At 44.1% G+C, this 72089-nt stretch overlaps 3 protein-coding genes across 3 annotated transcripts; all 3 read left to right on the forward strand.

Annotated features, from left to right (window-relative positions):
• Nucleotides 1-12453: 12453 nt before the first annotated feature.
• On the forward strand, nucleotides 12454-17527 carry LOC133912267 (xylan O-acetyltransferase 6-like). Its single transcript, XM_062354926.1, has 4 exons — nucleotides 12454-13732; nucleotides 14321-14701; nucleotides 14817-14975; nucleotides 16733-17527. Exons 1-4 carry the CDS (start codon nucleotides 12966-12968, stop codon nucleotides 17103-17105), a joined length of 1680 nt encoding a protein of 559 aa, XP_062210910.1. The 5' UTR covers nucleotides 12454-12965; the 3' UTR covers nucleotides 17106-17527.
• A 16941-nt stretch (nucleotides 17528-34468) lies between these two features.
• LOC133912268 (probable protein phosphatase 2C 32) lies at nucleotides 34469-36457 on the forward strand. Its single transcript, XM_062354927.1, has 3 exons — nucleotides 34469-35050; nucleotides 35235-35573; nucleotides 35823-36457. Exons 1-3 carry the CDS (start codon nucleotides 34613-34615, stop codon nucleotides 36168-36170), a joined length of 1125 nt encoding a protein of 374 aa, XP_062210911.1. The 5' UTR covers nucleotides 34469-34612; the 3' UTR covers nucleotides 36171-36457.
• A 6807-nt stretch (nucleotides 36458-43264) lies between these two features.
• On the forward strand, nucleotides 43265-46135 carry LOC133912269 (mitochondrial succinate-fumarate transporter 1-like). The gene is made up of 2 exons (XM_062354928.1): nucleotides 43265-43812; nucleotides 45381-46135. Exons 1-2 carry the CDS (start codon nucleotides 43354-43356, stop codon nucleotides 45912-45914), a joined length of 993 nt encoding a protein of 330 aa, XP_062210912.1. The 5' UTR covers nucleotides 43265-43353; the 3' UTR covers nucleotides 45915-46135.
• Nucleotides 46136-72089: the final 25954 nt, after the last annotated feature.

The raw sequence follows: 72089 nt of genomic DNA on the forward strand, positions 1-72089 counted from the left end.
TCAAGACCAAGGTTTCTAGTGTTTATTCGATGTTGTTTTTATTTGTCGGTAGAATTCGCGATTAGTTGATAATGTTTTGGATCTAATCGAGAGACTTCAAGACTAAGGTTTCGTCAACACTGAGAAGCATTGGATAAAAGGCAAGTTTACTTCTTGATCATCTTGAACCTATGTTTTTAAATATTTTATTTTACAAATTTGCATGCAATGTCTATTAACTTGATGGTAGTCACCTATGTTAGAATTTACCTAGTTTTTCCTTATCATTCCTTGAAGCCTAAGTTGTTTATGATTAGGTGTCCTTTCGGTAGAATTGCTTAGTCATGCTGTCGAGATGTTTGGAAGTGTCATATAAATGACTAATGAACATAAGCAACGCTGATGGTTAATTTGTTAATGGTTTAGTAACATGGAACCTTAGGCCTTGAGCATAGTGATATTGGTGATAGTGGTCATGGTTATTTTATTAGTTTAGTATTTTCTCAAGTAACCTAAGTAAGGACCGGTTGATAGAGTGATAACCAAGAAATAACCTACCAACCATGAGCCTTTATGGGAGGGCCTGACTTATTAATTAGTGGATTCCAATTTATGCATACCAAACAGTAGGAGTGGATGTGTGGGGAAGGCTTTTAAGCTAAACCATTTGGCTAGTGGTAGTGAACATGTAGGGAACAGATTTAAGATCCTGAGAACCATCTGGCACAAGAGGGAGCTTCTGGGTAGGACAAATGCGTTTGTTCTGTAAAATCTGACGGTGAAACCTTTAGCGGGCATGCACATACTGGAAGAAACTTTGTAACAGCTTTGTAGTGATCTCTTGGCCACATACCTTGGAAGTGTGTAAGCGTCTAGCTAACGCGGGTAAAATGGAGAATCTAGTCACTTGCTTGTAGGTGATGAAATCACGTCTCGTGGGGAAAGCTGGACAACCTCTGCAGAGTATAAAATCTGATATATCATTTGTGCTCGCGGTCATGAGAGACTTGGATCCTCACATGATTAGATAGTTTGGGTTATGGTTCTAGTTTTGGATACGGTGGTGGAATAGTTATGATTATGGTATGGTAGTACTAGTGGTACAAGATGGTTATAGGTTACAGGATAGTCAACCTTGGGTATTGATTTATGGTTTGTTTAATTGGGTTACATTCACTTAATAATTGCTAATTAATTTTAAAATTTAATGATTTACTTTACACACACATATATATGCAAATAAACCCTTGTGTTTAATTGGGTTACATTCACTTAATAATTGCTAATTAATTTTAAAGTTTAATGATTTACTTTACACACACATATATATGCAAATAAACCCTTGTGTTAGCATGTCATTGTTATAAGCATTCATATCATTATTCTCCTCTACATTTGTTGAGCGTGTTATGTGCTCGCACTTGCTATTTTTTTTCCTATACCATGCGACATGTGTTGTGCTGCTCAGTGAGTGAAGATATTGAAGATTATCAAGAGGAGGATGTGATGATCTAGGCGCGTGTTCTCCGGTTGGTTACCTACAATGTTGTTGGACATCAATGCTTTTGTTTCGCTGCAGATGTCTATTTAGAAGACAATTTATGTCAATTGTTGTAAGAGTTAATATTTATTATTTAAAAGTATTGCTTTTGTTACTTTATTTGCGACGTCCTTATATGTGTTGAACATTTTGGGCATACATAAGCCGCATCTGGTTTTATCCGTTAAAACCAAATGTGACAACAGCTGACATGGGTGGTATTATGGGGTGGGAATGGGCAGCACAACCTGAGGATTTGGACGATGCAGTGTGGAAATGGGCACCGCGGCACTGATGGAGGAAGATACGGAGGAGGGAACAATTCGATGCAAAGATACTTAGCCGAAGACAACGACACGATCCTTGGCTCGCGCGGTGCCCATTGCCATTACGTTGCCGATGCAGGTGCACCTGGATGCATGCTCCAGGTCATCGCAGATGGAGCCCATGGCCATCTAGGGGGGGGGGGGTCGGTGGCTATGGGAGGGGGTTTGACAGGATGGACACCTGGGTGGTGGTGGTTGATGAGGACATCACTCCCTCGGATACATACAATGATCCTCCATTGAACTTTCAAGGTCCAATCACAAGAGCTCGCGCACGACAATTAAATTTAGAGGTGAGCTCGTTCCTAAGCAACTCTTTATATAATTTTGAGAATAGATTACTACCTAATAATTATGTGTTGTTTAGGAATCATGGAGAGGACAAGGAAACACATAGAGGAAGGCTTGGAGGCGTGGAGGAGCAGCTAGGACGTCCAACAACAGCAGGAGGTCCAGTCCAACTCGAGTCCGAATCAGCCTCGGCCTCCAGGACCAGCGAGCAATAAAACGGACGCCCAGGACGCATCCGGACTCCGTTTTCGACGATTCACATATGGTTGGAAAGATAATTTCATAAGGAAACCAATGGCGTTAGTTTGAGGTCTAAATTCCTTCTGAGTCAACGGGAAACGTCGAAACAAGTCAGAATCCAGAATCTGTCCCGGTGCTGCGTCACCGTTTTTGGTCCGTTGGGCCATGTATCGTGTTGGAGTCCATTAGGGACGCGTCTAGGGGTCCTTGGCCGACCCTAATCCTTTATATACAGTAGCCGCCGTCCTAATTAGGGTTGGGTTTTACTTAGATTATTCTGTCAAGAACAGTTTCGCCGTTTCGTCGGTTTGTGAGACCCCAACTCGTGAGATTAATCATTCATCTGCAATTTGGTTGCATTCTTCCTTGTTCTTGCTTGTGTTCTTCGATTCGCAGGCAAGGATTTTAGCCTTCTTGGCGAGGTCAACCGTGCAACGCCGGTTGATAACCAGAGGAGACGTGGTGCTGCGATTGCGGGGTTTCGGATCGTGTTGTTCGGAAGCCGGATCGACTTGTGTCTCGTTTCCACCAAATCGAGAGTTACCAGAACCTTCGAAAGATCGGGAACCCTTGTTCATATTAAGTGGTATTCAGAGCTTCAGGTATACCGTCAGGTTCATATCTACCCTTAGTTTCGAGTGTTTTCGCCTTCGTTCCATAGTCCACTGCCATATCGTTTTTTTTTCCTGTCCTACAACCCTTCCGCGCCTTTAGCTTTTGCATATTTCAGTTTCAGAGTTCGTCGTGTTGAGTTTGTGTCCTGGTCAAGGTCTTGTTGCTGGTTAGGTCGTGTTAGAGTCCAGTTCGTGTGTTTTCCCCCACCGTTTCCATCAAACCCTAGCCTCCGTCGCATATTTTCCCCACTTTCTTCCCGTTTTGTCCTCTAATTCGGAGTCGTTTCTCAAATCGGGCATAACTTTCGCATACGAACTCCGTTTTCAGAAAAGTTAAAGATGTAAAGAGGGACGTACATGAAACAAGTTTGTGATCAATGATGGATTTGTGTTTAGAGCTAACCGTCTATGCATTCCAGTTGGTTCCGTTCGTCTTTTGTTGTTGCAGGAAGCACATGGAGGAGGATTGATGGGACATTTTGGTGCTAAGAAGACGGAGGATATGTTGGCCACACATTTCTTTTGGCCAAAGCTGAGGAGAGATGTTGAGCGGTTCGTGGCACGCTGTACCACATGTCAAAAGGCTAAGTCTCGCTTGAATCCACATGGTTTGTATATGCCTCTTCCTGTTCCTTCTATTCCTTGGGCAGATATTTCGATGGACTTTGTTTTGGGATTGCCTAGGACTAAGAGGGGGAGGGATAGCATTTTTGTTGTTGTGGATCGTTTTTCTAAGATGGCACATTTTATACCTTGTCATAAAAGTGATGATGCCGTTTATATTGCTGACCTCTTTTTCAAAGAGATTGTTCGCTTGCATGGTATGCCTTCTACTATTGTTTCAGGTCGCGACGCTAAATTTTTGAGTCACTTTTGGCGCACTCTATGGAATAAGTTGGGTACAAAACTATTGTTTTCTACTACTTGCCACCCACAAACTGATGGCCAAACGGAGGTAGTGAACCGCACTTTGGGTACCATGTTGAGAGCTATTTTGAAGAAAAATTTGAAGATGTGGGAAGAATGTTTGCCCCACGTGGAGTTTGCTTATAATCGGATAACACATTCTACCACCAAGGTAAGTCCTTTTTAGGTAGTGTATAGTTTTACCCCTCGCGCTCCTATTGATCTTTTGCCTTTACCTACCACTGAAAGAACACATAGTGATGCTAGTGCACGTGCTGATTTTATTCGTAAGTTGCATGAAACAACTAAAATAAATATCGAAAAGATGAATGAAAAGTATAGAATTGCTGGTAGTGAAGGTAGGAAAGAAGTCAAACTTGAACCGGGTGATTTAGTGTGGTTACATTTAAGAAAAGATAGGTTTCCAGAGCTGCGTAAGTCTAAATTAATGCCAAGAGCTGCTGGTCCTTATAAGATAATTGAGAAAATAAATGATAATGCATATAAACTTGAGTTGCCACCCGAGTTCGAGGTTAGTCCTTCTTTTAACATTGCAGATTTGAAACCTTACTTGGGAGCCGATGATGAGCTTGAGTCGAGGACGACTCCAATTCAAGAGGGGGAGGATGATGAGGACATCACTCCCTCGGATACATACAATGATCCTCCATTGAACTTTCAAGGTCCAATCACAAGAGCTCGCGCACGACAATTAAATTTAGAGGTGAGCTCGTTCCTAAGCAACTCTTTATATAATTTTGAGAATAGATTACTACCTAATGATTATGTGTTGTTTAGGAATCATGAAGAGGACAAGGAAACACATAGAGGAAGGCTTGGAGGCGTGGAGGAGCAGCTAGGACGTCCAACAACAGCAGGAGGTCCAGTCCAACTCGAGTCCGAATCAGCCTCGGCCTCCAGGACCAGCGAGCAATAAAACGGACGCCCAGGACGCATCCGGACTCCGTTTTCGACGATTCACATATGGTTGGAAAGATAATTTCATAAGGAAACCAATGGCGTTGGTTTGAGGTCCAAATTCCTTCTGAGTCAACGGGAAACGTCGAAACAATTCAGCGTCCAGAATCTGTCCCGGTGCTGCGTCACCGTTTTTGGTCCGTTGGGCCATGTATCGTGTTGGAGTCCATTAGGGATGCGTCTAGGGGTCCTTGGCCGACCCTAATCCTTTATATACAGTAGTCGCCGCCCTAATTAGGATTGGGTTTTGCTTAGATTATTCTGTCAAGAACAGTTTCGCCGTTTCGTCGGTTTGTGAGACCCCAACTCGTGAGATTAATCATTCATCTGCAATTTGGTTGCATTCTTCCTTGTTCTTGCTTGTGTTCTTCGATTCACAGGCAAGGATTTTAGCCTTCTTGGCGAGGTCAACCGTGCAACGCCGGTTGATAACCAGAGGAGACGTGGAGCTGCGATTGCGGGGTTTCGGATCGTGTTGTTCGGAAGCCGGATCGACTTGTGTCTCGTTTCCACCAAATCGAGAGTTACCAGAACCTTTCGGAAGATCGGGAACCCTTGTTCATATTAGTGGTGGTGGTGGTGACGGCGGCGGCGGCGATGGCTTCGTGTGAATGGGATCAAATGAAATGAATGAATGTCTTACTCGTGTGACACGGAAGAACACAGATTGAAGGTAATTTATCGATATCGAAATTAACAAACAAATAAATCAGTGCTAGTGAGAGAAAGTTACCCGCGAGCTAATGTTTAGTTAGGACTTTGGAATCGGGATTGCTCTAGCTTGAAGAGAAAACGATCTCTCCCCGGCCATCTGGTCTGATTCCTCCTTTCTAATAAGCTTCTCCCTGACTCCCAAGTCCCAACTTTTGCTTCTCTTTTATCCTTTGCTAGTACAATGCTCGAAGGAAGCTAACATAGGTTGCTTACATTCCACTTTGTTAAATCCCTAAGCTAGACAGATGAGTCCCTTGCATATGTAACTTTACATCATCCATCCATCCATCCATCCATCCATCAACATATACAAAGCGATCAACTGATCGATCAGACAAATACTAGCTGCCATCGACATGTGAGGTAGTTGTCTGAGAAGATTGGTTGGTGATGCGGTAGCACACTGCGGGTGGACCATACACTATGCAAGAGCCTACACAGTACACTTGTGCATTCGTCGGATACATGCTGTTACATATATCAGCACCTCTTGTTGCAGGTACCGGTCTTTGGGTATGGTATAGGCAACTGTCTTCGTGCTAACGACTGTGTAATAAGTACAAACTAATGGAAAATGGCGACAGAAAGAGCAATGCTGTAAGGGAAAAATATATGGAACTAGCGCGCAAAGGAAATAAGTTGCTGATTGCCTACTGAGTTTTGCGAGCAGAAGTGAAGAAGTTGATCAAATGTTCATGTCGATTCTCGCCGAAACAAAGTTATGTCGAGTTACTGAAAAGTTTATCGAAATACAAATTCATTCCTACAAAAACGGCCGGCCTGCGGTAGGTGCTGCTACTAGCTGAGAGAGGCACACTCAGAACGCTCTGAAGAAATATTTCTGTTGACTCGTGAGTTGCAAAAGAAGCACATTTCGAAACCTTGACTGAGAAGATTATTAGTTAAGAGTTTGCGGTTAAAGTATAAGTGAATTGATCATATTTTTCTATCAGCTTAATCTTTTGAGTGAACTGATTGATGCATTCAACTCATTATGAATGAGAGTCATATGTTTTGAGTTAGTCTTGACGGATGCAATTAAACAAAAAATTACAACCGACTCCTATTACCACGTCTAAGACCTAAGAAAGCCTCTAAGTGAGGGAAATGTTAAAGTATAAATAAATTGATCATATTTTCCCATCAATTTTGTCTTTTGAGTGAACTGATTGGTGCATATAGCTTAATATTTTCTTCGCAAAAAGCTAGCAAAGTAACGAGGGAGATGCTGTACATTTCATAGTGTGTCGGGTGAGCTTTTCAATTTGTTCAGAAGCAACATATTCTCAAATATATTGATCTCTGTTAGTACCAGAAAGCATCTAGTATGTCTTTCATAGATTTTGAGGTTGTTATGGTCTTTACATTTGGTACATCAGATCAAACATATGATTGCGATTCAACCAATGCCAGTGTTCGCGAGTACCCTACATGTAGCTAGAATACTGAATGATTGAGCTCGCGTTGCATGGTTTTGTTCAACCGTACACAAACCAAATAAAGGGATCCAGATGTACTTACTCCATCAACTTCTAGTTAAACCAAAGAACATTATTAAGAGCATAGACAAATCGCCATAGTTTCTATTCTACGATTTCCAAAAGAGACTCACCAAACTAACTTTTGGTGGCTGTTCATCGATTTGGATATGCAGTTATCGAAATTAGGTCGCACTGGAATTGTATGACTTGGATATGCAGTTATCGAAATTAGGTGGCACGGGAATTGCATGATTTTAAGCTCCCGACGCATCATACCTTGTAGGTTCGCACGCTTGACGACGGAAGAAAACACGCGACTCCGAAGAAGTCCAGGTGCAGAGATGAACACGCGACTCCGAAGAAGTCCAGGTGCAGAGATGAACACGCGACTCCGACGTCACGAGTCGTGTAACCTTGTTTCAGTTTACAGTACCCGTACTCTTGTGAGAAGATGTTCCTAACGGCAGATGGGCCTGATGCACTTGATGGGCAGCAGAGATCATCTCTCCCATGATCGTGGATCTTATCCTCCACATGTTGGCCCCAATGCTAGGTTAACATGAGCCACCGTCCAGCTGACTGATGTCTGATGATAAAATAGGCGAGGGGATGCTAATTCTATATAGAAATAAGGCCCAAAAAAACAAAATTGGAAGTTAGATATAAGAGGAGTGTCGTTTTTCTTTCAGGAAGTAGAAAGATTTACCATCGTTAACCATGCATGGCTAACTAGCTAGCTACTCTTTTAGATTGCTGCTGTGCTTCAAAAATTATTTCATGATTAGAGGATAAAATAGAAGTGATCATCGTCTGCACAGAACATGGATACTGTTATTTTGCAAAAGAGAAAAAAGAAAAAGGAATAAAAAGATCATGATGAATATTTTCGTAGGCAACATGGCATCAAGGATAAAATAGCAGTGATCAGTATCAGGTGAGTAGTGATAACTCGCCATCATAGTGAGGGGACGCAATCCATTAAGCTGGTCCTGGTCTTTCTCCTGGACGCAATTATGACCAAATTATGTTACTAGTTGACTTCATAAATGCTCCTTTTCACTCCATCGATCTTAATCAGACCAAGCTCAGTACGACTTTGTGTTCATGCAGTTATATTGGACCCCGAATATCTTCACAGTTCACAGAGCTGAAGGACAGAACTGGATCTCCTTGACTACAAAATCGATGTTTGTTTGGTACCTATAGAAGCTTATGTGGAGTGTGGTATTTGGAGTTTCGGACTAAAGCTTGTCTCGACCTAGTGGCTCTGTATACTTTTGTCAAGAACACCCGGTGGCTGCAGTGTCGAACATTTGAAGGCTGAGGTGAAGCCTGTGTCAGATCGATCGTTACAATGCAAAACCTAATCTGTAAATGGTCTCTGTACTCTGTAATGACCACACTAAAACATGTGTTCTTGGACGACAAAAACAAATAGTTGTGATAGTACTAAGAGGATCCACCTAAACAGAATAGAGATGCTATACCGGCTGGCACACACGAGAGAGTTTGAGGACACTGAGGAACTGTGATAGCTACCGGCAGGTGAGGATTTCTGAACACGGCAATATGAGGGATCCCCATGCTGCAATGAAGCCACATGTCTGAAGGAGGAATGTAACTGCGGCTCACTTCTATAACAGACAATTTCCGCAGGGAATTCTGTGGTGTTGTCAGAGACCTAAAGGCCAGTGTAAGTTACTAACAACCAAGGAACATGAAAACTCTCATGATGAAGTAGATGGATTGGGAGTATCGAACCTTCCTGAACCACGAGGGATACCAGAGACTAATGAAGATGATGCTCAGGAGCTAGGTCCAAGAAGTTTCAGTGCCTTCCCAGATCGATCTCTCTGCATAATGTTTCTTGATGCAAATAAAGCATCAATTTTAGAGAATAACTGAGTAGATATATCTTTTTATGAAAGTGATAGAAATATCTGAAAATAGCACTTCGCTTATACTTAACTATAGATAGAGTAATCCGTTTGGCCTCTCGGATAGCCTCGTGCTACACTAAAAAGAAGATCTTGAGAAGCCTTCCATTCCGTCGCAAGCCGGATCCGGCCCCTCCCCTCCATCTCCGGCTCGCCACCAGCAGGGTGAGGAACCCTTCCCTTGTATAGTGAAAGTATAGTTCTAGATTCCTCGACGCCTCTGCCCACCACGTCGGTCTCTGATGCCGCAGCCACCGTCGGCCTCCACCGCCGCCGCCCTTTGCTGCACCATACCGCACCACCGGCCATCACATCGCATCGCTCGTCCTGCCACTCGCCCGACCGCACTGAGCCTCGTTGTAGCCCCGTGGGTGCCCCACAGTGGTGATGGATGGGAACGCACGGTGGGCGTGCACGGGGGCTGTCGTCGTCGGCCGGCCACGAGGCCGGGCGGCGCGCGCTAGAGGAGATGGTGTGGCTCTCCCGCGCTGGGCATCCGCGAGCTCAACGCCTTCTTCTCCAACGTGACCTGGAGCCATGGAAAAAGGTTTAGATTTAAAAAACATCAGGGGGGAGGGCACTGGTAAGACCAAAAATCGAAAAATTTCAGTTCGAAATTCTTCAAAAATTTGGACAGAAAATGACTAAAATCAATAAATTTATTCAAAATTTATTCAAATTTGAATAATTTCAGCCATTTTTTACCGATAACACCAAATACCAGAGGTGACCGGTAGGACCGAAATACCGGAGGTTTGTGTGGGTGTTGCATCTCCTGCCACTACCATGGCCTTCGCAATCTCCGTTGCTGTTCTCGTCGATGGAATCATCGTCGGTGACCTTGGAGGTGGTCCGCTGAGTGCCCCTCAGTACTGCTCAAGGGTTGACCTGTTTCGTAGTCCGGAAGAATCGAAGGCAAGCTTACACCACCCATATTCTTCTTTATGTGGCTGACCCGGAATAGCTCAGTTCAAGGGGAACTCAAAGATTTCCCCTTGAACCTATTAATAAAGCTTCTCATATTCCCCAGTCTCGCTCTGTTCTACGTTCGAGCCCTTGCCATGGTGTCGCCGCCCTTGTGTTACCAGGGACCCCATCCCTACTCATCGCAATGTGAGTGGCAAAGGCGAGAGGGGACCCCGTGGACGTGTGGGGGCCGGTGCCACCGGTACAGGTGGCCATGGCATAGGCACTCGTGGATGTGTAGGTGTGATAGGTGCTACGTATGCATACATGTATATGTTTCTGTTAGGTTTGTATATGGGTATGTGTATGGGTATTGTCTACTAGATCACCGGTGTTTTTGTCGATGGTGTTGCGTGTCGATGGGCTGTTTCTGGTCGATCGGCCTGCTGCGGATCTTGCCGGATCACTGGTTTGTAGGAGTTTGTTTGAGGAGCTCCAGATTTGGGAGTTGGCGGTGAGGGAAGTGCAGTAGCGTTTGGATCTGCACCGTGTCTATATCATGCTTCTCTTTGGTGGCGTCTTCAGCCTACATGAGCTCTCCATCGACAACTATGATAGGTTTGTAGGTAGGGTTTCTAAATTTGGGGGATTCTCTTGATCCCCTGGGTGTTTGTTCCTATCTTTAGGTCGTCAGGGGTTGCTCCGATGAAGTCCGATCTGCTTTGGGTCATCGGACCTCGCTCTGGTGGCGTTTGATTTGTTTTCCTCGATCGAATTCGATGATGGTTACGCCGATATTCATTCAACGTGTCAGATGCTCCTGGCAGTTGGCCTGGGGCGTTGGCTCTTGCGACTTCTTCTAAGGTTTGGGGCTCGTCGCCAATGTTGACTGGAGGGGTTGAGCTTCTACGTCAGCGGCTACATCATTGTGTCCCTATGGTGGAGTGTTACGTCGATCGATGGGATGCTCCATGGAGAAGGTTGCTATGGAGAAGGTTGCCCCGGATGTTCTTTTTTATTTCCTTTTTCTCTAGAGACTTGGTTGTAAGTTAGAGGTGTAATGTGCTTCCAGTTTAATATAAATCCCACCCCATTCAGGAAAAAAAAGACAGAGACTGATGGACGGCAAGTCTCAAACGGATGAGATTTGGAAGTCGAAGCAGAAGGCCAAATCGACAGGGATATCAATTCTTGTGCGTACTAACTGCCATGCAAGAAGAACTAGCTTCAGAACGTTGGTCATTATTTCATTTCCCAAAATAAAACGTTGGAGATTATTTAAGCGCCCACAGAAAACATGAATAAAATTGAAAAAAAAAATGCGTTGGCCTATAGAAACAGGACAACAGACTATGATAGAAAGCAACATTTTTGGAATTTGTCAAGGCTACCTCCACTTTGTCCCACATATATTAATTGTGATTGAAGTTATCATACCATCTCTTGACCATGACTAACATCATCTCTTCAAGAGCTTGATCATTTTTGCTCTCCCTGTAAGTGGTTCAAAAACCGAGTATATCTCAGCATATTCAGTATTCTCCGTTAGGACATGCAAAGTTACGAACTAGTCCGAATCTAAGGAAAAATATGTTCTGAACAAATAAACGCGAATAATCGCATAGTTGCTTGTGAATTGTGATTTCCCTGAAGCAATACTATTTAAACTATGGTGTCTGGCAGCTAACACATCATTCTCTGTTAACATCCTCAGTCCATCATTATCACTGATGTCTAAAGAATATATACTGAGCATATGATATCTGCGTGGTGATACATCCAAATACCTCAAGGATCTTTAAAACAATAAGAAAGGGGCAGTGACGTAGCAGCGTGAGGACGGGTTTTGCCTCCACTCACCACCACTCGCATGTCCCTCGTCCCGCTCCATCCTGCCCTGATTTAGGACCGCGTGAAATTTTTTCTTGCCTTGCCCTTCCTCATGGAGCTCCGATTTTGATCCGATCCGTCACGTCTCGCTCTGGTTAAATTGTTAAAAGCTCTAGATCAAATTTAATTAGGAGATAACAGTTGCCATAATGTACAAATTAATAAAAAAATTACATATAAGATTCACAAGACATAGCATAATATGATAATATTTACATATATACATTAGTTTACTAAAAATTTCATCTAAAAAGATAATATTTTTTTAATAAACCCGCTAAACGTGTATGTAACATATATTTCAGAGTGAAACTGGGTATAACCTGACCTGCCCCCGCACCCTGCTCTGATCGATGCCTCACCCAGTTTTGCCCTAATCAAGATGAGACCTCTAGCTTCAGTCGACATTGCTTCCCCGTCTCGCCAAGCTCCTTCGCTCCCACCCCAGGCGAGACAGCCACGGTCTACCCACTCCATCCATACCATAAACAAATACTCGCGACCATACATACAACGACGCCTACGTCCATCCCGTGCCGAACGAGAAGGAAGAAAAGAAATGTACCAAGAACAAGCAACAACTGAACACTAGAATACACACGCAGCATGTATAACCTCCAACCACCTCCCCCCCCCCCCCCACCCCCGGGAAGCTTTCCAATCTTGCATGTTACTCATTTGACCCACCCAGCACCCTCTCTATTTCTCTCTCTAGACATAGGAAGGAGAAGCAGAGCCATGCTAGAAAATAGAGTTAGAACTTATAAGTGTTGGTGGAGAGGAGAGATCCGGCAACCATAAAAGAAGAAAGCAGCAGAAGCAGGCGAACCAAACCAAACATACCAAAGTGAAGCAAAGGAAAGGCACGCATCCAACAAAAGGGCACCAAACCCGTAAAGGGATCGGCGACATATATAGAGAGAGAGCCAGGGGAGAAGGACGGGAGGCACGCAGTCGCAGCAAGCAAGAGCTCCACCGTTTCATCTCTCAACCTCATAGAGAGGGAGAGGGGGAAGAGGAAATCAGAGCAAAGAAGCTATCTTTTCACTCCCTCAATCTTTCGTGGGTGTGCACGCCACCCCAAAAAGGCCCCGGTGGCGGCGGCCGGGAGTGGTAAGTTTCTTTAAAGCGCAGGAGCGGGAGGCCACCCGAGTACTCCGGAGATGCAGCAGCGGCGCAAGTCGGTGTTTGCGTCGGCGCCGTTCGCGATGAAGCAGGCGGCGCTTGGGGCCGGCGTGGCCGCGCGCAAGAACGGCGCGCCGCTGTCGCTCGCCGCGGTGGTGTTCGCGCTGTTCGTCTTCGCCACGTTCCTGTACAACGAGGACATCAAGTCCATCACCGACTTCCAGTTCAGCGCCGGCGCGATCCGCGCCAAGGCGCCCGACCTCCACCTCCTGCAGGAGGCCGAGGCCGCCGCGCACGCCGCCGTCAACACCCTCGCCAAGCGCGGGGAGGAGGTCATCGTCCGGGTCCTCGAAGCTCCCTCCTCGGGGGCCATGCTGGCGGCCGGCAACAGCACTGGCACGGGCGAGGCGGCGGCGGCGGCCAAGACCAATGCCAATGCCAACACTGCCAACGCGGGCGCGGACAAGGTGGACGAGGGGCAGGAGAAGGACAGGGACGTGACGCTCCCGACCGTGACGGGAGGCGGCGCGGACGAGGCGAAGAGGCGGGCAGACGAGGAGGCGGCCGAGAAGGCGTCGTCAGCGAAGGCCGCGGCCGCGACGGCGGCGCTGCGGACCGTGGTGAGCGTGCCGGAGACGTGCGACATGTACCGCGGCAACTGGGTGTACGACGAGGTGAACGCGCCCGTGTACAAGGAGGGCGAGTGCGAGTTCCTGACCGAGCAGGTCACCTGCATGCGCAACGGCCGCCGCGACGACTCGTACCAGAAGTGGCGCTGGCAGCCGACCGACTGCGACCTCCCCCGGTACGTTTTTGCCACCCCCCCCCCCCCCCTCTCTGATCGTCTCCTTGCGTTTTCCGAGTGACTCGGCGGCATTGTAATTGGGGGTTTGTGTCTGCCGGAGCGCACGGCGAAATGCCTCGTTTTCACTCTCAGCGATGCGCGCCGGCCGGTGATCATCGTCGGTTTGAGAAACTGATGCCGGCTTTTACCGTTTTCTGCAAACGTCACTTCCATACGCACAAGTAGTCAAAGTACACTACTCTTTTCTTTTTACTACAAAAAAAAACTCACTTGTAAGAACACGGAGAAATAAAAGGTCAGCGTGTCAGATACATTAATTCGACTGGAGTGTAAATGACTTAGTGTACAGCCGTATTAGTCTAAGCACATGTCAGCTGCAGCAGCGAATACAAAACTCGATCAGGCACGCAAAAATATTCGCTATTCCAACTGGGAAACAGCTGCACACAACTTGACGTGAATAGAACATACTGCTCTGTTTCAGCAAATTAAATTAAGCCAGGTCATGGCCATGCATCCATGGTCCGTGGATGGTGCGGCGGATTTGGAGCTGCTAAAAAGCCTAACGAAACGCAAGGGTGCGTGCAGGTTCGACGCGCGGCTTTTGCTGGAGCGGCTGCGCAACAAGCGGCTGATGTTCGTGGGGGACTCGCTGAACCGCAACCAATGGGAGTCGATGGTGTGCCTGGTCCAATCCGTGATCCCCAAGGGCCAGAAGACGCTCACCAAGTTCGTCAACAACGGCTCCAGCAACGTGTTCTACGCGCACGAGTACAACGCGACGGTGGAGTTCTACTGGGCGCCCTTCCTGGTGGAGTCCAACTCCGACAACCCCAAGGTGCACAGCGTCCCCGATCGCGTCATCCAGTGGCACTCCATCGCCAAGCACGCCCGCAACTGGGTCGGCGTCGACTACCTCATCTTCAACACCTATATCTGGTGGCTCAACACGCTCGACATGAAAGTCCTGTCAGTATTGCTGCTGCTGCTGCTGCTGTGCTCTTACATCCATTGTCTGTAAGCTGATCCATGGCTGACATTGCGCGTGCACGCGTCCCCCCTGAATTTCTGATGGGATTGGCAGGAAGGGGTCGTTCGACAAGGGCGACACCGAGTACGCCGAGGTGGATCGGCCCGTGGCGTACAAGGAGGTGCTCAAGACGTGGGCGAAATGGGTGGACAGGAACATCGACCCCAACAGGACGACCATCTTCTTCATGGGCATGTCGCCCAACCACATCACGTAGGCCACCCCCTCCCCCTGCCTGCTACCACGTACTACTTCACAAATTCTCTGTGGATTTGCATTTCGTTCCGTGATGATAGCATGGTTCCTTGGGTTTTGGTTTACCAAGACGAGGACCGCGACCTGCACCCAAACCGCACAGTGGCACACCTCTGTCGTCAATCAGGTGCTGCAAGAGCGATGAGCGCTGCCTTTGAGAGGGGAAACTAGCGACACTGATGGTGAATTAGATCTTACACCTAGCCAGCAGTGACGCTTGATTTGCCTGGTTAGGTGCTGAGAAAGACCGTTGAACCTTCAGAGGTGTAGTACAAGCCGCCTTCACTCGTGTAGTGTAGAAGCAACATGGTATCCGCTCACATGGCCAAGTAGGCACAACCAATTCGACCGACCATACTACCCGATCGAGTATCGACTGTAGCAGATGTGTCAAGTACTGGCATCGACGCATCGTAGTCTGCTACGGTATTTGCCGAGCCAATTTTGGGACGAGAAATCTCTAACCTGGCCCCGGGTTGCATTTCAGGATATGCGCAGTGGACTAAAAACAACTTCCGTGAACTTTCAGGTTAGATGCCGTCGATAAAATATGGTTGACGTAGGTTGAAATGCGACCAATTCATACGTAACATACAGATATGAAAATGCATTATGATAGTTTAGACTTCAGACAGCGTTGGACCCCAATTGCGACGGGAATAGGCCAGGATAAGCCTGCATTTTTTTTCCAGAGAAAACGCTCGTTCAAATGGAGTTGTTAGTCTATTACATATATTAAAAGGCCAAGAAGCAGAGCAAGTATAAGATTAAGTTACTGTAGGCATATATATGTATACATATATATACATACATATAATTTTTTTTGAGATTTCAAAAAAATAGCGAAATGAATAATACTTATATTGATAAATCATCTGAAATAATCTAAAATGCAAAGAAAAATATCTAAAACTCAAAAATATGAAACAAATTTAGTTAGTTTCGTATTACTATCATCTACATGTTAAAATTATGTACATGCATAAAATACCATTGTTTTTATCATAATTAAATGAATATATTAAATATTAATAAATTCATAAATAAATATTGAGCTGTTCAAAATAGTTAATCTAATTTATTTTTTTTAATCAAGCTGTAACCAAAAAAACGGAGCCAATCCGCTAGTACATGTGGAGATGGGAAGATCTGGTGATGCAGGTGGACCATATAAAATCCTAGGCCCACCCATAGGCATGTATCTCGATGTGGACCCACCTACCTAAGACTAAACAGGTAGCATACGATACAATTCCAATTTCTCGAGCCCCGCGCAGGAACAGCGACACCTTAAAGTAGAGGTTAATGACAAAAGACAATGCGATCGATACTCCTGTCCACTTCGATAATTCTGCCCCCCAGCAAGATGAACAGCAGAAATATTCATACTAACAGCCTTGCCACTGCATCGTTTCGATCTTTTTTATGGTTATGTCTCTTACGCAAAGAGATTCGTGTAGTGTTCCTTCCATCTGCAAAGTTATTTTGATCACCGTGGAATCTCGATAAAGAATGGACGACCAAGGCTTCACATGCAGTAATAATGGCAGTAATATGTACGTGCCATGATCAATTTATTCACTACTGGGCATGTACAGTAACGCAGCTAAACTCGGCGTCAGTACTCTGATGCTCCTGGTGTCAAGTGTGAACTATCTAATCCTCCCTGATCGCGTGCTGACGGGTCACTCGCTTTTGCATCTCTGACTGAGCAGGCCGGAGGCGTGGGGCAACCACGGCGGGATCAAGTGCGCGATGGAGACGCTGCCGATCACGAACCGCAGCACGTCGCTGGACGTGGGCACGGACTGGCGCCTCTACGCCGGCGCGCTGGAGGTGCTCCCGACGCTGCGCCGCGTGCCCGTCCACTTCGTGGACATCACGGCGCTGTCGGAGCTCCGCAAGGACGCGCACACCTCGGTGCACACGCTCCGGCAGGGGAAGCTGCTCACCCCCGAGCAGCAGGCCGACCCCAAGACGTACGCCGACTGCATCCACTGGTGCCTCCCGGGCCTGCCCGACACCTGGAACCAGTTCGTCTACGCGCGCATCGCCTCGAGCCCCTGGCCCGCCGAGACCGAGCTGTAGGATTCGGATCCCCGGCCGGTAGCTGACGACGGGCCCCCAGCTAACGAGGCTCCAGTGTTACTGCCATACAGGAAGAGCGAAGGACAAAGTTTGACACTTGACACAAGGGATGCTCACCAATTTTCGTTCTCACTTTTTTCCCCGATTTTTCTTTTGGTTGCGTAAAGCTGTTCTGTGCTGTTAACCTGTGATTCTTTGTTGAAAGAAGTGGAAGGTGTAGGATAAAGAAAATGTAAGGGCCTCGTTCATTGGCAGCTCATTTCCTCTCCTACTGAGGATGGCTAGGAGAAAGCAAAAGGTTGTAAGAGGGAAAGCAAAGAGGGGTTGCATGTAAAGAAGATTTTTTGTGTATTACACTATGCTGGTGCACCCAAGGTTAAGAGAGGTATAAAGACTACCTACGAGGTGCATCTGTTCTTCAATCATGACGATTCCTATGTCGTTTATCCTTTCCCCTTTCCCCTGTCTAACTGTTCTATTACTACTGTACAATAATGTTCAGATAAAGATGATCAAGGCATCACCTACTCTTCTCTGCTCTGAATATGAAAGGGAAATAAAGTTCTTAGCCCTGGAGGCATGCATAGCATAGCTCCCTTTCGTTTGGCCGTGCAGATACAGGCAGCATATAATTTGAGGCATAAAGATGTAAGAACAAAGAAGCGGTTCGGCTGCATTCGTTCAGTCCAGTACTGACTGGATGTAGAGTGAAAATTACCGGAGAGGATATCGACAGCTCGGGGTATATCAGCCAGTATATTTTCGAAAAAGGAAGATTTATTGTATAAGGTGTTGTAGATTAAGAGTATGCTTCAGTTTTTATATAACTAAAATGCACATAGCTAAAAAATAAAAAAAAGGAAAGGTTAGGGAGCTGGTGAACCGAGTGGTTCCTTGCGCCAGCTCCTAGGCAGCGATTCTCTGAGCACCTCTAATGCTGGGTAGGTGTGGACCTCTTTAATGAAAAAAAAGAAAAAGAAACACAAATCAAAAGTGGATTTCCAGTGCTGATTTATGATGGAAGAGCCGCTATCCACAATCTAAAATATCATCCAAACAGGATAAAAGCTCTCTGACCACTGACTCAAATGCGCACAACTACTGCCGTCCCTATGTACTCCTGCCGCTGCACAAAAGATAGCCGCGCTCAGAGGAACTGGCGAGGAGAAAAAGGCGAAATCATGCATAGATAACTGGATTCTTGGTTGCAGTCCGCATCTGGGTATGTCAAGATGCCTGTAGAGCCCTGGACTCCCTGTGTCCAACAATGACTTGATGAGGAGGGGACACTGAACTGGACCTGGGCCCAAGACTGCAGACAGAGCACAACAACTCCAATAGCAGAATCCACTTTACTATGGCACGACGGCTGGGAACAACCAAAAATATACAGCATGCGCAAGATTCTCGGATGCAGAATGTGGAGGGGTCCTCCATTTGAGAGTAACATCAGTATCATTTTCAGCTTTACACCTCAGATTTAACTGGGTTGTAAAAGAGCGCTTGCTACAGTACCGATAGTAACTGCAATCACTAGAGTTTGTTGCCCTCACAAAAATTGGGAACTCAACTGTTGCAGCAGTCCTTTGAGTCACCGATTCAAAACCGGTTTTAGTAGGACTATTGGGCCAAATGTCCCTCCAAATGACAAAAATCGAGCCCAAGAGCCTGAATACAGCCCAGATTGGCTGTTGACTGTCATCATGCTGAACAATTGACATTACTGCCTGAAAGAGGATGAACGATGGAAACCTAGCACTTTCCCTAGTGCTTCGTGAGCAAGGGTTTTGCCCCAATCAAGTAAGGAGAGACCATTAAAGAAGCGAGGCAGTATATAAAAAGTCATTAGGAGGATCTTGTTGGCCTTGGCCACGCCCTTCGCAGTCTTCATCAAGCTGTTGATTGGTAGAGGAAACGATGTTTGTTCGACTAGACGTCTGACCATTTATAAACTTATTGATCAATGATCTATATAGTTGGATTAAGAATTTGATTAGTTTGGCACCGTATTTAATGGCTTTTTATGCTAAGGTAATAGCAGATTGGACATGTTGTTTGCATGGTGTGACCATAACTCTGAAATGGACGTTTTGCATTTTCAGTATTGTACGTACCTGAAAGTTCCATTCTGGTACATTGACTCTTTTCAGCTTAAATTTCGGGGTAATAACCTTGCTGCCAAAACGTAGTGAAGCTATGCGAATTCAGCAATACAGACCAATTTGCTTGTTAAATGTTAGCTTCAAGATTTTTACAAAAGTTCTGATGAATAGAATTTCTCTAGTAGCTCAAAAAGTCATCAGGCCTACCCAAACAGCCTTTTTACCTGGTAGGTTTATTATGAAAGGTGTAGTGATCTTGCATGAAATTTTACATGAGATTCATAGGAAAAAAACGGATGGTGTCATTCTTAAATTAGATTTTGAGAAAACCTAAGTAAAGTGGACTTTCTTACAACAGACCCTACGAATAAAAGGCTTCTCCCCTACTTGGTGCAATTGGATAGAACAAGTAGTTTCTGGAGGAAGTGTTGGGATTAAGGTCAATGATGACATAGGAAATTTCTTTCAGACTAAAAAGGGTCTACGACAAGGGGACCCCCTTTCTCCAATCTTGTTTAATGTGGTTGTGGATATGTTGGCCATTCTCATTGAGCGAGCTAAAGAGGAGGGGCAAATTGCTGGTGTCATCCCTAATCTTGTTGAAAATGGTCTCTCTATCTTACAATATGCCGATGATATAATTCTCTTTATGGATCATAATGTACATCAGGCCAAAAATATGAAGCTTTTGCTATGTACGTTTGAGCAGCTTTCAAGCCTGAAAATTAATTTCCATAAAAGTGAAATGTTTTGTTTCGGTAAAGCTAAAGATTATGAGGCCGAATATTCATAGATTTTTGGATGTAATTCCGGATCTTTCCCCTTCAAGTATTTAGGCATTCCGATGCATCACAAAAAGCTTCTGAACAGAGATTGGACAGAAATTGAAGAGAGATTCCAGAAAAAAATTGAGTTGTTGGAAAGGAAAACATTTATCTTATGGGGGCCGTCTTGTCCTTATAAATTCGGTTTTAAGTAGCTTACCCATGTTTATGTTTTCTTTTTTTCAAGTGCCTAAAGGGATTCTAAATAAATTAGATTATTATCGTTCTCGTTTCTTTTGGCAATCTGATGGGCACAAGAAAAAATATAGACTTGCGAAGTGGAGTGTTCTTTGCACGCCTAATGATCAAGGGGGATTGGGTATCCTCAACTTGGAATTGCAAAATAAATGCTTGCTTAGCAAATGGCTATATAAGCTGATAAATGAAGAAGGGGTGTGGTAAGATCTTTTAAGAAAAAAGTATCTGAGAAACAAAACAATGGCTCAAGTGGAACATAAACCTGGAGATTCTCAGTTTTGGACTGGCCTGATGGCGGTCAAGCATGATTTCCTCAGGTTAGGCTCCTTCAACTTGAATGACGGGACTCAGATAAGATTTTGGGAGGATGTTTGGCTAGGACAAACAACGCTCAAACAGCAATATCCGTCTTTATATCAAATTGCATACAGAAAAAATGCCACAATCGCAGATATTTTTAGGACAAGACCCTTAAATATTGCCTTCAGAAGAACACTGGTTCAAAATAATATGATAGCTTGGAATGAATTGCTTCATAAGTTGGTTTCTATACAGCTTAATGACAGTCGTGACACGTTTCAATGGTCTTTACATCAACATGGAAGATTCACGATCCGATCAATGTATAGATCTTTGATTACTGTTTTCACCATTTCAAAAAACTTATATCTTTGGAAGCTAAGACTTCCACTAAAGATTAAAGTGTTCTTATGGTTTCTCTTTAATAGAAAGATTCTAACCAAAGATAATTTAGTAAAAAGACATTAGGAAGGTAGTACCACTTGTTGTTACTGTCATCATGAGGAAACTATACAACATCTATTTTTTGAGTGTCGGTCGGTTAAATTTATTTGGCGTGTGGTTCAAGTTACGTTTGGCTTAAATACTCCTTCAAATGTATCCAATATGTTTGGTACCTGGCTTAATGGGATAAGTCAAAAACTTAAAAACCACGCTTTGGTTGGAACTAGTGCAATTTGTTGGGCCATTTGGTTAAGCCGAAATGATGTAGTTTTTAATAGGTCAAAAGTTCATTCTTCTATGCAGGTTCATTTCAGGGCATACACTGGATTCGTTTTTGGTCTTTACTGCAGAAGACGAAAGATTGGCCTCTTATAAAGGATGCTTGTCGAAGAATGGAAACAACGATGTTGGAGATTTACGCCCGATTTGGTTGGCTGTTTAGTAATAGAGTATCTGCTTAACTTGGATTGGACAATGTTAGTATTTCTCTTGTTTTAACATAATTTTTCCGGAATACCGGAGGTTATGGTTTACAATGTAATAATGAACGGCTGCGTGCATGTTTCTATGTAGAGGCCGGAATAAATGTTATTCCTTTATAAATAAATAAAAACGTACCCGAAAGTGCTAGCGCTTACTGTTAGAACAAACAGCAGCAACACCCAACGCGCGTAGACAGTGGTCTTTTCTTAAACATTACAAATCCAACATAAACTTACTACTAAGTTTTATTATCCCTTAAAGTCGAAGCTCCACTGCATACCCATGACCTCTAGAATTGTCGGTAGGCTGTGCAATGAATTTTTTCAACATTTTCTTTGAAAGAATTTTCTGAGTATACTAATTATACAATTATCGACAATGCCTCTATTGTAACCTGTTTCAAACTAAAGCACGGGTATTATCTAAATCTAATTGTTATAAAGATTTGTGGAAGATTAGTAAAAATGACAGTGCAATATTTGTATGGGGGTAAGTATCATCTGACCAGCACTGTCAATTGTAAGATCAGAAATAGAGACACGTGACTGTCAATTGTAAGATCAGAAATAGAGACAGTGATGTAGATAGGTTCATGTCTCTTACGGTATAATAGCCCTATATTCAATATATTGTCTTGAACTTTGTATTAACATGAGAAGTGGATTATAATAAGCCTAAACTTTTTTGACGAGTTCTTCCAGCTAATCTAGAGGGTTTAAATCTCCACGAGTTGTGTAAGCTTCGATTGTGTCGAGAGAACTTTTATACGGAGAGGGATTGTATTATGAGAGGAAGACATATGTTATCTACTACTCCTCTGGTTAAAATAAGTGTTGTTTTGGGTTACGTATAGTCAACTGTTTCAAACTTGGCTATAAATTATTTTTTATGTATTAAGTTCGGATACTTAAAAGTGATATGGGTAGATTTATCTTAAAAAATATTTTCATAATACTTAATCCGTTCAAAAATAGTAGATGCATTTTTTTATTGGAAAAGTCAAACTTTGTATACTTTAACTAATATTGAATTAAATTATAAAAATATCTAGTGTATAAAAAATATACAACTATGTTCATAATTCAGAATGATTTTATACTGTATAGCTTTTTAGTTATAAATGATATATTTATGAGAAAACTCTAGTCAAAATTCAAGTTCGAAGACTGAGTTCAAAATAAATGCTTTTGTTACTTTTATTAATATATTACAATAAAAAAATAGTAGTTAAAGGGTTATTTTGGAGAACATATGGGATGACCCTTAGGGTCCGTTTGGTTGCTCTCAGGCTCAGTCTGGCTCTTATCTGGTGAGCCAAACTAAGTACAAGTTGGAGATATATAGTAGAGTCTATTTGGTTAGTTGTATGTGTTCAATCTGGCGGATAAGAGATTGTATTTGGTTGTCCGCATGAGTATATGTTGTATTATAAAAGAACTCATTTTTAACCAAATAACATAGAGTTGAAAATATTTTTATAAATTAGTACATCATATGATAAGAATATTATTTAATTTTTCCTAGTTTTTGAGAATTTATTTGAGGTATAAAAATTTCTAGAAGTTATAAAAATAGATATTTTTGGAGAATTTTAATTAAATATTGGCTTAGGCTTTTTGGATCAAATCAATTAAAATAGATTTCTAATGAACACTAATTTACTCATATAAATATTGAAAAAAATTAGACTACTCTTATATACTAAATAAAATTAAGAGTTAAATAAAAAATATATGCGTATACCGAGCGAGCAAGGTCCGCCAAAAACACGATCAAATCTGTTTCGCGCGAGCCTAGCCAATACAACGGTTTTGCACGAGCGGGCCTAGCCATCCCACGTGCGCACACAACCAAATGTGTCGGGACTATACGCGCGGAGTCAGACCGACGCTCATGCAACCAACTAAATACGTCCTGCATCCGAGCGGCGTCTCGGTTGGCAAGGACGGCGCGTGCGCCTGAGCCAGCGCACGTTCGAGCGTCGCTCGACACGGGTTTGCACCGGGTTTTTCTGTTTAATTTCAGGTCTGCCTCTCGTGCGTGGAGCTAAAAGGGGATCGTGATGTGCCCGTCACCTACGGAACCAACTGGTTTCGTCAATTCCTAGAAGGACGCTTTGCTTCGTATAGATGTAGGTCTGTGTGTGTTTGTGTGTGGTGTGTGGTGTGCGTGTGTTTGTTCGAACAGATACTAAATTTGTACCCAGTCAAAAGGTGTCAAAAAAAAACTAAATACGTCCTTATTTCAGATTAGATTGGATGAAGTATCTGTTTAGTTTGCATCTCGTGAAAGGAAGTTGCTTCAACTTCTTTTTTAGCTTTAACTCGGAAGTCTTTAAATCTTTCACGGATGACTTAGCTCGTCATCTGAGAAACCAAATTGAAATATACTTTATTTTCTTGTAACGAGTGATTGATATTATTTTTTATTTAGTTCGATGATCTTCGATTTTACATGAGCTTTGATGTGATTTAAATTGATTTGAAATTTTATTTGAGCATAATGATTATGGACTAATTGGAATTAAAGTTGGAGATATGTGTTTGCTTGTCTCATGGTGTACAGGTGATGGATGCAACTTAGCGGTCGACGATGGGATGATCGGGACCCAGCGGAGTGCTTGGTGCCAGACGATCAAGGAGGCTGAGCGGAGTTAAGGATGATCCTAGCTAAACACGTGGAGGTCAAGCAAAGCATTGAAGACAGATGGAGACGGCGTGTTGACAAAGTCAAGCGAAGGGGATACCAGTGCAAATGACAAGGCGACCCGAGAGATCGGGAGCGAGAGAGACTTGCCGGCAGTTAGGATCGTATGACGGAGTACACGCATCGACATCGAATCGCTTGCTTAAGGTGTAAGCAAGGCGGTGAGTCACGCTTTGAGAAGCGTGTAGGCGGTTTCGCGGTTTGGCCTTAAAACCGTGGGAGGAGTGGAATAGTATGTGGCACAATTGCGAAGCTTGCGTCGAGATGAAGCTATGTCGTGAAGGCGCCGCGGCCGTCCGATGAATGGAGAAGAAAATGGACCAAAATATCATCAATGATAGTTAGGAGTGCACTACAAGAGAGGAGTATTTTGGAGAAAAGTTAGAAAACTTAAGGACCAAGTTTTCTAGACCTATAAATAGAATGGTAGGGCTAGAAAGAGCTTTAAACCAACCACTTGAGCCCCTTGTGCCACCCATTTGAGAGCTTTAGAGCTATGATTTTAGATAAAAGAAAGATTAGTGATTAGCCTATGTAATATGTGAGAGTTTTGAGAGATAAATCATTGTAATTCGTCTAAAATATGGTTGATATCTTTGAGTAATTTAGTTTATGTGTTTGCATATGCTTAAATTCCTCTCCTTCTAGTTTCTCTCTATTGGCCCCCTTACAAGTTTGTAAGTTTTTGGGTTTTGGGTTTTGATTTTCGTTTTGATTTTTGGGTTGAAATTTTAGCATCTCGTGAGATCATTTTTCTTGTTGCTAGAGGCATAAAAACTCACATACGAGTGTATGCTCATAGATCTTGAGTACGCTTGTCTCTAGATCATCAATTTGGAGAGGTTCCTTGCCCGGAGATCTTTTCTTTGAGCTGCAGTTTTTCACCTTTGCAGGTTTGTTTTTCTTGATGCTAATAGTTTAAACACTCACATACTCATGTACTTGAGCAGGTCTTGAGTCCCCTTACCACTATATTATCATATTGGAGGATAATCTTATTATGTATCTATCTTATCTAGTTTATTTAGAAGTTATGAATTTTTTATACACAAAGATACATGAAATGATCTTGAATGAAATCTATGCTTTATATTCCACTTGTGGAGTCATATTGTCATAGAAGTAATCTTTTGCTTTGTATCTCTAATTCTTTTACTTTCGCTCGAACGTTTTGAGGTACGTTAGGTGAGAAATAAAAAAGATTCATCTATTTAAAAAAATTATTAAGCATCTATTTACCTCCTCTAATCATCATTGTCGTTCCTACACAATCGTAGAACCGTAAAAGCTATGTGTATTCGCGGTGGATGAACTCAACGAGTTCATGGAAGCATCCTCGCCGATTCTGATACTCCCATCCTGTTGTTGTTGTCAGAGTCATTTATCACGTATTGTCTGGCACACATTCTTTTGGTTTGTTTTCCCAATTATTTTGCCACACGCAAAAATGAATATCACATAAATTAGAGACATAAATATATATGGTCATATTTGTTACAGATAATGGAGCCTCTGGGGCTTCAAGAGTAAGCCTGCGCTCTTAGTTTTGCTGGCTTCAGTATTGGCATGCCCAAGCGCTCTCTTCTTCTCGGTTCTTTTTGTCTACTTTCATGGATTCTTAGGCCCTAAGTCGACTCTGCCGAGAAAGAGCGCAAGCCAAATCTTCGGCTGTTCCATCATCCATGGTTGGTCATCGTATTTTCTGATCTATTGATCGAGCTTGCAACACATTGCTTCTTGTGCCTGTTGTAGCTGAAAGTGCTAACTCTTATTAGATTTGTGTTGTAACTAGGTTTTGTTTAGTCTTGTGATGTTGCTCTAGACGTCATGAACCCATTGTTCCAGTGATAACATGTTTTTCTTTTACAAATGCAAGGACGGAGCGAAATAACGTATCCAGAGAAGAAATGTTTTTCAAGACAACAGAAAATTAATTTCGGCCTCTGCATCTCACGATGCACGCAGCTGTGATCCAGAGAAGTCACGTATTTAGATGTAAACGTCTACGTTGAAGTGTGGTCGCAATGAGTTCCTTTTCCCGCGATCTTACATATGGGGAGAAAAACGAATAACTACATCAGAATTCGCATAAAGCATTAAGCCGTCGACGTTCTTCCATCTAGTTCAACTTAACTGCATCAGCTCTTATTTTTGCGGTTTCATACATCGATCCCGATTCCCGAAAGTTTAGTTCACTTCGATATATAGCAACCTGTACACGGTTCGAATCTGTCGTAAGAATCCAATATTGTATCATATTGCTAATTTCTAGACTGTCATATCAGTAAGAGAGCAATAAATAAATTTGTTGATAAAACATTTCCAATTTATTATATTATTATTTGAGTGTTAAAATAAGTAATCATGTCATTTTGAAATAAATAAGTAATCATATTCGCTCTTAAGGTCACAAAATTATCACGCTAATAAAAAAAATATCTAGAGCACTAATTTTTATAAACATCTAACCTCTAAATTAAACTAAAAAGTCCATATCACATATAATTAATAAATAGATGAATTCGGACAATTAAAAATTATAAAAAATTAGCAATTCGATTATCATACGGTTTAGAAAGCAAAATATCTAAATAAAAGATCCAAATAAAATAAATTAATAATAAAGAGCCCAAACAAAAAGAAAAATCTATATCAAATATAGTCTTAGAAAAAATAAAATACCTAAATAAAGAGTCCATATAAAATATAATTAATCAATAACTAAAATTCATGATAAAAATAATGAAAAACTTTCAAAAATCTTACTAAGATAATAAATTAAGAAGCACGATATAGCTTAAAGTTATCGTATTAAGCATGCAGTAGGTAAAGTACAACACACACAAGACAAATCTATTTTAATTTTGGTTAGGCTAGCTACACCTAATGCACGATTTAATAGTGGATCAAAATATATGCAAATCGAACCAATACATGTATACAATTCAGGTAAGTTTAGAGCATAAATAATTTTTTCTTTTACTAACATAATTTTTCTTTCTTCTTCTAATTTTATATGTTTTTGTAACTAATGACACTAAACTCGTAAAAAAAGAGAGCTAAAGACACTAATTTTTAATCAAAGGTTACCATGAAAAATATCGTATGAGGCTAGTCACGTTATTAGTGTGGATCATCTTGCTAGTGCATAATATCGTATTGTTGTTTTGCTAGGATTCCTAAGATATTTAATTATTACGTAGGTTATGAGGAATTATGTTACATGATACAACACAATGTATCTAAACATGGTTCCTAATAAAGGATTTTGCGTCTAAGTTATATCTTGTACAAGATACATCTTTCTCCTCACTATTATTTAACTCCATGACATGTAAAAAAAAAAGTCCTATGTGACACCTAATAAATATGCATAATATCATCTATTCAGAGTAGTTTTAAGATGTGATTGATTGAAGGAATATCTTTGTATGAGAGATGGTGATCCAATTTTTTATGTGTTTAGTTAGAAGGTAAGCTAAATGGGATAATCAATTAAGAGAAATATTCCTATCAGATGCTGGATAACCCATCCTATTAAATTGGTCGGATGAAGTCATCTATATTCTGAGTTTTTCGTTACTGATGTGACAAATCTCAATAAATACATTTTTTAGCACACTTTAAATAATACTGTCTACTGAATCATTTATCCAATTAGCGATCATCTAAACTTATTCTTCAACCAGACGCAGACAGCTTCCAAGTCCTTTTTTTTTATCCCTTCGCTTCTCCAAAATCTGGATACGTTTCTTGAGAAGATACCCTGGGCAGTGCGGTCGTTTGCGTGGGCGGCGCCACGTCTGGTCGTCAGTCATCACCGACAACATAGCAGGCGGAAGAAGCAAAAGTAGCCAAAGCTAGCGATGATCCAATGGACAAAGCTTGACCGGTTGACCAACAATAAGATGATGACACTTGCAGAGTCTAGGCCCTGTCAGCGTGGCACGGATGCTCGTGTACAGTTGCTGCACAGCAAAGCAAAAGAAGGCAAAAGCAGTCAAACCGCAGCTACGGCCCAGCTTGAACGTTGACACGCACTGAGCCTCTAGATACGCCACGTCTCACACCGTTGGGTTCTGCACCGCCGTTCGTTTACCTGCTCCCGTCCCGCTCGCGCACGCGGCGGTGCGCGTGTGCGTGGGCGAAGACGTATGCACGCAGCACGCGGCGGTGCGCGCATGCGTGCAGTCCTGAATCCTGATTGGCTACAACACGGCACCTTGACAGGGGAGTAGAGTAGCACAGACTGACATCAGCGGCCACGTTGGATTGCGTGAGGGGAAGGGACTGGTCTTTTGACCGTTGATCGATCAACCACGTGTAGGTAGTTCTGGTCTGGATGACAATGTGCGCAGGCAGTATGGTACCTGCGCCCGTACGGCTGCACGTGCGTGCATGAATCGGTAAATGCTAGGATGTCACGTGCTAGCTAGCCGGTCAACGTTGCTTAGTGCTTAGCGTCTTGCGAGTCGCGGGACTCGCGGCTGGAATTCACCGACCAGCGAACGAACTGAGGCTTTAGCCGATCAGTTGCTTCAGACGCATCTGCGAACGAACTGAGGCTTGTCACGGTCCCTAGACCGGCCCGGGAAAAATGCTTTAGCCGTTTATGAACCGGTAAACGCAGCTCCTCCGACTCGAGCAAACCTAGCTTCCCCAGCTAGCACAGGGTGGAATAAGGTCATCTCTTTATAGGATGGAATGATTTTTTTTTAGTTGGATAGGTAATATAATATTTTTTTATTTGTTTGGGATGGGTGAAAATTATCAACTAATTATATCTTTTAATTAAATAATAATCATTAATAATATACTAATCGACACACTACCGCATTCTGATGTTATTTTTGCCATAATCATTACTAATTAAACAATAAAATATGGCAATTAACCCTAATCATACTCTAATTAACCTATTAATTAACACTAATTAGTACATTAACATTTACAAACTTCAATCTTATAGTAATATATATTGATTGGTAATATAACGTACTAATATCACTAATCATTTTATCACTAAACATAATTATTAAAGGTGGATATTTTCGTTCCACCGTTTTGAAAAATAGCTCCATATAGCATATCAGAAAATATCCCCTAATAAAAATGATTCTATCCCTAATGACAAAAAACAGATATCGCCCCTCCTATCCAAACACGCACCCCTATACGTCAGGCGGGGCGGGGCGGGGCGGCCGCACCAGTGCAGCGGAATGTGTCACACCTGAACCAACCGCCGCTGCTTCGGGACCCCACCGCGCTGCGTGAGCTCAGGCCAGCCACAGTGTAGACGAGGCTTCAAAATTAATCTCGCTGCCACGTCCCAACATGCTTCAACTGGTTTTTCTGCAGTGTCAGCATCGATGCCAAAAGCAAAATATAGGGCTACTCCTGAATAAACTACGGTAGGTCATCTCAACTAATGCTTGTTTGCATCTTGTGCGTCTGAACTAAATTTTGAGGAAATGGATCCTGTGACTTGCCGAAGCAAAATCACAGAAAATTGCGTGGCGGTCACTGTAGCCTACAACACAAGTATTCGTTCAGTAATACTTCAGTAACACATCTCATAAAAATTAGAATGGCAGCACATTTTAGCAGCACACTAGTATTTTTTTTTCCTTTTTTACCTGAGAGTTGTAAGCCTCATGTGCCTCATTTTTCTGTGTGCTCTAATACTTAGAGGAATTTTTGGCAAATTCATGGATTGTAGATGAGTTGTCCATATACTCGCACTTCACAGTTGATTCAACACTTTCGTTTCTCTGCGTCGATATTATGATGTTACAAAACATCTCCTTGAAGTAAGTGGTTATCCATATCCTCTTTTTATCATAGAGGTCATGTATCGTCTTATTCTCTTGTAGGATGTACGCCTCAACCATTTTAGTCCATGCATTCTCAAACTCAGTTGGAGTTAGCGGGTGGTTGATGATGGATGTGAGCTTATCACACAAAACTTTGTGTTGGGCATATAACTTGTTCAGTGGGTCCTGATACTTTCTCATCATATACGAACTGCAGTTCCGGTGATGTGTTTTCTTAAACACCTATGATATTGCCTTTTTTTGTTGCATTGTCTTGATCTGCACAAAACAGTCAGCAAATACAGGGGTTAGTACTTTTGGTAACTGCTCAGTAGTTCAACATACATATAGTTTTTTTGTTTTTCATTATTGAACTTATTTTTTTACTTTGTAAGCAATATCATACCAGTGAATATGACTGTAGGATCCTTGCCACTCATGCATATCTAAAATTGTCAGAAGAGAATGTTTTGGAGCTGATTGTTGCTCCCGACAAACATGGCAAGGGGCATGCTATATTGATTCATCATGTATAATGTGTCAAATGTCACAACATCTCCTTAATCTGCATAACACTTTAGTAGGTTAGTTGGTCTGTCAGCTCTAGTATTTTTCACCAGATTCTGGTATTTATTTATTTTGTATCCGCATAATCTCCTTGCTAGCTTGCGTGGCTCTAGAATACGTTTCCCACGACATTTTTGTCTTCCACCTAGAAATAAGAGTAGAATTTTGGATTATTTGCTTTGCATGCTCTAAAGAAAACTTGGAGTTTCGATATATCATCCTCATGCTCCTCACGCACGAGGGCAACTTGACGGAGAGACAACATACCATTTTTTTAAGGTTAGTCTATTACAGAATGGTAAGAACAGAAACTGATTCAGTAGTTGTTTAATAATGTATTTTTAGGAAATAATGCAATACCTATTCTGGATGTCTCGCTTAGTTAAATTCAAGTTCTCTGACACTCCAACAGAGTTTTTAAGCAAGCTCATAACAGTATTGCGCTTGACTTTGCTTGTATGCATTGTGTCCATGAGATTTAGAAGGCCTAGGTCACGTTGTTTGTGTACCCGCATACGCTATGATGTGGGGTGAATGAGTCAACTTATGGTTATGCTCGAGGATAATGCTGTTGAAGAACGCTGAACCCCCTTCCTTTAATACCATCGCACAAACTATTGCCTTGAATCCTCTTCTCATTGAGGTCTTCTCTCGTGTGCAGTCCACGCCAAGATTTATCTTGTGCTTTTCCTCGAACGAGCACTGATCTGCTTCGAGTCCCTAACAATGGCTAACCAAGGCCCCGCTTTCTATTCTTCTTTATTGAAGATTCAGCCAGATACGTATATGATTCGTAAAATATAAAGGCAATGTCCAGATTATCAAATTCAAGCTCCAACGTTGGTACAAATTTCTTATAGACTCTCTCATACTACACACAGCAGTTAAAAAACCCAAAACGATAGTTTCATCTAGTAAGCATTGACCTGGACCTGTTTTGGGATACGGGTGTATTAATTGTAAAATTAAATTGGTTCGGTCGGGTTTGGGTGGAGGGGATCCGATTGGGGTGGATTAGTATTCTAAACCCTCCCATATATATATATATATATCAGATTTTTTATACAACGGTAAGTATGTGATTAATACAGTTGTATGTGGCCGTTGCTGGACGAATTATCCAACCGCTATGTGACTCGGCAACACACTAAATATTATTCTATTCACCCTGAGGCAACTACTTCCTTGGCAGTCCTTTTTTTAACTCAGCATCGGTTGCTGCAGTGGGATGCATTGATGTCGTAACCTTCTATCTCTTTGATCATCTTCAACGGGTTTTTTTCATTACATTTTTTTAACGCTTCAACGATTTCTTTTTATGATTTTTTTTAAAAAAATTCTCTCCTATTCTTTGATTATCTCTATTTTTTTTATATAAATTTTTAAAGAAAAGTTATTATAGATGAGAGTAAGTAAAAAATATAGAGATAGAAAAAGAAATTAAAAAAGAAATAAAATAAAGAGAATATAGTTAGCGATAATCTTATTCAAACATGTATTTTACACACTGTGGCTGCTTTGAGTGTGCCGTTTCCGTTAGCTAGTTGGCCCCACCGTAGCGACCAAGTGCCAACGGCTAGTACATTTTCTCCGCCTCGTGGGCTTGTGCCCTCGTCCCCTCTCTCTCTCTCTCGATTCCGCTCTGGGCACGCGTGCTCCTCCACCCAGAACCTGTACCAAACTCAGGCTGGTGGGACCGGAGCACAGGTCAGCTATCACCATGGCAAATGCTAGTACTACTGCACCGGACCACGGTCCAATGTCAAGGACGATTTTGCAGAAGTGTATCCACAGAAACTTGCCCTTGTCTAACGCGATGCGAAGTGAAATACTCGTATGACGTTGAGCCAGCGCATGGCTTTCTGGAAGACGAGCAAGTAGATGGCGGCGAGGTTGCTTAGCCGAGTGTGGTGGTCACCTCGCGTATGTGTATGTGTACGCGTACGCGAGGCGATATGGTGGTCACCTCGCTTCCAACGTTCGTCTGGCTCGGTCAAACCGTAGACGGTCCGCGTCGCGTCTGTCCCTCTCTCTCCTCGTTGCAACCGTCGACGCATCGCAAATTCCCAGGCCCAAGTCTTCTCCCCCGCCCGCTTCTGGGCACGTTCCCCGCTCCCAACTCTCCTCGCACCGTATCAGGCCAGCACACGGCACGCGGGCGCGCGTCCTCCACCGAGACCCCGCCACGGCGCCGTGCGCCTTCCGTGGCGGGCAACCGTTGGCTGGGACCTGCGTTTGGTGATCCCGGACGAGGAGGGGATGCGGGTCGTGCTTGGGCCCGTGAGAGAATGGGCTGACCGCGTCATGGTACGAGACAGAGCGGCGTTCACAAGCCACATCAGCCCACTCAGCCAGCCTCGCTCCTCTCGCCGTCTTCTCTCACACGGGATTATCGTATCTTTGACTCGCGCCCGTTCACTCCCTCGGAGGGATTTACTCGTTTGGCAGCTTAGAAAGTAACTATTACTGTTAAGGTTAACATACGAGATCTTTTAAATCTATATATGTAAGACAAGATGATAAGTAGAATGTTATCTATAAGTTTCCGGTGACAAATAAGCTAATACCCTCTCCTAAACTTTGCTCCCCCACCTCACTTGATTCCTTTACCGTGACTGCCCGTGTCCTGTTTCTCCATGGAATTGCTATTGCCGGTGTCAAAACCTGCACAGTAAAGATCGGGAATAATACGTGCTCCTGAAGTGTGTTGTTTATCAGAAGTAAATCACTCACTTTCAAATAAAAAGTGCTGGAAATTGCATGCTGCTACTTCCTGCATCTAGTAACAATATTTTTTTTTCTGATATAATCTAGCAAATAACTCAGCTGTGAACTTCGGTAGCTAAGTATCTAAATTTGCATATTTTCAGTGATCGCACAATATAATTGAAGCCGTTCTTTATATTGAACTTAAGAGGCCATGCAGATGGTACTCAATGGTAGTGAAGCAATAACCAGAGACAAATATGGTGATATAATTTTTATATACTAGCGAATCTTTATAGTTTTAAACATATCGATGATCGGCACAATTTCTAGCGTCAGATACAAATAATGGAGAGAGCGGCCTTATGTATTCTAGCCCTACCATTGTAGAAACAATTTAATGTTGCTACTTCAAAGTTCGGAACAAAGTTTATTCTCACCTAGAGCAAGAGTTCATCTTTTAGTAACGTTTAGTCGGAGAGAGAGGGGTGATATAAGATAATTTTATTTATATATTTGAGATAGTATGATTCTATTTATATATAGATGTTTGTTTGGTGGTTAGGATGGAATTGGTCTATTTTAGTACCTCGGTTTCACCGTCAGTACCACGTTTGAAATGAGACAGCCACGTTTCACCTTTTTTAGAATGACTTCGTTCTGAATCTTTGAAGAATGGAGTATTTACTAATTTCGAACCATTTCATCCCACTGCTTTCCATCTAAATAGCTCAAAAATAAGATAGATTCGCTCATCTCATCCCATCTCACGAACTAAATACTAACTTAGACGAGAGCAAGTGTGCACTCTAGCAAATATTTTATTCTACAAAATTACCTCTGGTTTCCACTAAAACTTTGCTGTACTCTCGTCTATCTCAAATATAAATCCATTTATATTTATCTAAGTCTAACTTTAACCATTAATAATAAAAAAAATAGATTGATAATATAAGATTGATATCACTAAATTCGTTATGAAAAATACTATCATAATATATAAGTATTTTTATTTTAATATATTGTTACTCAAAGTGACATATTAAAGACGTGTCGATATCTTAAAAGTTTATATTTGAGATCGTGGGGAGAGTATCCTGCAACACAAAAACATTTGGAAAAAAGCCTCTCCGTCTGCAATATTCCTCGGTTTCTCACTAGGCCTGTTGATTGTTGAAGTCATTTAGGAAAACACCTCTCCCGGCCCCGTATATAAAGGCCCTTCCAAATGGCCATCTCCGCAGACCCATCCCATTCAGAAACACAAACCGAAACCAACGAAAAGGAGTTGGAATCGCGACGAACCGACGAGGCAGGCACCATTAGAAGAGCGCCCGGAAACCCTAGCCCGCCGCCGCCTCCCGATGTCTTGCACGGTGGCCATCCCGAGCTCACCGGTGTTCTCGCCATCGCGCCGCTCGCTCTCCTGCAAGGCCGCCTCCGCCTCGCCGGACCCAGTCCCCGCCTCCGTCTCCTCGCCGGCGCCCGCGCCCGCCGCCGCCTCGCCGCTGCGCCCCTTCGCGCTCCGCGCACTGCTCCGTGAGGAGGCCTCGCCGTCGTCGCCCCAGCGGGCCTCCGCCCCCGTGGGGTCCGTGCTGAAGAGGCGGCGACCGGCGCTGCTCGTGGTGCCGGTGTCCGGCGCGGCGGCAGCGGTGGCGGCGGTCGAGGCGGATCCGAGGAACGAGGTGGAGGAGGAAGGGGAGGAGTTCGCGGCGTACTGCCGGAGGGGGAAGGGGAGGAGAAGGGTGGAGATGGAGGACCGGTATGTGGCCAAGGTTGCCCTCGGCGGAGATCCCCAAGTGGTAAGCTCGATTGAAAAAGGACTTAGTTAGATCTGGGAATTTTGATTGTGATTTTGAGGAAAAAAGTTGATTTTTCCTCCAATCGCGACGATTCAGTCCTCGTCGGCGGAATATTTCAATTGTTTCCTCTGAAATTGTTAAAAGCACTAAACCTAAACTTAATCGTTTTTTTTCAATTATTTAGGCATTGTTTGGTGTATTCGATGGCCACGGTGGGAAGAATGCAGCAGAATTCGCTGCCGAGAACTTGCCCAAGTTCATGGCAGAGGAAATGAAGAAGGTAGACGGCGGTGAGATCGAGGGGGCGGTGAAGAGGGGTTACCTCAGGACGGACGAGGAGTTCCTCAGGAGGCAGGAGAGCGGGGGCGCTTGCTGCGTCACGGCCGTGCTAAAAAAGGGCGACCTGGTCGTCTCTAATGTTGGAGATTGCCGTGCCGTGGTCAGCCGAGCGGGGAAGGCGGAGGCGCTCACCTCCGACCACCGGGCGTCCCGGGAGGATGAGAAGGAGAGAATTGAGAAACTGGTAAGTAATGGCCGTCCTAGCCTTCTCCTTTCGTGGACAACTTTGTGTGTTATGCAGTTTGAAGGATGCATGGTAGTTAAGTGAAGTAAAGACAAACTCATCCTACTCTAATTACATAAGCAATTTGGGCTAGTTATTTACTTGAAAATTGAGCAATTCCTTAACAACCTTGTATATTTCATGAACTTGAATTGTGTATTCGATTGTGTTCTGCAATGTGACTTACGTACCTTCTCCTATCCATTTCAGGGTGGATTCGTGGTGAATTGCCGAGGAACATGGCGAGTCCAGGGTTCATTGGCAGTGTCAAGAGGCATTGGGGATGCACACTTGAAGCAATGGGTTGTGTCTGATCCTGATTCCAGGAGCCTCCTGGTTGACCAGCAGTGCGAGTTCTTGATACTTGCTTCTGATGGCCTCTGGGATAAGATCGGTAATCAGGAGGCAGTAGACCTTGCACGACCTCTCTGCGGCAGCAATGACAAGGATTCTCGCATGGCTGCCTGCAGGATGCTCGCTGAGACATCTATTTCCAGGGGCTCTACTGACGATATCAGCGTCCTGATCATACAGTTGCAGAAATTTTCAAGTTCTTAACTGGAGAGAAACTGGATTTATAACTCTAGCCGGTAGCACTAACAGAAGACTCGTGGTAATGGAAGGGCAGGATAGGTAGGCATCATATGTTACTTCGAGGGCAGAAGTTTTCATGAGCTTGCGCTATTTTGTGGGGATTTTAACATTCATTCTTTGTAGTAGAACTATTCTTTGTGTACTTAATCAATCTATTTGATTCATTCTTTGACAGTGCCATAATAATGCGGGTGATCTCTCACCTCTCTGTAAAGGAAAAAAATTTATTATTCGTTGCTCAACTATCGACAGTTTAATTTTTCTGAAATCTACCACTAAGAAATCTTTAATCTTCCAAACTAATAAAACCGTTCAGCTTGTTTTAAAGTGGTTTTACACATGTGACAGTGCTGACTTGGATTACACGTGTACAATATTGCTGACTCAGCATCTGTTGCCCATAGAGCCCGGCTAGTAGCTAAACAGGTCCTATTGCACTGTGCTGATCTACGTGTCTCAACTTCAGTTTAGGTACATTTCACAAACTTATTTTCACTTAGAATCCTTATAAACAGTTAAATGTGTCGCGGCTCCAATTTAAGTATAGTCTAAACCATCGTACCGTATCAACCTGACTTGTTAGCTGTTATGACATATCGTGCCTAGGTTGAACCAAAATGATGTACCTGCTGATCTATTAGGCACGATCTACTTAACCACCTTTAGTTACCTTTCTCCCTCTCCCTCTCTTGGCTGCTCTGTCTGAGCGACGCGCTCTGTTGGCAGAGCCATCTCCTTTGTTTTTACAACTATATTGGCTAGGCTGCTTGGTTCGCTAGGCTGCTTGGTTCTGTGGGAGCAAGAGGAAGGCGTAGCTACTGGCACTGCCCATGGAAGCAATGCCGAAGCAAGAGGTGGCATATTCCGGTCACAAGCTTGACGACGCAGGCTGACCTCGCAATCTCTGAGCAGAACTGAACCGCCATTCCTTTTCCCAAGAACCGGCGTGAGGCTTGATCCGCAGAAACCCACCCCCGAACCACCAATTAATGTGCAGAATCCCCTTTCCACGAGCTCAACAAAGATTTGTTGCAACAAATTTCTCAGTTCACAGTGGAGCAAAGGAAGTAAACACAGGATACGGTGGAGCCTGATTTGGAAGAAGCAAGGCGGAATTCACATGCTAGTGCAGCTTAGCTTCCAGCACCTCTAGAACTTACAGCAGTTCATGGATTGCTCGGCCATCCTCCTGGTGAGCTCAGCGTCTCGAGTCTGAGCTGGGAGAAAAAAGAGATACAGGGGAAGGCATGGAACAGGAGAGGCAGAATTGATGATGTGGCTGCCACATCATACAAACCACTCACGAAAGTAGCCTGAAGACGTGGTTTGCTCTGGTTTTAGAAGATGGAGGACGATTTCTATCTGGTATTGGAGATGAGGGACTAAAACTAAACCGAATGAATATTTGAGGGACTAAAAATAGATTTTTTCCTATTGTAAAATCAATTTGCTTATGTACATGTTTTGATACCTATTTACTTCATTTGAGATTCACTGATTCAAGTTTGGAGTGTTTCTGTTATGTTGCCCTTTAAATTTTTATCGGTTGGATCTAAAAGAGTTTATAAGGAATTTTAAGCTTTTCTGCATATTGCAAGCCTCCTCCTTTTTGTGATATCTATGTCATCTTCTTTTTGTGATATCTAAATGCAAGGTGCATTTTTATCCACTACATCAATATCCAATCAAGCAATCTCTATTTATACCCAATGTTAAGCTAGTATTTTGTACCGAGAATGACGATAAGAGAAGTGAATAAACGCTTAAATAAATTTCTTATAAAATTGATAATCTTCTCCTATTCTTTAACCCAACGCATATAAAAATAAAAACAAAAGCAAGATAGACAAGAATAGATTGCAAGACTTTCAAAACTAACACTCCATCTATCGAACGACCGTAGCTTCTTCATGACTTCGCTTCGTCTCGACACAAGTTTCACAATAATGCCACTTATACTCTATCCTTCCACGATTTTAATCTTAAACCACGAAACCGTCTTACACGCTCCTCAAAGAGTGACTCACTGTCGCTTACTTTGACCTCAAGCAATCATCCCGATATTGACGTATGTACTCTATCTTGCGATCTTGACCGTCAGCAAGTCTATCCCGCTCTTGATCTCTCTGGAGTGCCTTGTCACTTGCACCGACATCTCTTTCGCGTAACTTTGTCAACATGCCATCTTCACCATTTTTTCTATGCTTTGCTTGACCTCTATATGCACAGCTAGGATCACCCTTGACTCTGACTAACCTCCTCGATCGTCCGGCATCAAGCACCCTGTTTGACCCCGATTATCCCATCATTGACCACCAAGTTACATCCATCGTATGCACAACACAAGGGAAACAAACACATATCTTCAAATAATCTCCAATTCGTTCCAAATCGAAATCCTCAGCTTAAGACACATCACAGAAAAAAAATATGAACGCCCGATGATCCGACGCTCATACCTCATGAGCACCGGACCATTCGACGTGTTCAACTCCTCAGACATGCCGTCTGAAATTATCTTTGTAAGAAATAGTTCGGCGTACACAATTTCTTATCGCTGGACCATCCATCGAGTTCATCTCCACCGGACAATAATTTTGCAATCTCTCTGGAATAAATGGTCCGGTGTATTCTCTGACGTTCACATATTCCATCGTCGAAATATTCGGCGCATGTAAGTTTACTAGAATTGATTTGTATCCTCTCTGCAAGAAATATTCTGACGTTCATTGTGCTCATCCCCAGACAATCCGACATGTACTTCAATTTTTTCTGAGCTAAAATACTCTGGTATGTAGTCTTCTCAATCGCCAAATTATTCGGCGTGTATAAAATTCTCAGCGCAGGATCATCCGACGTATACAATTTTTTTAGACTCAGAAATAAACATGTCAACTCTATTTCCTTACAACTTTGATTAGTCATGATTATAATTACAATCATATACATACTAATGCAATTCAAAAATCATCAAACCATATCAATACAGTTGTCAATCATTCATCATATATAAACCAAGATATATTTTAATTTAATTTCTCATATTTGTTTTGAGAAGAATCACGCTTTTTAAAGGGCACATGAATAGGGTATCCCTATTAGTTTTGCTTCGACTATTCCATAATTATGGGGCTGTTTGTTTCAGGATGCTTCTGGCTTCTGTTTCTGTCAGAAGTATAGAAACTAGAAACTCAAATAAACAGGTTTGCTAAAAAGTGATTTTTAGAGAAGCTAAGAGCTTGTTTATGAGGAAATAAAGTAGAAACTGAGAAACTAGCTGATAGTAGTTTTTCTAAGAAGTAGTATGCTGAGAAGTAAAAAATTATTATATAATCTAACAGCTAAAATCTAAAAATAATTTTTTAAAAAATTAAAAACATAGCTTTTCAAAAAAGACAGAAACAGAAACCAAATAAATAGACCTAAATCATCAGCCGAGTACAGAGTGCACTGAGCAAGCGCAAATTAAGGTTGGAACGGAACGGGGTGATGAGCAGTTCTCGCTAAGCCGCGCCTTCGCGATCGTTAGCCAATGTGATTGAAGTAATCCCCGCTACGTTCTTTTCTTTCTTTCTACAGGTTTTTTTTTAAGTATTTCTTGCTACAGAATGAAACGCGTGTTTAGGTTCAGATATCTTTTGGAAGTACAAGGAAGGAAACCGCGTAGAATATGGTAGAGCTACCGAGCAAGCAATTAGCTAATTATGGCTCTCTCGAAGTCAACTAATATTTATTAACGCTAGTTGAATTAAGATCTATTTCTTTTCTTCCAGTCAATTTGCACGTGACCATATGCTCTAAGAGCATCTTCAAAAAGATTATCTAAAATTCACCCTTATATCTTTATATTGTGAGTTATCTCAATAATATTTTCTCCTTAAATCTCATTTCTCTCTACCAGATTTCTAATACCTATTCTCTATATTTTCTCTTATTTATCACCGACATGTAAACCCACCTATTATCTCTGCCTTTCTTCTTTCTCTCTCCCTTTTCTCTTTGCAAGCAAATAGAGAACACTCGATTCCACTTCCCCACGCACACCACATCTCCATCCTTCGCAAGCGAGGTAGCTCGTTGGATTCACGCTCATCCCTAATCACACCCTCCGCCGCCTCATCCAGGAGTGGTGCATCACGGACCGCTCCATGGGCGTCGAGGCCGGTGCGTAACTGGAACATGCCGACGCGTGGTGGAGGGCGGAGTCGGGGAGCCCGAGTGCGCGTTGGCCGCGGTGGAGTGGCTGTGCCAGGCGGAAGACAAACGCGACGCCGTGGTGGTCGCCACTCTCCGTGGCGGTGTCGACGCTGGTGCGCGCCATGTTCTGATGTCATGGCGTGCTAGTGGCTGTGGTGGGCGGGTTAGAGGTGCTGCAGGTGGAGGCCGTTTGTGCGGCTAGCTTTGATCGCTTAGCTATTTGGTTCCCTTGCCTCCGTTTTCTCTCCTTCCTCTCTTCTTCTAACAAACCGCAAGGTCATTCATGGAATCCAGCAGCGGTAGCTAGCTCGATTAAAGCAGCAACAACCTCGATTCATGCGGGGAGAAGCTCGATTCTGCGGGAGAGAAGCTCGGAGCAAGCTACAGAAGCTCGATTCGGCAGAGTAGAATCTCGATTCGTGCAACAGAGGTTCGATTCTTCTGAGGAGAAAGTCGATCCGCGGGGAAGAAGGTCAATTCGTGACAGGGCCGGCAGCTAGATCCCTGATGGCGGCGTGGAGGAGCTCGAGCGGCGGCAACACGTCAGATCCGCGATAGGGCCGGGGTGGTGCGCGATTTGCAAGTCTGCGGCATGGTTTGGGAGAGGTAGTTGCAGCTCGGGTGGCGGGGCTTCCGGCCAAACGCCGGAACGGGCGCGCGCGGGCCTGGCGGATAGCAAGTGAGCACGGGTTCGCCAGAAGTAGCGAGCGGAGGCAGCGATTTGAGAGCTCGGTAAAGATATAGAGCTGCATATGGAGTCTGTTGGAGCTGATTTTTTTAGTTTAATTTCCTACTTTTAGCTATAGAGAGCCGAATAGCAACAGATGCTCTAAGATCGGAGATGGCAGTCAAGTCATTTTCTTTTAGATCATTCCAGTCAAGGTTCCTGATCTGTATTCGTAGAGCTCACTAGTAGCAGAAAAAATGTTTCTCTGCTGAACCTATCGCGTGTGGTGTGGACTGAAGAATATCCCTCCCTCCGACGCGTGTTAATGCTCCGAATTTACCGCGTTTCGATTTACTTTGACCAAAATTTCTCACAGGACTTTTACTTGTATTGTGATACATGTATCCGGGCGGTGTCCTCACATCACCATTTTTAACTCGATTGGTTAGTTCCATAGTTTCTCCAACAAAAGTAGCAAAACAAGCAGGAACCGCGGCAGTTTGCTGAGTCCTTGGAAGCTGAGAAAAAGGACTTGTTTGCAATGCAGCACACTTTACCTGCTCATCCGAGTAATGCCATTCATGTAACAGCCCTGGGTTGCAGGTGGATGGCAAACGCGTCAAGCTACACAGGGGAGCGCAAGCAATGCTCCTCCGGGTAGCTCCTGGAGCTTTCAGCGCAAGGCATGGATGTCAAGAGATTAGAATGCGGTCGGAGCATTAGATTTTGCATTGACGAGTGGTGTCGGTTGTGGTTTCTTCAGTCTCTTCTGTATCGCGGTGGTACCTGAGCTCCGTGTCGTCGCCGCCTTTTGGCTGCCGGCGTGCCTCCGCTGCCGCTATCTTCGTCGCGGGACCGCCGCTGTTGCTCCGTGGTTCCGTGCGTGTAGGAGAAAAGCTAGGAAGAAATGAGTTGGAAAAAAAAGGAGAATCGGCTTGCTGTGTTCGTGTTGTGCTGGCCTGAGCAAGGCCCATTGTCCCATACGCTCGTCGGGCCGCATCCCACCTAGCCCGGCCCAGGTGTCCGTGCAATGCAGGCCCTGCCGGGGGTGCTGTCAGGCCGAGCGGTCAAAAGCATAGCCTGTAGGTATCCCAAAGAAGCCTGGGCAACACTGGCAGGCCGTCGGATTTCCTATAGTTGGTGGATGTGGATGAGAATCTCTTTTGAATCTCAAACTTCAAACGATTTTTCTCCAAAACAATAAGTCCAATTTTTAATCAGTTTGAACCATGGTGTGTTTAGAATTATTTTTCGTTTTTTATATTTTAAATATTTAACAATTCGAATGTACTAGTTCAACATTTTTATTGTACTATTTCATCATTTTCACATAAAAAATACTGAACCGGTTTTTTCAAATTGTTGAACTAGGTCTTTCCAAATATTTAACCAGATTTTTATAAATGTTGAATGCATATGAGAAACAAAAACTACTTCGATGTATTGGATATACTATTTCAAATTTTTCACATAAATGTTGAAGCGGTTTTCTCAAATTGCTGAAGTAGGTATCGCAAAATATTGAACCCTAGTCTTTTAAAATGTTGAAGGCATATACAAAGAAAATGATGTTAATATAGTAAAACCATGAATTAATTACTATGATTAGAAAAAAGAAAAAAAAGACAAATACCTGGTTGTGTGGGCTGGCCTATTTGATAATGGGCCTTATTAGCCGTGCTGACCGTTGGAAACTATGGGTCTTGCTGCCTATGTGACACTTCACGTCTTCACCCACCAAAGATGACAAGTGGCACCACAGCGCAATACCGGCCTACGTGACCACCGAGGTCCGAGGGAGAAGATGGGTAGGTAGGGCGATTAAATTGATGATTTATTATGGAAAATGTGATATTTTAATTGTGACGTTACTCAGTTTAATGAAATATAAAATCATCTGATTAAATGACTATGAGATAAAGTGGTAAATAAGTAAAATCACGGCGCCAAAAAAAATCAATTGCACGGCCCCCAAGAATTTGCAGTAAGCTGTGATGTGAGCAGTCTACACTCTACAGCGTGCTATGCTGCCACTTGTAGGTGGGACCCGCAAATCGTCCGAGCGACCGAGCTTCTCTCTCTGCCATGTTTCACACGATTCTACTGTCACGTGGGCCCCATGTCGCTCATCGCACCACGACAATCCGCCACGGACCTGACGCCGATACCTTTCCATATAAACAGCGCCGCTGCTTTTTCGGGTGCTTCGCTGCTGAGATGCGGTAAAAGTGAAAAAATCGGACCCGCTCCGCCGCCACACCCGTTAAGGCCACCGCTTCACGAATGGCCTCCGCCTCGCCGCCGCCGACGCCACCGCCACCGCCGTCCCCCGGGGCAGCCTCGCCGGCCGAGGAGTCCCGCGGAGCTGGGGGCCGGCCTCCGGTCCCGCCGTACGTGAAGGCAGCGGCGGGGTCCCTCGGCGGCGTCATGGAGGCGTGCTGCCTGCAGCCGATCGACGTCGTCAAGACGAGGCTGCAGCTCGACCGCGCGGGGGCGTACCGTGGCATCGTGCACTGCGGCGGCACCGTGGCCCGCGCAGAGGGCGTGCGCGCGCTCTGGAAGGGGCTCACGCCCTTCGCCACCCATCTCACGCTCAAATACGCGCTCCGGCTCGGCTCTAACGCCGTGCTGCAGTCCGCGTTCAAGGACCCCGCCACGGGCAAGGTCTCCGCGCACGGGCGCGTCGCCTCCGGGTTCGGCGCCGGCGTCATCGAGGCGCTCCTTATCGTCACCCCCTTCGAGGCAAGATCGCTTAACTCTGTTCCCGAATCGTTGTTGAGTTGTTGGCTTTGCTGCGATGTGAATGTTATAGCTTATACGGTTAGATCGATCGCCCAAGAATTCTTTACTGAGTCAACAATTTTTTTTTATTCTTTATTTAGAACATCTCTAGGCGTTTATTGCCGAAAAAAGAACTTGCTAGAGCTTACGTGCAGGTTACGAATGTAAAAGCTACCAATTACATCATTATTGTATAGAATAAGAACGGGTGCAATTTTTTAATCGCATGTTGTCAGATGCGTTTTTGCCAACTTAAGATTCGGGACTAAAGAAATGACAGCTATGTACTTTGAAGCCAAATTGTTGGCTAGTTACCATGGCCAAGACTGATAAAGCAAATTGGGGAATCGGTTAAAACCCTGATGCTGTGAAACACATTGACTAGAAGGTGCTGTTAATCACCTGTTTCTCTTTTAATGTTAACTTTGCATTGATACTAATTTTCGTCTGTCTCAATTGAAGTACTCCCTCCATTACTTTTTGTAAGGCGTATTAGCATTTCAGAAAGTCTTTCAGAGTATATTTTGACCATTATTTTCTCTTATAATATGTTATCAATTGTTACGAAAGCAATATCTTATATATTGATACAACTTTTTGTACACTAAACATGCATATACTTTGACTAATTGTCGGTTAAAATTTACGAAGCTTGACTTTTTTTTTTAATCCTAACATGCCCTATATTTTGAAATGGAGGGAGTAATTCTTTTTCTTAGTATACTTTGTTTTCAGTGGAAACACCAACATTTTTAAATTAGTATCTCAATGGTCCTTGTTAACATCATAGTGGTTATTAACATAAGAAAGACAGGACAACTATAAGAAAAGATAAAGAGCAGATGCAAAGGGAGCAATAAGGTAATACGATCTAATTTTTGTATGAAGTCCGAACAAAAATGTTTTGTTCATAGCTTTGTAGACCTCTAGTGAAGGAACGGGAGCTTGATTTGGAGCTTCCTACATTGTTGTTCTTATGGATTGTTGGCCAAAGTGGAAGCAAGCCCGAGTCTAAAAAAAGTGGAAATAAGTCTTGTCCAGCTTGTCCCTCTTCATCAGAGGGTTGGTATTGTGTTTAGTGGTATTTGTTTGTTGCTTTTGTAAGGATTAGAAGTTACTAAGCATTAGAAGTTACTAGGAGTTAGTAGAAGTTAAAGAAAGTATGAGATAAAGTTTAAAATTGACCTGAAAACCAAATTGTTTTCTTACCCTTACAAAGTTAGGCTTCTGAATCCTTCACTGGAAATACAATTTCCTACAATCATCACATCAGAGCAGTCTGATAACTGGATAAGGCCAGGCAAAAGCCAAGCTTTTGTCTGTGATTCCATATTTGAGGTAATGGAGGGAAATAGAACAAACAACACACCTACTGCTTACATAAAGTTTGATAGCTTGTGCACGTTTTGTTTGTCATACCTATGGGAGGAAAGCAATTTACAATTTTGACACCAACATTCTGCTCATTCAAGCTTGGACTCTGTCGAGGTAATTTTTGTAACCTGTTCTGTTCTTTATGGTGGATGCAGGTAGTAAAGATCAGATTACAGCAACAGAAAGGATTAAGTCCTGACTTGCTCAGATACAAAGGGCCTATACACTGTGCAAAGACTATAGTTCGGGAAGAAGGCCTTTTTGGTCTGTGGGCTGGAGCATTACCAACTGTCATGCGCAATGGCACAAACCAAGCTGCAATGTTCACAGCCAAGAACACATTTGACATTGTTCTCTGGAAGAAGCATGAAGGAGACGGGAAGGTCCTCCAGCCATGGCAGTCAATGATCTCAGGGTTCCTTGCAGGAACAGCAGGACCTGTCTGCACAGGACCCTTTGATGTTGTGAAGACTAGGTTAATGGCCCAAGGAAACACTGGTGACATCAAGTATACAGGCATGGTCCATGCGATACGAACAATATACGCCGAAGAGGGGCTGCGAGCCCTGTGGAAAGGCTTGCTTCCCAGGCTCATGAGGATTCCACCTGGACAGGCTATAATGTGGGCAGTGGCTGATCAAGTGATGGGCCTCTATGAGCGAACTTATCTGCAGCCAGCTCATCTTTGATCATCCTGCTTCAGTGCTGCACTTTTGTGTTAGCTCTCATGATTTTGAATTGGTGGTTAGACGTGAAAATCATCAATCAGAAACTGTAAACTGTTCCAGTGCCTGGATATTCATTTGTTCATTGCAAATAGTTGGGTATTGCTGGAAGCAATGAACTCTTGTACCATTTTGTAGTCAATAATGTGAAACCCCCTTTTAGATTGAGAGACTTTTTCTGTTCTGACTTCGGGTGATTGTTATGGATGTTAAACTGCAATAGCATAAATCATAAAATCTGCTCTCTATGCCCAAGTGGAAATCTAAAGATCCTGGTCATAGCTGGGGCAGTCAGAAGTGACAATGTAGCCCATCTGCCCATAAGCAAAACTAAAGGACCGAGAATTGAGTAAATGATACCTGTGCAAAAATCTCTCTGGTTCAAGCTACCTACCTCCTCCCAGACGGAAGGAAAAGAGGTTCATGGTACCTGAACTTCCCCAGAGAATGCAGACCGCTGGTTTTCAACCTTCAAGTTTCAAAAGCACCATATCGATTTAGCACTGTGCAAAAGGCAGCTGCTCCAGTCGATTTAGCACCATGTCACCAGGTTCAAAAGCACATCCCAGTTGTTATCTCCTCGCTCGAGACCTCACTTGGGAGTACTGGGGGCCCCTGACTGAACCCGAGACAAGATTCTGTCCGTGACGCTGCATTCATGCACGACCATCTGAGCTCGCGCCTGCGCACCACCTGACCTCAAATGCTCCTCAGTGCTCACCTCGCCTGATGGCTACATAAGGGTAGGCCAGCATCCAATTCCAAGCTTTTGAGCCTGCGTCGCAGCGACCCTCTTTTGGTTGCGTTCTCTGACGAAAAGCTCAAGGATCCGGTTCTCCTACGACCGACCGAGTATCGGCCCTCGTCGCCACAATCCTCTCTGAAAAGCCAAGCCACGGTCTACCGTCGCCGAGACTGCCGAGGTTCTGTACGCTTTCTGCAGCCGGGTTGCTGTCTCCGTGCAATTCTGTTTCTGAGACGCTCGTCCATCCATGTATACACGTTCGTTTTCGTGCCGACCATTGCGTTCGCGTGATTAAAGAATATTTGGAGCAGAGCGTTTCACATGATGACCGAAGGAATCGCACTGTTTCACGTGGAATTGTCGTGTTCGAAACGGTTTTTTTATGTGATGGGGAGCGCAAGGTTTTTCAGGTCGTCTGGAGAACTATGGGCAGGCGAGCTCGTGCCAGAAGAAACGATGTGACCAGCACTCCGGCAGCTTATCTGGTACAGCCCGGACGCAGCTGTTCTCGTCTGCGCCATACCTTCCTGGAGAGGAGTGAGCTGAGTAGGTGCATGAATGTGCGGCTGCGGTGTCCTAAAAGATCTTTTTCATGGCCACATAGCTTTCTCCACCTGTGTTTCTTAGTTTTGCAATGCCACAGTGGCAGCTACAAAACCGGCCCTCTTTCACACGGGACATAGATGCAATGTTGTGGTTGCTTGGTGATCACACGGTGCATGCAAGCTATTAGATTATAGTGTCTTCATGGGGTATTCGATACATGCATATCAAAAGATCGTTGCATGATTGATTGGTGTGTAGCCCGCTACAAATTGCACTAGATTCGCGTGCTCATTTCATGCTATGACATTTTATTTTATTCTTTCCCTCTACCCTCCTTTTCGGATCCACTGGTTGAAACATATTGTACCACTAAATCTTATCTATCTATTTGAGATCCAACGGCTCACGAAGATTTGAATTTACTGTGCATTCATCTCACGTGAAGTCAGAGGATACCATTCCCCTTCTTGATATGGTTGTCGAGGGTTAATACCTGACAATGATATTAAGGTGTACCGAACGAAGGGCACGTGAACAACACTAAATGTGTGCGTTCGTCGGTGTGTGTTAAACTCAAAAACACCGAGTTATCTAGGTTTAGGCCTCCCGAAAGATAACAACCATACATCATGTGTATTTTGTTATAAGTGCTTGTGAATCGATTACCCTTTTTCCTTTATAAACCAGATCCTCCTCTCTTTATATACCAGAGAGATGAAGAACTTACAAATGAGTCCTGATTAGCAAATCCATGCCTAGCTAGATATTTAACTCTTGGATCATCTTTCGAGAATCGGGTGAGCCCAACTTTCCCTGAGAGCTTTGAGTACCTGTCCCAACCGTGGAATGCCTCCACATCTTCCTTCCCTGGCCGCCCGGCCTGTTCCATCTCCGTGCGCCATAAGATCGTCTGCCAAGCCATCATGTCCATGCATCCCGCAAGTCTACTTGCAAAGCTATCCACTTGTCTGATCGTTCCCCATATCCTATCTTGTCAGCCGTACAGTGCTACACCGGCTCGCAAGGCCTCATCCATAGTATTTAATGCTACAGGATAGGGCAATGCCCAACCACGTTGGTCATGACTTTGTTCATTGGATGAGGTGTTTAGAGAAGGAAACCACTTGAGTAGATAGCAATAAATGCGATTTACTGAGTTAGGTAAGGACTGGCCCTGTGACCAGCAAGATATGGTCGTGGGATCTCATAATATCGTAAGGAGGCTGGTCGCACAAGCCTTGCGCGGGTTGTGTGAGCTTGGACCTGATCGCACGATGGGCCAGGGTTCAAGAAATATTCCCCGTCGGTCATCATACCCCTTGTGGGGGCCGATAGCTAGGACATCCCCTTACTCAATACTTTGATAGTAGCCCACATGCTCCCCCGTGGCTGTGGTTAGGTCTGATCGCACCACTCGGACCCTGGGAGAACATAGTCCACCTAGAGATGGTCGTTGACGCCATTTAGCTTTCAGATTTTAACTCTGAACTTTACGTCATGTGGGGAGGTTAAACGTCATGAGAGGAAGAGAGAGATATTGAATGTTGCCAGGCCCGAGGGGCTTTTGATTCCTTATGCGCACCCCTTTGGACTTCAAGCGGTTCAGATGCCGCGCTGGTTGAGATTCCTCAGTACTTCCTGAGACGAGGTGTCTATGATGGAATGTGTATAAAAAACTAGGATCCTGGTGCCCAGACGCCACCACACGTGTACGGGTTTGACTAGGGCATGACCATGAGTCCCCTGGGTAGTAAATGGTAGGATCACTGGGATGTTTTCCATGGTGTTTCTGCCTTCCACCCTAGGCGTGAATCAATGGCTGGTTGGGCTATAAAAGCATGGGTTCACCCAGCTGGCCACCCATCGATGCCTTTTGCAAAGAAAGAAGACAACTCTTCCTGAAGATCATGGAGTCCTCCTCTCATCCTTCATCGGAAAGGTCGATGGGTTTGGAGGATTTGGCAAGATCCGAGCTGCCTCCGACGCTGGCTCTGCTGGTGGTGGTGCCCCTAAGGGTAGACAATCTCAAGGACCAGCTCGCACGGTTGGAGCCAGCCACCCTCGTGCTTCCCTCGCTGTAGAGAGGGCATTCCCATGTTGTTCCCGTCCAATCATTGATCCGAGTGGTCGCCCTGGGGGAGGTTATAGATATCTTCGACGATGACAAGGAGATTGACTGGGACCTTCTGCAGAAGATGATCGACAAAGAGGAGAATGCGAAGGAGGAGCAGAAAAAGGGTCCGTTGGGTTCACCGGCGTCAATCAGCAACTCCAGCAGGGTCTCCGCGTCGACCATCCTTCTTGGCCCCTACGCAGGCCGTCGTTTGATTCCCAAGGTGACCAATTGCCATCCTAGGGAAGAGTATAAGAGGTTCCTTGACTCGTTCAAGGGTAAGTAAGGGTCTACATACTTCTGAACCCTTGGAGTTGGTGGATCCCCATGGCTTACAAGAGTCAGGCGGAACCTTTCTACCAACTGTGAGTCGGCCATATGAGTCAGGAAGGAAAGAACATGTATGTAACATGATAGTTAGTCCGACCTACTAGAGGATTTGGCAAGATCCGAGCTGTCTCTAATGCTGGCTCCACTAGCGGTGGTGCCCCCAAGGGCAGACAATCTCAAGGACTTGCTCGCACGGTTGGAGCCAGCCACCCTCGTGCTTCCCTCGCTGCAGAGAGGGCCTTCCCATGCTATTCTCGTCCGATCATCGGTCCAAGCGGTCGCCCTGGGGGAGGTTATAGACATCTTCGATGATGACAAGGAGATCGACTGGGACATTTTGCAGAAGAAGGTCGACGAAGAGGAGAATGCGAAGGAGGAGCAAAAAAAGGGTCCGCTGGGTTTGCCGGCGTCAATCAGCAGCTCCAGCAGGGTCTCCGCGCCGTCCATCCTGCCTGGCCCCTACGCAGGATGTCGTTTGATTCCCAAGGTGACCAGCTACCATCCTAGGGAAGAGTATAAGGGGTTCCTTGACTCGTTCAAGGGTAAGTAAGGGTCTACATACTTCTGAATCCTTGGAGTTGGTGGATCCCCACGGCTTACAAAAGTCAGGCGGAACCTTTCTACCAACTGTGAGTTAGCCATATGAGTTAGGAGGGAAAGAACATGTATGTAACATGATAGTTAGTCCGACTAGATGTAATCGTCCTATCTATAACCAATTCTTTCCATGAATAAAAATGTTCTGATCACTTCTGATGGCCAAAAGATTATACAGGGGCCCTGCGGTTTTTGGATCGTCTAGTCCGGGCCTCTGTTCGGAGTTTTTAGAGAGTTTTTCCTATGTTGTCGCGACGCGTAAACTCTGATTGTTCCGCCTTGACTATCAGTTAGGCTCTCGAAGCTTAGGATAGTCCTTGGCACGACAAGTCTCTCGGTGGCGACCAGCGCCCAACCCGAGTGGGGACTTGTGGCCTCATGGTCGTTATCTTGGGACGTTAGTACCTTAGCCATTATGTGAGCAGCGATCCCACGCTGTGCCAGAGCCCACAGCCAACTGGTCATTTTAACTTCCTGGTAGCCAAGTCCTGTAGTGGTCAGAGAGTCAATCCGACGGGGGTCTGTTGTTGGTCATGACATCCTGCAAAACAGAGAGTCTAGTCTTTCAATCTTTTAAAAACTTACGGGTCTTATTCCACACTCGTCTAGAAGGTCTTGCAAAATAGAGAAATAGGTCTGTCTTTGAGCAACCCTACATGTAGAACTTAACAGGATGATGTTTCAGGAGTTGTGTAATCCATGGCCGTCCTCCATGCCTAGCTTGATCGCATCAGGTTGGGTAACATTGACTACTTTGTAGGGCCCTTCCCACCTTGGGGAGAGTTTATTCTGACTGGCCTTATTCTGAATTTACCTAAAGATGAGGTCGCCTACGACCTATCTCCGTTCCCTCACCTTGCGGTTGTGATAGCTTCTGAGACTTTGTTGATATCGGGCAGCTCGGATTAGAGCACGCTCGCAGAACTCTTTGATCATGTTTACATCATCCTCGTGTTACGCCGCCTGGTCGTCGTCCGAGTAGTTGGCCACTTGAGGCGATTGAAGGGCGATCTTAGAGGGAAGCATTGTCTCCGCGAGAAAAAACATGAAAGAAAGGGGTCTCGGCCGTAGCCCTACTGGGAGTTGTTCGCTGCGACCAGAGTAATATGGGAAGTTCATCCACCCATCGTCTTAGCTAATAAGCTGATCGAAGACTCTGGTTGGGTCGGAGTCATTGAGGCGTACTACCTTGAGCCGCTTATCTTGGCTGGTGGCGACGTGGACCTTCACCAGGTGGCCACTAGACGTAGCATTCTCTAGCTACGACCTGGGAGTAAGCTCGACCATGTCAAGACTCCTCTTGTCGCAGTGCAAAGCTGTCTTTGCATTGCCAAAGATGGTGATAGCCCCAATCGGACCAGAGATACTGATCGCTTGGTACGCATGGTGGGTGACGGTCATGAACCGAGCCATCGTCGGTCGCCCTAGGATCGTGTTATAGGTGATCCCGAAGTCCGCTATATCAGACATGACTTTTTTTGGTTTTGAAGTTACTCAGTGAGCCAAAAGTGACGGGCAGTTTGACCCGCCCCAAGGGCTTAGCCTAGGAGCTCGAGATAATTCCAAAGAAGGGGGAGATGGATTCAACACGCTCCTTGGGATTTGTAGGGCGCCCAGTGTGTCAGCGGAGAGAAGATTGATGGAGCTCTCTCTGTCGACCAGCACGCAACCCAATCGGATGTTCTACACGGTGGATTCGATCACAATAGGGAAGCTACCATATCGCTTGACACTCGTGGGGTGGTCGGCCTTACTGAAGGTAAGGGACACTTCTGACCACTTCAAACGTGGGCTTGGGTCTGGCATGGTCGCCCACACCTCCTGGACCACCGACTTGTATTCTCTCTTTGAGGAGTACGTTCCGGCATCGTCGAAGATGTGGTGGACTATGTGATTGGCTTGCTGGTACCTCAGTGCCGACTTGTCGGAGTCAGCTCCATCCTCACCATCCTTGTTGATCCTAGACTTACGCTCTCTAAGGTACTTGTTGATGATGCCCCACACGACCTTACACTTGGTCAGGTCGTGAGCATTGGTGCGGTGTATCGGGCAGTAGCCACAACCCTTCTTTTTCTCAAAGTGCTGATGTTGTTGGCTAGTCTGCTCGACCGCCATGACGTCGGATAGTCCTTCCTTGTGTTGATTCTTCCTCTTCTCCTTCTACCCAACCCCTTTGGAGGGGGCGGGCTTGTCGGAGGTTGGCCATGACCTGGCATCAATCTGACACTATTAAGCCTTGGCAGCCTGTGCATACTTGTCAGCGAGCTCGAAGAGCTCAGTAGTGCTTCAGATTACCTTGGTGGCCACCTTCTCGACCATCTTTTGGTCTCTGACCCCTCTCTTGAAGGCAATGACCACAGATTCACCCGTGATCCTTGGAATGGTGTTTCGACACTCGGTTAAGCATCAGATGAAGTCTCGCAATGACTCACCTTGTCGTTGCATGACTTGGTATATGCCATCCTCCACCCTAGTCTGGCATACGTCCCCTGGAAGTTGGCGACCAATTGGTCGCACAAATTCTCCTAGGAGTAAACCGACTCACGGGGAAGTTTCATAAGCCAGGACCAGACTGAACCAGTCAAGGCAGTCGAGAAGTAGTTGGTCATGACTTTCCTGTGCCCCCCCCCCGCGGCCTACACCATGGTGGTGTAGATTTACATGAACTCCTCAGGGTTGGTCGAGCGATCATATTTTTCAGCTAGAACTGGCCAAAACTTGTCCAGCTAGCGCACCTCTCGCAGCTGGGCTGATAGGGCGTTGCACCCTGTCTCGTAACGGGGAGTCACCCGCTAATGGGTGACGACACATGCTCTTGGAGAGAGGTGACAGTCACGCGGTCTAAGGGACGCGATGGAGGAATCTGATGTCTTCCCACATGGGGGAGGCAAGTGGTAGGGTTGTTTGCCTGTTTCCTACTCTTACTGGGCGTAGTCCTTCTACGCTAGGGGGGAGGGCACTTGGCTCTGAATAACGCCGCAAAGGTCGCGTTGCCGCAAGGAATCACGCAGGTTAGAAGGTTGGCTGTCTCGATGTGGTGGGGATCTCCGAGCACTCTCTGTTGCCGAAGGAGGATGAGATTTTTTTTGCCGTGGAACCTACCGTGATTCTTGGCAATCGTGACCCTCACTAATCCTGGCGACATACGAGGTGTTTGCCACTGCAGTTTGGTGTTAGGCGGTCTCAACCAAGAGGGCAAGCTCACACAACCACAGCGCCATTGGCGAACCCTCCAGCACTGCTACTGAAGAGTGACTAAGAAGCATTCGCACGGTTTGCAGATTCTGTGCAGGCATCATGGTCTCATAGTCGAGCTGTCGGGCATGGAGTGGCGACATTTCACGAGGGGGGAGCCCCCGGCATTTGTGTGGCATGAAGGCCTTGGTGACGATGCCGTTAAAGACCACATCCTCTACGATAGCTCCTCCGTACCACGTTGTGGTGGTTGGGGCTATGTCGAAGTGTTCCCGTGTCCAGCTCTGGTCTAGTTCCCCGCTGGGTACGTGGCTTGGGGATCATCGCCGGTACCCGAAACACGGGAGCCTCCGCTGCCTTTGGACTCCGGTTCGGTGTTCCATTCTTGGAGCACACCAGGCTCATCTGGGTCGTATCTCATGATGAATACCTCGCGGTGACCGGGATCCTCAGAACGAGACTTAGCGGTTACCGTGGATTCAGCTGTGGGTAGTTCAATTTGATCTCTAACAGCTACTGAAACGCAGAAATGCGCCCCCTACCTAGGGCGCGTGAACAACATTGAAGGTATGCGTTCGTCGGTGTGTGTTGAGCTCAAGAAAATCGGGGTTATCCAGGTTCAGACCTCTCGAAGGACAAGAGCCCTACATCCTGTGTATTTTGTTATAAGTGCTTGTGAGTCGGTTACCCTTCCTACTTTACAAACCGGGTCCTCCTCTCTTTATATACAAGAGGGAGGAAGTACTTACAAGTGAGCTCTGATTAGCAGATCCATGCCTAGCTAGATATTCAACTCTTGGATCATCTCCTGGAGAACTAGGTGAGCCCAACTTTCCTTTAGAGCTTTGAGTGCCTGTCCCAACCGTAGAACGCCTCCACACCTGCCTTCCCTGGCCGGGCCGCCCAGCCCGTCCCATCGCTATACGCCGTAGTATCGTTTGTCAAGCCACCCTATCCCTACGCCTCAGGAGTCTATCTGTAAAACCGTCCACTTGCCTGCTCATTCTACAGACCATGTATTGTCAGCCGTGCAGTGTTGTGCTGACCCGCAAGGCCTCACCCGTAGTATTTAATGCTACGGGATGGGGTAGTGCACAACTGGGCCAACCATGACTTTGTTCATTAGATAGGGTACCTAGGGAAGGAAAACACTTGAGTAGATAGTAAGAAATATGATTAGATGTGTTAGATAAGGATCGGCCCCGCGACTAGTAAGGGTTGGTCGCTGGATCTCATAATATTGTAAGTAGGCTGGTCGCGCAAGCTTTGCGCTGGTCGTGTGAGCTTGGACCTGATCGCGCGATGGACCAAGGTTCAGGAAATATTCTCCGTCGTTTATCATACCTAGGTTCAAATGACTATCAGAAATAACGTATTCATGGGGCTTGTTAGTTAGGACGCCCCTTTACTCAATACTCTGACAATGGTTTAGATTTTGATACTTTCAACTCACAATTTGAATTTCAAATGGGAGAGGTATCATAAATGAAGTGTGCGTATTGAGCCAAAGGGTGGAGTCACCCATGCATATTTTAGGGTTGTTTGGTTGCTTGCAGATGGTGCTGGCTAGGCCCTGTGCGTTCAGACACACGCGTTTGGATGCCTAGGTGCAGGCGCGGGCCTATCCTGAGCGATGCAAAACCATTGTTGCAGTCTAGCTCTCAACTCGAGTTAGGCTGCGCTAATGATGATATTAGCATATAATTAGTGAGTATTAACTCGTATTAGTATATTTTAATTTAGATTAAAACTTAATATGATAAATTAATTATTATAGATGTATTTATACAAAATAAACATCATGCTAACACTTATTTTTTTATTTTAATCTCATACAACATATATTTATACGGGTAACTAAATACAATCTCTTCTCAACCAAACAAAAACGTACAATTAATAAAATAAATAGCACTACATATACAACCTGGCTCAAATGACAACCAAACGGATCCTTAGTGTTTCGATTGCTTTAGAACTGGCGTACCATACAGAGATCTCTTCACCTCCATCATCCAGCGCAAACCTTTAAAAAAAACATAAAGATATCTACAATTGCACCGTTGGCATTTGCAACATGCATCACCGTCCCACACAATGAGCACGGGTCCTCTCTTAGTATTATGTACTAACTCTAATCCCAAATATAATGTCTATTTAATATTGTCCTAAGTCAAATATTTTTAGATTTCATCATCGATTTCTAGAAACATATATAGATTGACAACATGAGATTTGTGTTACCAGATTCATCATGAAAAAACTTTAATAATATATACAATCTTCTATTTAAAATAATAATATTGCTTGTCACATCAGAGACCGTATATATATTTGTAATCAGAAGAAGTAGTTATAAGATCTCTGATGTTATCAAATGCTATCAACGCATCTGTGTTTGCCTGGAGCGGCTTTTTCATTCAAGCAGGACTAGTACTACTAGGTATTGTGATCTTTATAATAGGGGCCTTGACCAATATTGGAAGATATAACTTTTACCCTTTTTGAAGGCTTACCGGTAGCAATATTTTATATCGCTTGCTCCTCAGCTTTTTGCCTGAAACAATTCCATTTGCTGGTACATGTCCCCCTCCCCGGGCAAAATAGTCTACTAACTTCGACTTTTACTAGAGCGCTAGAATGGTAAGAGTGGCTGTTCACTCTCACTAGTATGATGTGCGTGCTCGCACTATATGAGTGTAGTATGTATTTAGGACGTACATGTGTGTGACGTGAGTATAGTACGTGGATCATTGTCCTCGATTGTACCTAATAAAAAAGCTGTGATTTTTACTGTGCTCTCTTGCCCGTCTTAAGGTAAGAGGTGTGGTGAAATCCTCCCACTTGATTATGATGAGCAGTTTTAATTTCCAAAAACAAGATTATTAATGGTTGTTTAGTAAAGAAATGAAGATTAAACTACAATACGGATTTGTACTAGCGGCGCTACCAAAACATTAGCCATTTTGTCACATTTGCTCATTTTTCTTGTCATCACTGATATTTTAGGATGTGTTTATTTGGAGGATAAGGTTAGATAGTATATGATCATATATATTTTGTTAGATGAGATTATCTAATTTCTTTTTTATAGTATGGATTTGGTGATTTAATTTTTTATTTGGTTGGAAATTATAACTTAGATGGGATTAGCTAAAATTTTATAGGACCCGCTTATCATATATGTAGTTTTTATCAAAATATAATCCCACATGATCTTATTCTGTTAATTTAATTACAATAAATATAATGGTACAATCGGATCGTAAATCAGATAAATGATTTAGAAAATAAATTATTTTAAATCGTATTAACAAAAAATATATTAACTCTACCCAACTAGAATATCATATCAATAAAGATAAAACTTAGCCAGAACTGATCTAGCATCTAGAAAAATATATTTTTGAAAGTGATCACCTTATTTATACATACCTTTGAACCAAACACCTTTAGTTGTCGTATCCTATCCACGAATATCTCGAACCAAACGCTTTTTTTGCTTCTGAGAATGTGCCATGGAACATATTTCGTTAAAAGAACTTTACAGTGTTACAACGACCTCGCAACTACCTCCAGATTAACCAAAACGACATGCTACATTATAAGATCACAACACCGAAACAACTCGGCAAACCCGTACACAACACACGCCGTAACCGTGCGAAGGAGAAACCCTCCACAAACGGAAGCTACAAGCTGGAACAGGAAGACGCATAGGATCAACAACAACTGGCGGCTGCATAGGATCTGTCGGGCAATCAGGATGCTGATGAAGACTCGCAGGGCCATACGAAAGTTGAGCTCCTCCCTGCGCATCAAGCGTGACGCTTTTATTGCATGGCATCCAGCGTTGCAGTCAACACGACGCTCCGGCCGCTAGACTGACGCGGAAGCAAATTTTTTTATAAGATCTCCGTTAGATCAAAAGTGAATGACGTAAATAAAAAGCTCGCAAAGATCTTTCTCAAAAGAGTCATAAAATTTGCTTCTGCCTGACGCTCGCAAACGATTCCTCGCTATTCAGATATCCAGAGGCCCTCACCAGACTGCGCGGATGGAGCACCTCCCTGTACACCGGGCACAACAATTTCACTGCACGGTCACCGGGATCCTCATATCACTGCAGAGGGGATGGAGGTAGGACACGACAACAATCCCAGCAACTCCGTCGCGAGCACGACCACGTAGGACGGAGGCGACAAATGACAATACTCTTGCTTTGATCTCCTCGAGGTCTGCCTAGATAGGCCGACAAACTCGCTGCGCCTGCAGTCAAGGGCGATGGCGAGGGGCGCACGACGCGGTCAGTCGGAGCCAAGGCGGTGGAGATGGCACATAAGGGGAGACCAGGAGGAGTGGGGTGTTCATCGACATCCACGCGGTAGTGGCCGGATGACGCCCGGAGGCCGCCTGCATAGTGCGAAAGTTGGTGTCCCGTGGCCGTAAGCCTCAGCCGCACTACCACGCTCAGTGATTGGTTTCACCTGCAAGCGTATAGGATCATGCAACAAGTTTCGGTCAAGAGTTTTGAGGATATGGAACCTAAGGAGCTAAAGGAGGATGGTCGTTTAAGAAATAACTATATTATTATCACTAATATAACTACAAAATAGGCGTATTGCGGAAGCAATATAAATAAACGAGGGAATAAAAATATAGTAAATGTAATAACGGTAAAGTAAATGCTAAAAATAAAAGATGACGATGCAATGGTAATAAAGTAAGGCTTTGGAGATTTCGGATCATGGGTAGGTGTATATAGCAATAACCATAATGTAGGTGAAGATGTTGATGGCTTCATCTCATAATTGCAGGCATGTTACCCTTAAACATCACTCCGCCTTTTGCTAGGGTAGTCATGGCTCTATTGTCCACCTCATACTCTCCGGTCTGGATGAGCAAGAGAGTATTAAGATATAAGTCAGATCGTCGCATTAAGTTTTATGGTAACATGTTGTTCCTCGAATCATAAAGAATCACCATCATCCTTTGATCCTGTCACTCACTGGGCTCCTCTAGATCTTCAACACGACAAGCAATTGTTCATGCAGTTGGGGATAATAATGATAATAATAATAATTTCTAAATCATACTGTCTGGACGTCCTATGAAGACAACAAGCATTAAATATAACAAGCGTAATCAATAATTGTTCAACTTAACCAATGATTCACCATATAGAAATGAAGCATCCAATCTTCTCTAAACTGTCCCCAATTCCTTACATCTCTGTAGCTCTAAAAGACTACTCACTCATTAAGGGACTAATGCAAATCATAGTTGAAAGTAAATGAATGAAATGAAGAATTTTTCTTGGATTGCCAAAAGAAATATGTATAAAATAAATAATCCGAAGTTCCTTCAATGCAAATGGATCAAGAGATCAAATTACAAAGTATCACAATCTCTCAACCTCGACTCTCTAACCAATGATCCTTCAGAAGTAACCTAGGGCGGGAGCGGAGGTTGATCTTGATCACTCCTAATACCCTAGACTCTCCCTGGTGGTGTGGCGGCTCTTCTCTCTCTCTCTCTCTCTCTCTCTCTCTCTCTCTCTCTCTCTCTCTCTCTCTCCCTCCCCCCTCTGCAAATTGGCGGTTGACGATGTGGAGTTTCTGGCGAGTGGTACGGTTAGGCAGTACGATCAGTGGCGACCATACTGCACTCTTCCAAACTCATGGTGTTAATTCAGTCGATGCTTCCAAAGTAGTAGTTGTTCCAAATTGCATTCTCCATGTATTTGTATCTTAAGTTTTGATATTAGCTCCAAATTTCATGTGTTCCACTCAACAAACACCATTTGTGCATTAAATGATTACAATTAAAATAAAAATGACAAGTAATTAGTATTTGAAGACAAAATCCGTAAAACTATGATAAACATTTTGGACTCATGGTGTGCATCGCCAGCACCAATGCACTTATCGGTTAGTATTGTGTAGATCTAGGTCACCTCCTCACAGATCTCGATCGTCATCACACAGATCTCAGCCACAACCACGTAAAACTTCGCATCAACCACCGCCATCTTCAACACAACAATGACCGATGACCATGGCTATATATGGAAGAGGAGAGTGGGAGGGAGGAAAGGGAGGGAGAGAAGGAGACCGCGAACGGAGGCCTTTGGCTCTGCCCCTGGCCGTCGTCGCTGTGAGGAACGGTAACGTCCTAAGAGGAAGGGTGAATTAGGACACTTAGAAATTAATAGCTCCAAAAACTTCACAAGATAAATCTATCCTAATTTTTATCTAAATGTACTCTACGTTTATCTAGTGTGTCCACTCTACCGCTTAAGAGGATTACAATCTACTCTAGTAAGGTGAATTGTAAGTATATAAATGCTGAAACGTAAATAAGGTAGAGAGACAAACTCGGCACAAAAATTTTTTATCTCATGGTACCGGTGGCACACAAAGCCACCCCTAGTCCACATTAGATATCTAAAAAGGATATGCTTCTGGTTGCTAAGTCTCTTCCAGTTATGACTCTTGAGCTACCAAATCACCAAAACAAGACCTTAAGCACGATGAGTCACCAAGCCAATAAGACGAGATCTCATCACTAACCTCTCTTCCGGTTACTTGTACATCGTCTTCACTTCAGAGCTTTAATCACAAAGACAAGGACCTCCATATCCTGGAACAATCTTTTTTGCCGCCGCTCGAGAATGAATTATTCAGAATCTCTTGGACTAGTCCAAACACATCAAATCATGTAAGTACCAAGTAAATAATTCTACACCAGTCTTGTACACCTGTTTAAACGTTTTTGCAATTCTTTTTGCATGCCAGCCGACTATATTAGAACCAGTTCAGTGGTCCAGTTCTTAAGAGTATTGGCAACCTACGTAACCTGACGGAATTGTAAGTAACTAACTATAACTAATACGAAAGAACATATCATGGATTCATGGTTCCCGAAATTTAATTGCAAACATTTGTTTGGTTGCTGCAAGAGCTTAGCAAGCAACCTACTGAACGAAGCAGTGCCATATCTCAGTAATGCAACTCCACTCAATTATGTGTAAGGAAAATCTATAAACCTTTAGGTTAATGATCTTTTATGGTGTTAAGAACTTTTTTCTTTCTCTGACTAGGGACCTAAGCAACAATAACTTCTCAAGCTCACCAGCACCATGATGGTTTTCAACATTGACATCCCTGAGTACCTTGTGAGTTTTCCAAGGATTATTGAAGTGACAATTAAATGGATTTAGTAACCTACATTATAACTAATGTTTGTGCTTTGGATGGATATACAGATGTATGGATGACGATGGTCTGACCGGGACAATACCCAGTACTCTGTTCAGTTCTTCGCAACTGCAGCAAGTGTAATTCCTCATGGCTTGTGCAACAATTTTCTTGAATATCGTATCTACAAAAAGTTTCATCCGAATAATTTTATGTGTCTTTTTCTGACATTGCAACTTGCAATGCAGATCACTAGCTAAGAATGTGTTCAATGGGACATTTAATATGAGAAGTAACATCAGCTCACTACTGCGCATTGTTAATTTGACAAATAATCAAATCAGCGATGCTAACGTAGACCCAGGCTACAACATCAGCCTCATGTAAACATCATCCTCTCTCACACAGTCACACACACACGAAAAAAGAATTGCTATACATTTGGACAGCTAAGTTTATGCATTCTTAACCATCTCAGTTTTTGTTCCTGTCCAGATTAACAGGGAATTTTATATGCTCACACAACACTAGTTTCTGCAAACTCAAGCAAAAGCAGCAAGCGCCATACGCCCTAGCCTAGGCCCATGTGGTGTCGTTTCTTGCACTAGTATAGACAGGAACGTTACATGAATCAGATTGGAGGTGCGGTGTAGCAGCCTCTTCGCCTGGTCTTGTCCGGCGTCCGTGCAGGGAGCTCCTTACATGGCCTTATCTAGCGTCCGTGCGGTGGGCTCCTCGAGCGGCCTCTTGCAGCGTCAGTGCAGCGGCCACCTCATGCGTCCTTGTCTGACGTCGGTGAAGCGGGCTGGGTCGGTGCAACTGCCTCCTGCAAGGTCAATGCAGGGATCCAAGGTTGATGCAGTGATGGGCCGAAGGAGATCGGAAGGAGGTGGTGGATTTGGGGGCGCAACTCAACCGATTCGATAGAATAGGGGGCACCACGACAATGGATTTGAATGGGCAGCGGCGCAAGGGGCTCGAACTGGACGGGGGCGGTGCGAATTTGGCAGGTGGACGGAGGAGGCTGGTTGAAGCGCGTGTTTGGAGGCGAAGGCTAGAGGCGGCGACGGGGGTCAATGAGGGTTGCGTGTGTGAATTTGTTGATGCAGTGATGAGTCGAAGGAGATCAAGAGGAGGCAGTGGATTTGGGGGCGCAGCTTGACAGATTCGATGAAATTGGAGGCACCATGAGGATGGATCAGGACGGGTAGCGGCACCAGGGGCTCAAACTGGGTGGGGGCAACATGAATTCGGCAGGTGGATGGGGATTTGGCAAATTCGGCAGGGGCACGAAGTTGGGGAGAAGGATGGAGAGGTGGCTGCGGGGGTGGAGGTGGTCTTATTTGGGAGCAAAGGCTGATTTTTTTTTTAGAGAGAGTACCAAGGTGGTGTCAAAAAAAAAAAAACAGAGAGAGGATAGGGTGGCACAAGTTCGACACGTGATACTAAATCAAATAGTGTTTTCAGGCTTGCGCGTGGTGCCAAGAGAGGCTTATGCGCAGGAAGTCAATTTTCTTGAGAGTGTACTGATGTCCCGCTGTGAAAATGTTTTTTCATGAGAGTTTAACGCTAACCGCCACGAAAATACATTTTTTGTGAGGGTTTTTAATTTCCCTCACGAAAATTTATCACCGTTACAAAAGATCCGTTATATGATAGTGACATACCCCCTCCCCCTCTACCTAGCTTTTTTCTTTTCAGGGGAGGTGGTGTTCGCACATCCCTTCGGAGCTGGCAAAATGCAGTACGTGAGTGGTGATTGGTTTTTGGTTTCACCTAAACATGGAGCAAATACGCATTGAAATGGCAGAGCCGCAATCATCTAGAGCAGTGGGTAGAATCCATTGTGAAATTGATTGAATATGTATCATGCAATCATCTGGTGAGGCAGGATTTTTGCCGTCATAGAATCTGGATGATTCACAGAGAACGAGGACCTTTTGTGTGAGTAGGACCGGTGATTCACTCTACACCGTACATATCGAGCAGGGAGCATTTTTCTACAAACAACTTTATTTATTAAGAGCGTGTTTACCCCTACTTGAATAAATGATCCGCAAGGGCGCAATATCCATCTAAAATTACATTGTTTTCAAGACCATCATGCCTACCAGAATTCGTTATGGCTTATCGAGAGTCTCTGCGGCTTGATCGCGTGTGTGCATTGACGGCTCGTTAGATACTAGTAGTTGCTTTTACATGAGGCCACCTAAAACAGTCCTACCGCCCCCGTTATCGATAAAGGTTTGGCGCTTTATCCTACTCGCTCTCCTTTGGATGGTGTGGAAGTCGCGAGAAAATGCCGTATTCCACCAGATGGGTGACTCTGTGAACACCGTCCACATTGCTGCCACTGACAAAGATATCACCTTATGGAGCCACAACCTTCAGGAGTCTGGATGAAGAGTGAAGTTGCTAGAGGGTCCGTCTTTTTTGAAACGAGCGCACAGGAGAGCTGCTTATTATAGTAAAAAGCACAGATTTGAGCCAGACGGGTGACTTGACTGAGGGGCTATCTTTCCAGCAAACTTGTGTAGCTTGTTGCGCTTGAATCCTTGGCAATGGCATGCTTTGTGACCCATGGCCTATTTCATTGTTGTTTCTGTAAATCTTCAGTATTTGTTACTTACGAACTCTTGAACAATTTGTATCGGGGCTCTCCCCTAGGGCCTTTTTGCTTTTTGGTATTGTATTGAGGTGGGCAAGTTCTCTCGGGCTAATGACTAAAAAGATACAATTGTTTTTCCATAGCTAACCCAGCACTTTGCAAGTGAGGAAAAGAGCTTAATAGGTTGCTGGCATATACGTCGCATACAAACTTTACACGGTAAAAAGCACCAGATTTGGCGCCACTGGAAATGGAAAGACTAATGCTTATTGCTCATACAGCAAAAGTGACTCGTCCACTACATTATCCACAGTGCTAATACTATGCGAGAGAGAAATAGGGCAATGCTATTTGTAGTGACAGTTTTGAGCCTTTGAGGTCAACCAATGACTGAATCAATCCTTACCTTTCTGTCAAGTAGTGATGAACTACTTCAGGTTGTGTTGGTAAAAGAAATTGTCTTCTACAAATAAAACGTGGTAAGAGTTAAGTCACAAGAATGACTTAAGATTGAATTAGATGTGGAGAAGGAATGAACACCAAAATTGCCTGAGCAATCTTTTTCTATCTTTGGTTTGATGGCCAAGGATCTATATTTATAATGATATTTAGAGTGTAAAACAAATATGCTCATAGAAGGCAGACAAAGATATATGTCTTATACTATACAATCAGAGAGCGGGCGAGCCCAGTAAATTATACCTACGGTTGGTAAGATGGTTGTTCTAGCGATGGGTTATCCATTCTGGCACTGCATTGTACCAGTGTGTCAGACGACCACCACTTGTGCTATCGTGTCAGGCGGCCACCACTTGCGCTATCGTGTCAGGCGACCATCACTTGCATTATTATGTCAGATAGCCACCACTTGCATCAGCATTAAATGTCGATCACCTCGCTGTACCTGGGGGATGACCTATGGACCCCCTCTTGGTTGATCTATTTGAAGGATTGAAGACTCCGAGGGTCCGAAGGCATGGCCTCTGGGACCGCCCTAGAGGGGGCCAGAGCCAATGGCCTTCGGGCCTAGACCGCTGTGGTCAAGGGACGCCGGGGGTCATTAATGGTGATTCCCCCGATAGCAGCCCCTCGCAAGGATGGCTAGTGGTGCGGCCATTCCCGCGGTATCCAGAGCTGGACCTCTTGTGATCCTTGGCTCTGCGGTTATGGGCCCTCAGTCTCCGATGATTATGAACTTGGAAGGGTCAGTCAAGGGTGCAGGCTAAATACCTAATGTTATATGTGGGGGAGAACATTAAATGCAGTCTGTGGTGGGTGACATAGTCACGTTTGTATGGTCTATAGTGGGACGTGTGGCGCCTTGGTATTGGATCGTCGTGGAGAACAGTTCCACCTACCCATGAATGCGAGGGGAGGAAAACAAGACGTGCACACACACCGCGAGGAGGTAGCAGCTTATTTCCCAATTTATAAGGTGAGGGTTTTGGACGAGCATCATTCTCATCCGACACCTCTATTTTTTGTTGCTCGAGTTCTTGCGCACGCACCCACTAGCTCCAGTCTCTGCAGATTCCTGAGTAGACAACCTCCCCACGACGTGTTTTCAGGGAACCATGGCTCGCTCCGACACCGGTAGTGGAGCGGGCTCGCCACCGAGGGGCCACACGTCGCCGGGAGATCTTGCCACCACAACAGCGGCCATCGACGCTAGTGGTGGCACAGACGGAACCGCTGGTGCCCGCGGTTCAGCAAAATCCTAGGTGACAGAAAACCTTCCACCGCTGCCTAGCTCCTCGCTAGGTGTAGAGCTCCGTAGAGCCAGTAGGAAATGCCCTCTTCAAACTGGTGCGCTTGGTGCGTCAACTGTCATTGAGGCTGAGCAAGATTGGTTAGGCGAGGAGGGGATGATCCCTCCAGATTGGTTGTGCGTGTTCCATAGGGGGAGACTATCCCAACACCACAGAGCCACGAAACCGTGGTATTTGAAGCCTTCCTTGATGCTAGGCTTGGGTTCCTAGCGGCATCGCTCCTTGAGGGGGTGCTTCAACATTATTTTGTGGAGCTACCCTAGCTCTCAGCCAACACTATCGCCCGCTTGGCCATCTTTAAATAGGTTATGTGGGCAGAGGACTGCGAGGGGCACACGGATGTTCTTTGTGCCCTCCATGAGGCAAACTGCCAGCTGAAGCTTCAAAAGGAGGACGGGGTGAAGAAAGCCCTCAGCTTCGTTAGTGTGAACTTCTAGCTCCGGCCGGAGTATCATGGATTGTTCCCGGCGATGGCCATCAATGAGTGATGGTACACTGGGTGGTCGAAGAGGTGGTTTTACTGCGTTGTGGGCTTCGGGTCCCCTCTTCGCTCTACCAACTAGGAGATCCAGTAAATCCAAACCTTGGTAGTGGAGATGCGCGAGGCCCAGATGACTTCGAAGGTGAAGCTCCTCCAGCAGGTGGCACGAAGGATGAGCATGTGCGACCTCGTGGATGAGTTCACAATATCGCGCATCAGACCCCACCAGGTAGGTTGGGACTATGCCTTCGAGCAAGGTGAGGAAGGCGAAGGAGAGCCAAACAAATACTATGGACCCACCATTGACTCTAGTGAGTCCTCCCCGCTATCCAACTTTGAACTTGCAGTAATGAGACACTTTTTTCTTTCATAGCGGTGCCTAACAATGGACGAAGCCGTGGACAAGTTCCTTGGTCAGCCTTCCCTTGCCGAGTGGGAGCAGCGCATGGAACTAGTAGGGAGCTGGGAGCGTTGTAATCGGATCTGCTCGCACCTCGGTTTGGTAGCTCCAACATGGCACGATCTGGCAGAGTCCTGGTGTAACACCCTGGTTTTCAGAATTTGTAACTTTTTAAAAATTTTCAAGATTATTGAATAGCTTCACCCGTAGAGTAGTTTAAAACCTATTTTCATAAATAATCAATCAATATATGTTATTATTTCTTATGCACTGCATGCTGAGTTTTGCTATGAGCTAGGTAAATATATTAGAGTTATTTTTCTTTTTCTTTCTCATTTGTGTTTTGAGTGAAAAAGGTTTTCACAAAACTCAATAGTGAATAAGTTAAGGACCTTAATGGTTGGAATTCAAAATTCTTGTATTCCTTTTCTATTCAATTCTTGATCATACCTAATCCTTCTCTAGTTTAATTCAAATCTTATCCAAATCCTTGTTGAAAGTCAATCTTTTCTTTTCCTCAAATCCTATACAAATCCAAATCCAAATTCAAAGCCTGTTCAAATTTCTTTGTAAAAGCTATTCTAAAACCCTAGATATACCTAAAGTGTCCTTGGACCCAATCTTATCCAAGCCCAAGCTCTTGGCCGGCACACAAGTCATCTAGAAGTCCTACCAAAAAGGATCCACAAAATCTATAAATATTCGTAGAGCTCTGGACAACCTCATATTCTCATGCAGTTTTGGAGTTTGAGATGGCCTCAAATGCAAATCTTGATAATACCAAAGTTGTAGGTCTCATCGAGAGCTTTGATTTGAACCTATGGAAGTCCAGAAACATCCAATTTAGAGTCCGGACAGTTTACATACCATCATCGAAATAGACATATGTGAAAAAGGAAACCATAATCGACTTGAACTCGAGTCGTGTCCATCTTGGACTCCACCTCAACCAACAGGCTTGTAGCCCTATAAATAGGAGTTACACGCCCTCCCCCACCCCTATTGCACGCCCCAAGCCCTAGCCACCACTAGTTCCTTGCCCGTACGCCGCCATTCGTCGGTGCCACCGCCTCCACCATCCGTGATGCGCTACGTCATCGTCTTTGCGAATTCTCCTTCCTCGACTATCGAAGGAAGGTGAGGACCCCTCCTTCTTCTCCCTTACTCCTGTTTTACCATCATACTAAGTCCTTAGCAAAGCTCTAGCCCCGGCCAAAGCCCGATTTGTGCCGCCACAGTCATCGCTGTCGCGAACAGTTGCGCTATCGCCGATCGGCAACAATGTTCTCAGCCGACAAGAAGTCGAATCACCATACCCTTTGTCTAGAACATGCCCCAGGATGTTCCCCTGCCCTCACCAACCAAATCGGCTATTAGAGCATCGATACCACCAAGAACGCGATCGTCGTGCCCGCTGCCCCAGTCTGGACATGTTCTGTGCGTGCATCGAGTTTACATTCGTGGTCCCCGTCAATAAAGAGGCCGTATGGATATGCAATCTGCGTCATAGTGTGTCCCATGGAGTTTTCCACATGACCCTAGGAGTCCTTCACTGGTTGTGCAGTGCACTACCAAACATAGTTGCAAAGGACAATATGTCATAGCCGTCACCCATCTCATATCTGCTGATCGTTCTTTCTCTCAAGGGATGATTTGCCAAAAGCCGTGCTATAGCATTGTGTTCCCAGCAGATATAAATGTCTATGTTTAGATGGTTTCTAAAATTTCATAACCTATCTCCAGGAACTTGAGCGTCTTTTTTGCTATGTCTGTTCGCAGTCACCACCAAACCTAGCAGCAGTCGTCGCTGTTTTTCCGCTACCTCGGAGTATCCCTTCCAAAACCAACTATACCGCTGAGTTAGCCTTTCACTTTCTGCGCCATGCTCCCCTCATTTCGTTGAAATGCCACCGAAGCCCAGTGTCAATGTCAGTGACCACGTGCTCGATCGCCGTCTCCAATAAAACCTAAGTTTAAAGGGAAATCGGGATTACTTGGAAGTTCTCAAGAAAAAAGAAATGAATATGACTTCTAGACCTAGATACCAATGATATAGACTTGGATCTTACCATTTTCTCTTGTAACTCTTGGGTAGTTGATACTAGAATCAAACTGGAGTTTTTGGCAAGATATGAAGTTGATATGTGCATCGGCAATATAGCAAATGGTTGTTGTGTTGGCCGATTGACCCTATAGCTTCATTATTATCCTCGGAGTTTTGAATGGAATAATTGTTATTCCGATCTAAACTTGACTATGACCATAAAAACAACTACTTTGGAAGTAAAGGATTGTGGATAAAAGTTGTTTAGCTTTCTAGCAATATGGTCCAGTCAAGATCCATTGGTGAATGAATTTTGAGGATATGTGAATCTATAACATTGATTGACCCCACTTTTATTTGGTATTGTTGCTTATGTCATATGAATAAGAGATGCATGGAGAAGCTCCATAGAGATGGTCTTCAAGATTCATTTGATTTTGAATTATTTGACATATGCGAATCTTGTTTACTTGGAAAGATGACTAAATTGCTTTTCACCAGTCTAGGAGAAAGGCAACTAAGTTATTATCTCTTGTACATACAAATGTATGTGGACTGAGGACCTATATAGCTAAAACTGGTTCTCAGTACAAATATGAATCCTTCGAAAAGTTAAAGGAGTTTTAGAATGAGGTACAAAATCATACGGGCAAGGTAATTACATTCCAATCATGGAGACGAATACTTGAGCTATGATTTGATGGTCATATAAAGCAACGTGGAATTATTCCACAATTGACTCCGCATAACATGCCTTCTTGAAATGGGTGTCTAAACGGACGGACCATACTTTGTTGGACATTTTTCGGTGTATGATGAGCCAATTTGATCTTCCATTGTCTTTTTGTCATATGCTCTAGAAATTATTATTTTCATGTTAAATAGGGTTCCATCTAAGTCTACGGAGTAGACGCCATATGAAATATGGAGCGTCTCGTATTGTCTTTCCTTAAGGTCTGAGGTTGTGAGGCCTATATAAAATGTTTGATGTCTGATAAGCTCACTCCCAAATTTGATAAGTGCTTCTTTGTGGGGTATCCTAGGTAAACCAAAGGATATTATTTCTATAACTGGGAAGAAGTCAAAGTGTTTGTCACCCAGAATGGTGTCTTTTTGGAGAAAGAGTTTCTCTTGAGGAACGTTAATGGGAGCACGATGCAACTCAAAGAGATTTGAAAACCATCAGAAAACGTTTCAGCTCCTACTGAACCATAACTGGATATTGCAAAACATGTTGTGGAAACACCAGCCCCACATCGGTCGAAAAGGGTCAGTCGTGCACCTGAGAGGTTTATGTTTCTAACAACGGAGCAGCATGATATATTATTGTTGGAGAAAAATGAACCTAAGACCTATCAGAAGCAGTGGTGGGATCAGACTCCGAGAGATGACTTGGAGCCATGAGATCCGAGATAGAATCCATGCACGATAATCAAGTTTGGAACTTGGTTGATCCACCCGATGGTGTTAAAGCACTTGAGTGCAAATGGGTTTGAAGGAAAATGGGTAGACATTGATGGAAATGTTTGCGTCTGCATAGCACTATTGGTGGAGAGAAGTTTCATGGTACTTCAAAGTATTGATCATGATGAAACATATTGCCCGTCACAATGCTAAAAGTCTACCGGAATCATCCTAGCAATTGTTGCATATTGTGACAGGGCAAATGGACGTTAAAATGACTTTCCTTTATGGAAACCTAAGTTAAGGCATGTATGTGATACAACCTAATGGTTTCGATGATCCTAAAATATGCTAGGAAGCTATGCAATCTTCGATAGTCCATATGTGGATTAAGGCAAGTATACCAGAGTTGGAATTTTCACTTCGATGAGGTGGTCAAAGGAGTTTGACTCGATCAAGAGTGAGTAAGAACCTTGTGTTTACAACAAGGCTAGTGGGAGCACATATGTGTTTCTGGTCTCATAATTATGTATGACATATTATTGATTAGGATGATAATCCAATGCATTAAGTTTCTCAAATCTTCATTGAAAAATGATTTCAAGATGAAGTTGTGGGAAAGACAATATAAATAGGGTATAAAGACCTATAGAGATAGATAAAAGGAGGTCAAAATGTTGGCACTTGCGAGAATTAGTGTGTGATGACACCTAATGACCATGATATCCTGAATAAAATGCCCAAAAAATGGCTAATGAGATTAAGCCAAAGATCGCACATTGACAAGGTATTGAAAATGTTCAACATACAGGATTTCAAGAAAGGTTTCTTGTCAATGCCATGTTGTGTCAATCTTTGCGAGACTCGGCGTGTTGTGACACCTGATGAACAGGGAAATCTTGATATCAATTGCAAGTCATGTTGATAGTCATCAGGAAAAATCACCCTCTAGTACTAGATAAGAATGAAGACGTGACCACAGTTTTTGGAGGAAAGAAAAGGTTTTTGTAAATAGTTACATCGATGATATATTCCAAACCAACAAATAAATCATGGTGTGGAATATGGTTTTATGTAAATGATGGAACGATGAGCTAGAAATGTTCGATGCAATAATTGTTGCCTACTCTACAACTTTTGCTAAGTACACCAGTGCTTTTGAAGTCACATTGAAAATTGTTTGGATCAGAAAATTAGTTTTTGAGTTATGTGTTGTTTGCAATGTGTTCAGTCCAACGGATCTCTATTATTGATAGTTGACCTATTGCTCGAGCACTAGGAGCATTAGTATCACCACAATTTCGAGCATGTACTTTGGCATAGATACATCATTTTGAATTGAATGGAGAAGTGATGTAAAAACATGCAATGGGTATTGGATACCTATCGGATTGGATCCATTAGCTTGCCTTATCCTACAACCTGAAAGAATGCGCACTATCGAGCAATAGGAATTGGATACCTATGTGACTGGCTCTAGTGCAAGTAGGAAAGTTTTAGTAATATATCACAAAAGGCAATTATAGAGATGATTGTATCACTTCTATGTTTGTGTTGTCTCAAGTAATTTGTTACTCGTTCCTTGAATGACCATTACAGATATTGATTAGGAAGTACGTGACTTGCTCATGAGACTCATTATTTGATGTCATTCTAAAATAGTCCCTAGTTTCACATCATCATATGGAACAATGATGACTTCACAAACCAGCACATGTATTGATTGATGATCATGTTTCATGGATCATTGATATGGAGATATCAAATCAATAATATGGACACATGTTAGCGAACATGGTGTTGAATAGACCCATCTTGGGACACTGCTGGGATAGTTATGTGAAGTGCCATCAGTAGTAGTCTCGAATGGTGTACCTACGGGATCCTTAGACCTGAAATCATCATTGATTCTCAGAATGTGTAGTTGCATCCTTTAGGGCTGCCGAATACTATTCTGTAACTGGGTAGTCATAAAGGTAGTTTTCGGATTTATCATAAAACATGTCATGGGGTGTGAGCAATCAAGATGAAATTTTCTCCTCCTTGATACTGGGAGAGATATCTCTTGGCCACTCGAGGTAGTTGGATTGAGAAAGTGTATGGCCATACCAATATAATTAAAGAGTTAATCATGATGAATCTACTGCTTGATCGAGTGAATGGTCGAGCTATCACAAGGGTGGCACGTATCTCGCTTTGAGCTTGACTGGTGTAGTGTGGCAAAGGGATTGGTGCATGTGTATATCAACGTTCAGCCGATATGATCTTTATGTGTGCTCGGGAATCAATATGTGCTTCTAGGTACCACTGTTGACTTGCGATTCAGAAAGGGTTTTCGAGTAGCCATTTACACATGAACCTAACGGGTCACACACTTAAGGGGGTGTAATTTAAAACTTGCATGAATCGAATCTAGTGCAAGTGAGAGATTGTTGGTGATTTGTCCTAGAGGTGATTGCATATGCAAATTGGATTTGTAAGTTAAATTTAATATGATTAAAGGTCCATTAGGGTTTAGAGTCAAGATGAGATTTAATGTGATTAAAGGCCTATTAGCGTATTCTATATAAGAGGAGGCAGGAGTCGTGGGCACATGAGTTAATTTCTGCCACCAAAACTGTGGCCACCACCTCTTCTCGAACTCCCTAAGAAATCCTGGTTGGGCGCGCGGTGCTAGAACACTGGTGTACGGCGTTCCATCCCTGTAT

The sequence above is a fragment of the Phragmites australis genome, chromosome 3 (genome assembly GCF_958298935.1).
Source record: "Phragmites australis chromosome 3, lpPhrAust1.1, whole genome shotgun sequence".
NCBI lineage: Eukaryota > Viridiplantae > Streptophyta > Magnoliopsida > Poales > Poaceae > Phragmites > Phragmites australis.

What these genes read in the sequence shown, in the direction of transcription:
- LOC133912268 (XM_062354927.1), top strand. Translation starts at nt 34,613, where the DNA reads ATGTCTTGCACGGTGGCCATCCCGAGCTCACCGGTGTTCTCGCCATCG. An exon ending in TCGGCGGAGATCCCCAAGTG is followed by an intron (nt 35,051 to 35,234) that starts GTAAGCTCGATT and finishes TCAATTATTTAG; the next exon opens with GCATTGTTTGGTGTATTCGA. An exon ending in AGGAGAGAATTGAGAAACTG is followed by an intron (nt 35,574 to 35,822) that starts GTAAGTAATGGC and finishes TATCCATTTCAG; the next exon opens with GGTGGATTCGTGGTGAATTG.
- LOC133912269 (XM_062354928.1), top strand. Translation starts at nt 43,354, where the DNA reads ATGGCCTCCGCCTCGCCGCCGCCGACGCCACCGCCACCGCCGTCCCCC. An exon ending in TTATCGTCACCCCCTTCGAG is followed by an intron (nt 43,813 to 45,380) that starts GCAAGATCGCTT and finishes TGGTGGATGCAG; the next exon opens with GTAGTAAAGATCAGATTACA.
- LOC133912267 (XM_062354926.1), top strand. Translation starts at nt 12,966, where the DNA reads ATGCAGCAGCGGCGCAAGTCGGTGTTTGCGTCGGCGCCGTTCGCGATG. An exon ending in ACCGACTGCGACCTCCCCCG is followed by an intron (nt 13,733 to 14,320) that starts GTACGTTTTTGC and finishes GGGTGCGTGCAG; the next exon opens with GTTCGACGCGCGGCTTTTGC. An exon ending in ATGTCGCCCAACCACATCAC is followed by an intron (nt 14,976 to 16,732) that starts GTAGGCCACCCC and finishes CTGACTGAGCAG; the next exon opens with GCCGGAGGCGTGGGGCAACC.